At 45.1% G+C, this 72,089-nt stretch overlaps 2 protein-coding genes across 3 annotated transcripts in view; both read right to left on the bottom strand.

The window, feature by feature from the left end:
* Tfam (transcription factor A, mitochondrial) overlaps positions 1-6,732 on the bottom strand; it is a 9,929-nt gene extending 3,197 nt beyond the window's left edge. Inside the window, exons 1-5 of the mRNA XM_059281631.1 lie at positions 6,252-6,732; positions 5,491-5,609; positions 4,089-4,159; positions 3,420-3,569; positions 1,872-1,967 (exon numbers count right to left, since the gene is read on the bottom strand). Of these exons, the coding sequence (XP_059137614.1) occupies positions 1,872-1,967; positions 3,420-3,569; positions 4,089-4,159; positions 5,491-5,609; positions 6,252-6,352 (537 nt within the window). The 5' untranslated portion in view covers positions 6,353-6,732. The remainder of the gene's footprint in view (positions 1-1,871; positions 1,968-3,419; positions 3,570-4,088; positions 4,160-5,490; positions 5,610-6,251) is intronic.
* A 15,840-nt stretch (positions 6,733-22,572) lies between these two features.
* Positions 22,573-53,462, bottom strand: Ube2d1 (ubiquitin conjugating enzyme E2 D1). 2 transcript variants are annotated; one of them, XM_059281967.1, is made up of 7 exons: positions 53,346-53,462; positions 31,834-31,897; positions 31,715-31,746; positions 29,599-29,676; positions 28,271-28,376; positions 24,422-24,515; positions 22,573-23,569 (listed from the first exon to the last, which is right to left on the bottom strand). In XM_059281967.1, exons 1-7 carry the CDS (start codon positions 53,367-53,369, stop codon positions 23,524-23,526), a joined length of 444 nt encoding a protein of 147 aa, XP_059137950.1. In that variant the 5' UTR covers positions 53,370-53,462; the 3' UTR covers positions 22,573-23,523. The 2 variants fall into 2 exon arrangements, with proteins under 2 accessions (XP_059137950.1, XP_059137951.1); XM_059281968.1 differs by lacking the exon at positions 29,599-29,676.
* Between the last annotated feature and the right edge of the window lie 18,627 nt (positions 53,463-72,089).

The raw sequence follows: 72,089 nt of genomic DNA, 5'->3' as shown, positions 1-72,089 counted from the left end.
TTCTACTAGATTCTAACTTTTCTTTTTTTAATAACTTTTAGTGGTTAGAGTCTATGAAGCTGTTTCCATTAAAGGAAAATACTTTGAAGATGAACAACCATTTTTCTAAGCAAATCATGGTTATTCTGGAAAAATAGCAGTATGATTTTACTGAACACTGAAAAACAAAGATATTTTTGGTAAAATGATTGAAATTTTAAAATCCCAAAGAAAAGTGATTAGGTAGCCACTACAAGCCTGAGAAGAGCCACATTACACATATACCTCACTTAAACATGTACAACATGTAAGTGCATGGCAAAAGAACTTGGGAACCAATGACAGAACCAGCTGACTCCAGTGGTGTGCCTAGCGAGCTCAACTGCCCAGTGAGTGATCTGGACATCTACACTTCTTTACCACAGCACTTTATACAAGGACAACAGCTGCCATTGTTGCTCTTGATGGGAGACAACAGATGGGCTTTGTGTCCAGCACATTCTTGTGCCCATGTCCACATGGACAGCACATACCCACAGCACAGGTATAACCAATCTTGTTAAAGGACAAGGCATAAAGAGACAACCTCAACCCCAAAACAAAACTAACAGCCTCAATCTTATCCTTTCCAGGGATGCTGACACTTAAGAGCTGTTGGAGTATGAAGTTTCTAGAAGAATCTTAACATCTCACAATATAAAAATGCTGCCCCCCTCAGGACTTCTTGTCCTTGAACTCACTCTGTAGACCAGGCTGGCCTCGAACTCAGAGATTCACCTGCCTCTGCCTCCTGAGTGCTGGGATTAAAGGTGTGCGCAACAACCCAGCTTAGTGTTCTCTCTCTCCTCTCTCTCTCTCTCTCTCTCTCTCTCTCTCTCTCTCTCTCTCTCTCTCTCTCTCTCTCTCTCCCTCTCTCTCTCTCTCTCTGTCTCTCTGTCTCTCTCTCTTTTTTAAGATAGAGTTTCTCTGTGTAGCCTTGGCTGTCCTGGAATTGATCGGTAGACCAGGCTGGCCTCAAACTCACATCCACTTGCCTCTACCTCCCAAGTGCTGGGGATTAAAGGCATGCACGACCATTACCAGGCATGTTATGTCTCTTAAATGTAAAGAGTTTGTATTACATACAGTTGTGTGAATGTGCCTGTGTGAACCATAAAAACAGAAAGACGACTTAATTAGAAATATTTTGAAAGTTGTTCCAGTGTGTATGCATAAAGTATGTACGGCAACCTATGGTCAGCACACACCCAACTGCATGTGCTAGGAACAAGAACTTTTGTCTTTTCCAATGCTAGGAATCAAACCCAAGACATCATACAGTCCCAGCTGGTTCTGCAGTGAACTATACTGTAGCTAGAGTTTTCCTGCCTGGCCCACAGTCAGGGCAAATCTCTTTCACCTGCCAGTCCCACAGCCTCTCAGACCCGACCAAGTAAACACAGAGACTTATGTTGCTTTCAAACTGTATGGCCGTGGCAGGCTTCTTGCTAACTGTTCTTATAGCTTAAATTAATCTATTTCCTTTAATCTATACCTTGCCACATGGCTCGTGGCTTACCGGCATCTTCACAAGCTGTTTCTCATCGTGGTGGCTGGCAGTGTCTCTCTGACTCAGCCTTCCACTTCCCAGCTTTATTCTCCTCCTTGCCCCGCCTATACTTCCTGCCTAGCCAACGGCCAATCAGTATTTTATTGATTAATTAGCAACACATTTGCCATACATCCTACAGCACTATACACTCAGCTCCAAGGACTTTTTTGTTTAAAGAGACACAATAAATGTCCACATTTTCTACTTTCCTTCATCATGTGACATGCCAGACATACAACTTCCTACATGATTTTAAACTAAAATAAACACAAACCTACGAACAACCTGCCGCTCTGCTTACCTGAGCAGTTTGATCTGTAGCCTCTTGAAAGCTTTCAGATACATAAATGTTGTATGCTGATCGAGGTCTTTTTGGTTTTCCAAGCAACATTAATTCCTGGATAACAAAAATAAAAGTGTCAGATACAGTCACCAGGAAGCCTAATAAGCTAAAGAAACCGTTTGCTATAATGCGTAACAGAGTCCAAGTAAACATCACAACTTTGTTTTCTTGAGACTTGCTGGCTGCCACCCTGTGGCCATCCTCTTTCCTCTGCTTCCCAAGTGCTGACATGAATGACAGCCTGCACCACCACACCAGCAAATAGAGTGATTTGTATATAAAGTATGTTTGTTACATCTTGGAAGTCAAAACCTTTTCCAAGCATAAAAGTCTTAAAAACTGTAATACAAAAGGCATTTCTCCATCCAAAAAGGTATTTCCATGTTATTTTTATAGCTTCCAGGAACTGAATCATAACATTTACATATAAAATTTTCTTAAAACCTTTTTTTTAATCCCAGTTCCCTCCTTGCAGGACACATAATCATATTGGCCCAATCAATACATGCCTCCACTGAACCTCATAAACACAGGACTATTTAGTAACCTTATCTCACTCCTTCTCTTAATGGCTTGGAATATTTAAAATTAAAAAGATGTAGTCAGTTCTTAACGGGTGCCAAGAAGGGAAACTATGGAATCAGCACACAGCATCTCTTGCACTTCGTCCCATATTCATTGTAATAGCTACTGCACTCTCCTGTTTATTCTCTGTATTTGGAGTAGCAGTATCTGAATTTATAAAGTCCTGGGGTGGGTGAGATGGCACAGCAGATAAAAGTGTGTATTGCACAACCCCAGTAAAGGTGAAAGAACAGAATCAGCTCCACAAAGTTGTCCTCTGACCTCTAAGCAAGTACCCCTCCCCCTGTTGGATACACATACACAAAGAAAATTTAATAATAAAATGGGGGGGAGGGAGCCTAGAAAACCAAGGGTATTAAATGTCTAAGGTCTTATCTACATGGGTTTTATTACAGAAACCATAAGAGCATTCCCTAAATAAAGAAAAATGTAGCCTGACTTTCAAACAGTATCCTTTACATGAACTAACACGAGTTAGAAAAACGTAACCATGTAGATAGATGTTTTAATAGTTATTTGTTTGAAAGGAAACAGAATTCTACCCCAAGCAACTCCTTACTCAAATAACTGGCATTTTCCTCTGATGTGCTGAGGAAACTCAGAGGAATTTAGTATGTTCAGCAACCTTCAATCATGATCCTCTACAGACAATTCAAATGTGAAAGTTACTCTCGAAGCAAGACTTGGAGTGAAGATTCTAGCTTCTCTTCATTTGCTTGATTCAAGCTTCAGGCCAGTCCTACTGACAGTGCAACCAAGACTTCCCAGACATACCGTGTGAGAGATGACGATCCTGCTTTTGTCTACCTGGAGTGCCTAGGAGTATTCTGCTATGTCACACCTACACACAAGGGAAAACTACCCAGACTCTTGGTTATGTTGATCTTTTCCACAGGAAAACAGTATTTCAATGATACTTACTTTCTTTTTTACTAACGCTTGCTTTTTCATACGTTTTTGCCTGACTTCTTTCTCAAAAGATACCAACTGACTTGGAGTTAGCTGGTCTTTAAATCTGCTCATAGCTTCTTTGTACGCTTTCCATTCTGCCTTAAAATCAGCTTCATACACCTGCACATTAAAAATCCAAATAAAAATCAATGAACTAGTGCTAGCAAGCTCAACACATCACATTTGCCAGGGACCACCAGGTGAAAATATGCTCTGAGATGTATTTTTCACACGCTTGATAATCGAGGTGCAAGGACAGCAACTGACCATCCTTCCTGACTGTTGTCAACCATTTACCTGTACTACACCCATCTACATCCACATCATTTATGAAACAAAAGGTATCAAACACCTTTGTGGACATGACTGTTAAGGGAGAAGAGAGAAAACTAAGAAGATAACTCAGTTGGTAAAGTGCTTGCCATAGCCAGTGTCTATAACCCTCATGCTGGGGAGGGGGTGGGAGCACAGACAGGTGGATCCCTGGAGCTTGCTGGCCAGCCAGTCTAGTTCAGCTGGCAAGCTATGAGCAGAGACCCCATCCAAAAGAAAAGGTATGAACTACCTAGTTTTTGGAAAAAGATGCATCCCTAACTACAGAACTAACTGGTCAGCAAAACTGAAAACATAAATGCTTACTTTTTTTTCTGCATCCGGTAGTTCCCTCCACGCGGCTGCAATTTTTCTAACCAGTTCTGAAAGTTTTGCATCTATAAATCAGAACAGAATGGGAATGGATGTGTCAATTTTATTTCTTAGGGGTTAACTTTCTACGAGCTTTTGAAAAACATCCTGGTGGCTCTAAAACCAAGCTAATTACCACATACATCTCTATATCCTATGGATACAATTTTATCCAGAAATGCTAGAGAACTGTTATTTAGCTTTAGTGAGTATGTTACAGACGACCAAAAGCAGTCCCTGGAAACCTACTGCTCATGAAAGCACTCGGGTAATCGACTGTTTCAAGTTTCTTACGTCTCTATTACTGAAACTCTGTCATGTCTTTCAGGAATTATTGTTAGTAAAACCCAAATAAACTACAAATTAGTCTTGATACAAAACCATGTTGCATTTCAATTACAGAAATACCATTCAGATATAAAGCTATTGTAAAATTAATCCATTTTTCTCCGTTTCCTAACTGAGGATACAACTACTCTATTAACCATGTGTTAGTGCCAAGTCTTACATTTTAGAAGACAGGGTTATGGGTATAAGCAGATCTCTGAAAAGTTTACTGTCTGTCCCTTACCTGCAACAAGAGTACTTTAATTATAGCCTGTATGATTTTCACATGTGCCCTGTGAGGCACTATAAGTAAAAGGGCTTGGAAATCATAAGCAATGACCAACTTATTAACTCAGCTATTATCTTTATATTGTATACTCAAATGAAGGCCCTACAACCCTTTCTTAGGCTACCTGGAAATCTTTCCTACTTGCCAATTTTTTTTTTTTTTTTTAATGAACTCAGGTAATTTCCAATGAATAAGTTAGCGGTGATTTGTATGTACCTTTATTTATTAATTTATTTATTTATCTTAAGTTTTTTTCAAGACAAGGTTTCTCTCTGTAACGATCCCAGCTGTCCTGGAACTCAGAGAGATCCCCACCTACCTCTGCCTCCCAAGTGCAGGGATTAAATGCATGCACCCCCACCACCCGGCTAGACCATTATATTTTACAGAACACTTCCCGGTAAGTTATTTTATTGCTCCTTTACAAACAATGATCTATCACAGAAGTAACTGCAAAGCAAAAGATAATTCATCAGTGGGTCTTCTCAAGCCAGGGCAACTAGGCCTCAACTTTTATCTTTTTTTCTCTAGAGTGCTCTCCAATCTACAGGTTACTTTAAAAATACTGTCATTTATATTTAAGAATTTAAAAAAAAAAGAATTTCTATTAGTTACAAAGTGTTATACAGACCATCAAAAAAATGACTTTTGCTAGATGCTCTCTGGTAGTGCAAATCAAGTTTACGGTTGACAATGAAAATAAATCACATTAGAGAAGAGCACAAGCCCCACATCTCTTACCTGGGTGTTTAGCTTTAAATCTGGGTAGCTGTTCTGTAGAAAACCGAAGGTATGAACTCATAGGTTTCTTTGGATAATTACTCAAGTTAGATGAAAACCATTTCGGAATACAGACAAAGCTACACACGGATAAAAAGAAGTGAATGTCAGATATTTGCCATTCCTATACACAGGCCACAAGACACCAAAGCCAAGGTCAGCCAAGGTGCCAAATATCTTAACACCTGCACCAAAAATGCTAACAACCTTTGAGTGATTTCCCTTCCCTCTGCTGTGCTAAGAATAAATTCAAGGGCTTCATTTGTAGAAGCATGCTAGAAGGTCCTCCACAACCGGCTACTCCTCAGCCTTAGGACTGACTTTAAACCCCTGCCCTACACCAAATCAGAGGCTGCTGGTCTGAAGGCTGCAAACGCGGCACCCTGGGTGACCAAGGCACACGGAAGAGGGGGCTGCAGGGCTGAAGCACAAGTCCTCTAACCCTGGGTGACCTAGCGAAACAGAAGAGGAGGTTGCAGGACTTGAAGCACAAGTCCTGGCGATCGGGGGGCAGAGAAGGGGCGAGCGTTCCGCGCCCCAGCTCCCGGCCCCGCCGCCAGGGCACGAGAAGGAAGGCAGGAGCCCTGGGCACCGAAAGGTAGAAGGTGACAGGAAGTGAGGGGTCGGGTCCCAAAGGCGCGAGGTCCCCGGTGGCCCGGAGACTCGGGTGGCACCAGGGCAGGTGAATGACGGACGTGCGGCGCCCCTCGCCCGCGGCCTACCTGAGCGGCGAGGGCACGCGACCCCCGCAGCCCCCGCACATCTCGGCCCCCGAGCGCCCGAGCGCCCTTAGCACGCCCCACACGGCCCGGAACAGCGCCATCGCTCGGGTTGACGATGCGCTGGCCCCGCACGGCTCGCAGACAGCCGTCGTCTCACACACCACGATGCCAACACACGGCCGAACCACCCGCGTGGGAGCCCCGGGGGTTTGTTATCATGCCCGCCGCGCGCGGGGCACTCTGGGAAGCCCGAACTTCCGGTCCGAGGCAGGAGGCGGGGCGGACGGAAGGCGGTGTGTGTGTCCTTCCCCCCCCTCCGGTGGGCGGGGCTGAGAGGGGGCGGAGCCTGCGGCGAGGCACGGAGGTCTTGGTGTGATGAGGGGTGTTTCGGAGCCGCCGCGGCTGCGGACCTCCCCCGCCGTGTGTGTTCTGCTGCGCGGCTTGCAGGCTGTTGCCGGACCCGTGGGTCGCGCCTGCCAGCTCAGGTCGGTGACGCTGGCGCTGCGGCTTATGTCACAGTGCCTGGCCCCTGAGGTCAGACAACAGTGAAACTGCCTGAGAATCCCACCGTGCTTCATCTGAGCCCACCGGACCGCAGCGCACGGGGCTGCTGAGCGGTGGGGAAGGGGGGAGGAGTGGTCATGAAACTCATCGCTTTTGTGTGCTGTCTTCTCTTTTAAAATTAATAGAAAGGGATGGGGGTCCCCAGGATGGCCCAGTGAGTAGAGGTGCTTGGCCCCGAGTCTGGCAAGCTGAGTTCAACTCCAGGATTTACATGATGGGAAGAGAGAACCAACTCAAGTTGTCCTCTGACCTTCACACACACACAAACACCCGAGTAAATGTGTCATAAAAAATAAACCCTGGCTGGTGCAGGCCTGTAATCCCATCACTTGGGAGGTGAAGGCAGCTGTTCAAACTCATCCACTGCTACATAGCGAGTTCAAGACTACCCAGGGATACATGAGACCCTGCCCCCCAAACAAACCAGCCATAATAATAATAACAAAGCAAAAATATTCTTATATTAACATTTGAGCAGCAAATGTCAGCGCCCTTAATACTCAGGTTTCCCACTTGGCAGATCATGTGGACAGTTTGTCACTTCTGAGATTGTGTGACAAGGACACCTTGAGATGGATTGATATAGTGTACAGTTTGAGTCCTACAAACACTAGTTGTTTTTGGTTTTGGTTTTTTTGTTGTTTTGGGTTTTTTTGAGACAGAGTTTCTCTGTGTAACAGTCCTGGCTGTCCTGGAACTCACTTTGTAGACCAGGCTGGCCTTGAACTCACAGAGATCCACCTGCCTTTGCCTCCGGAGTGCTGAGATTAAAGATGTGTGCCATCACCACCTGGCTTTTTTTCTTTCTTCTTTTTCTTTCTTTCTTTTTTTTAATGCAATGGCATGGAAAAGATTAGGAAGATCTGGAGATATCTAAGGGCTTTAAGCTGTTAAATATCTTACTGAAGGGCTGGGAGTGTAGTTCAGCTGGTAGAGGGCCTGCCTAATATACATAAAGCCCTTAGATTCCCAGCTCCGCATAAACCAGGCCTGGTGTCATAAGCCTCTCCTCTCATAACTTGGGAGGTTGAGGCAGGAGAGTCAGAAGTTCAAGGCTATCCTTGACTACATAGTAAATTCCAGGCTAGCTGGGCTAGAGACCTTCTCTCAAAAGTAAAATAAATAAATAATGACTTTTAAAATACCTATAGCAAACTTGATGGTGGATGTGTTTAATCCCAGCAGTCGGGAGGTAAGAGGCAGATGGAGCTCTGGGAATTGGAGCCTGGTCTATGTAGCAAATTCCAGGCCAGCCAGAGTTAAAATGCTGAGACCCTGCCTAATAACAACTTATTCTGTTGCATACCTGTAATTGTTTTTTCTCGTAAAGAATCGCAGCCATTTACTAGTGTAACACTGAGTCCTTCTGTAGCTTTGAAACATTGGCCCTTCAAGCTACAGAGGACTAAGCCCACACTGAGCACCACTTACGTTTTTATACACTCTTGGGGGACCTTCCAGATCATCCTTTCAAACCTCCTGTCACAGCAGTAACAAGCTCCGGTTTGCTCTTGGAGTGTATCCAAAGAGGTGTAAAAACACATTTTCCATAAAGGCCAGGGGCTGAAGCAGAGCAGTGAGAAATTATAGCATCTTGATGAGATGGAGGTTTGCACAGGACATAATTCCTTCTAATCCCATATCAAGTGATTTCTAAAACAATTTGCTATTATAAGTCAAGTAGGCCATATCTGTGTTTTCATCAAATAGCAACCGTTACAGCGTAATGGTTTTATTGTAAATGCACATTTACAAAGGAAACATTACTTAAACTATCTTTGAACAAAAAGAGATTCTGGTTTTCATTTCCATCTATTCTAAGAAATAAACAGTCTTTCCCTGGATTTTGCCCTCCGTGCCCATAATTCTACTGTCCGTCATAGCCCCATGGTTTCAGTATTCTATATGTAATCAAGATCTCTCCTTTCAGCTCCATGTTAACAGACCCACTGAGTGTCATTGCCTTATGGTTCCTATGGTCTATACAGAACCCAGACCCCCCCCTTTCAGACCCCTTGCCTTAGACATCTCTACCATGATATCTCACTGACACCCAGATTTTAAAATTCTATGAACAAGGCCGGGCGGTGGTGGCGCACGCCTTTAATCCCAGCACTCGGGAGGCAGAGCCAGGCGGATCTCTGTGAGTTCGAGGCCAGCCTGGGCTACCAAGTGAGTTCCAGGAAAGGCGCAAAGCTACGCAGAGAAACCCTGTCTCGGAAAAAAAAAAAAAAAATTCTATGAACAAAAGTAATGATCTTTCCACTCAAATTTCCCACATCACTCATCCCAATCAGTAACTTCTTAAATCATTTTCGAATCTCCGCATTGACACACCACTTACTAAACCACTGCGGATGCGGATGGATGGGTCTACCTTCCAGTATACATCCTCATTGATGTCATGGCCAGAAATATACGGGAAGAAAATCACTTCTCTTCAAAAGAGAAAAAAACGTGTTCAATGTCAAGAAAGGGGAGTCTTGGTGGAAATAGAAAAGAACAGAAAGCAGGGTACCTGAGGCTGTGGAGACGGCTCAGTACAAGCATGAGGACCTGACTTTGGATCCTAGCACTCAGATGAAAAAAAACTAGGTGTGGCAGCGTGCTCCCATAATCCCAGTGCTGGGGTTTGGAGGATGGAAACCGAGAGATCCCTGGAGCTTGCTGGCCAGCCAATCCAGCCAAACTCATGAGCTCTAAGCTCAGTGAGAGATACTGTCTGAAAAAATAAGGTGGACATTGAGGAAGAAATCTGACATCACCCTCTGGCCTCCATGCACACATGCCCACTTGAGTACACATCCCCATGATGTGCACATAATTCTGGGCATGTGTGGGAGGGTGTCTCTAGTAAGGATTAACTGAGGCAGAGAGCCTTACCCTCATAGTGAGTGGCATCTTCCAACAAGTAGCCCAGACATAAAGAGATCCCAGGGGAAAACAGTGCTGTCTGCCTGTTCTCACCTTTCCCTGAGCAAGTGGACCATTGTGGCTGCCACTGCCCCCAGCCTTTAGTAATATCAAGACACAGCTTCTTGGCTTCAAGTGTGGGCTGATGACTAGCAGTGGATGGATAGGCAGATATATGGATAGATGGGTGGGTGCATGTCCAGCTGATGATTTGGGTAGATGGAAGAGTCATTGATGGATGGATGTGAAAATTGCATCTGCCTAATTGTTTAAAATAAGAATTTGGCCCGTGGGGAACAATGGTTTTTGTTAAAAGTGTCATTTTAGTAGATTGTTGCGTGCCTTGTGAGCTCACTGAGAATCTGTTCTGGGAGCCAGGGTTGCACATAACAACCACCGCTGCCTTTTCAGACCCAAGCATGTTTGTCTCAAAATGTCCTCCAAAGCTTCTTGTCTGAGATGGGCTGTAACCTTTCCCGAGCATTATGACAGAGGAGCATTATGACAGAGAGGAGAGTACAGTAAACAGCCCATGAGTGAAAAGGCTATGTCCTTGAAAACCGCTGAAAGTTAAATTATTTCTACACTAAATCTACACAGGGTGGTTCTGTGTAGACAGGGTGGCCCTGTGTAGATGTGAGAAGCACATTTTGACAGTGTACATATGAAAGTGATGATTTTGGTTTTGTTTAATTGATACTTACACAGTAAGTATCGTAAGGTAGCATGCCTAATTAGCATCAGTGACCACAGGCCTGGATAATTCCATGCTGAATAATGGAGGTAGATGCACGGATAGCCTTCAAATACAGAGGAAAATATTCCTAAAACAGAAGACCATTTTGTTTCTATAGTTATGATGGGCAAATACTTTAGCCACAGTTGGAGCTAGACCCTGAGAGAGAGAGAGAGAGAGAGAGAGAGAGAGAGAGAGAGAGAGGGAGGAGAGAGAGAGAAATCCAAAAGAGATACCTGAGCAAAGCAGCAGAATGTAACATCACCAAACTGGGAGCTCACAAACAGAAGAAACATCCTGAGGAAGGCGGCCTTGGGAATCCTGGACAGAGCAGAATGTCTCCTCAGTGAGACTTCCCAGTAAAAGAACACACAGCAGACAGAACACCATCAGAATTAGGTGCTCAGAACACTGGGCAGAAACTGACAGCGGAAGTCATAGTCAGCTGGTGAGCTTTCCCTCCACGGCTGCGCCTCAGGCTTCTCTTTCCCACTGCAGGCACTTTTGTGGGATAAACAACAGCAACAGCTACTAGAAATAATTTACCTTTTAGCGTTTCAAGGACATGTTTGCGGTCCTCTCTGTCACAGAGCTGGTGGAAAAGGTGCTTTGGAGGACAGTGTGAAGTAAACGTGCTTGGGTATATGTGAGTGAGCGTATGGGTAAACCTGGCTCCCAGAACAGATTCTCAGTGAGCTCACACAGCACAGGACCATTTACTAATGTAACGAATACAATGTATATTACAACGGAACAGAGGTATCACAGTAAAGAGATGCTTCTCCCAACTTGAAAGAAAACATATTTCTGGAAATACAATATACTCTAAACACCACTTGCAAGGCTAATTTACTCAGCAGTGATTGCAGAGCAGAGTGGTAGAAACTGCCATCCTCTGGTTGTAGGAAAAAGGATTGTTCACACAAAAACTATAGAAGTCTAGCAACTTGGGCCGGGGTGGTGGCTGAGTTGATAAAGTGCTTGCTACAGAGGCATGAAGACCTCGATTCAGTACCCAGCACCCACACATGTGAAGAGCAGGTGTGACTCACGCTTATAATCTCAGCACTAGGAAGTGGAGATGGGAGGATCCCCGGGGCTGGCTGGCCCGCCTGTCTAGTCCAATTGTTGAGTCTCAAAAAAAAAAAAAAAAAAAAAAAAGGAAAGAAACAAAGAAAAGGTGGGTGGATGGCTTCTGAGAAATGATATCTAAAGTTGACTTCTGGCCTACACACACACACACACACACACACACACACACACACACACACACATTTTAATACATATGCATATATCTCTCTTAATGTGCACCTGCCTACAAAGGTACATACACACTTTATTTTTTTTCTAAAGGATAACATCTCACTGTAGTGAAATGAAAAAAATATAACTGGAGTATTATTTTTCAGTAAATCAAGAGTTTCATAAATTACATGTACAAAAAGCTACATGTATAATTTTTTTTCTAACCATTTCATTTAGTCACAGCCTGTTTTCACATTGCTGGCGTTTGTTGTGCTAAAGAAGTGGTCCTCAACCTTCCTAAAGCTGTATAATACAGTTCCTCATGCTGCGGCGACCCCCAACCATAAAATTACTTTCAATGTAGCTGTAATTTTGCTACTGTTCCAAACTGTGATGTAAAAAAATCTGTGTTTTCCAATGGTCTTGGGTGACCCCGGGGAAGGGGCTGTTTGACCCTCCCCAAACGAGGTCAGGGCTGAGATACGCTGTATAAAAGGAAGAAAGAGAAAGGAAATAGAGATCAGAGGGAAGATCTGTTGACATTACCAGTTCCCACCTATTCTAGCTAGTTTCTGAAACTTCCCAAAGGAAAAAAGTCTGCAAGCAGCCTTAATTATTAAAGGGACATAAAATTACTCTTAGCAAATGCTATAGTGTGTGTGTGTGTGTGTGTGTGTGTGTGTGTGTGTGTGTGTGTTTCCCCTTCGAGACAGGGTTTCTCTGTGTAACAACTCTAGCTGTCCTGGAACTCACTTTGCAAACCAGGCTGGCCTCGAACTTACTGAGATCTGCCTGCCTCTGCCTCCCAAGCTTACAGGTGTCACTGTAAGGTGGGGGCTTACAGGTGTCACTGCCACCTGGCTGAATAAATCTTTGAATATTGTCAAAAAAAGACAGGAAAGCTGGGCGGTAGTGGCAAACGCCTTTAATCCCAGCACTGGGGAGGCAGAGGCAGGCGGATCTCAGTGAGCTCAAGGCCAGCCTGGTCTACAGAGCGAGCTCTAGGACAGCCAGGGCTATATAGAGAAACCCTGTCTTGAAAAAGAAGATCTATTCATAAAAGATAAAAACCAGAAACAATTGGAGCTGGAGAGATGGCAGTGGTTGAGAGCAATTGCTACTCTTGCAGAGAACCCAGATTTGGTTTCCAGCACCCACATGGTGGCTCATAGCCGATTCTAACTTGTTCAAGGGGATGCAACGTCCCCTTCCGACAAGAAGCAGCACAGTTAACATTCATGCAGGCAAAACACTTATATACATAAAATCAAACCTTTTTTAATGGTAAAAACCAGAAACAATTCAAATACCCATTTACAGGAGAATAACTAAACAAAGTAAGTGTGCTAATTCAATGCAATACTGACAGATGATGAAAAGGACCAATTAGACACACTCTACATAGAAGAAGCTCAATCATTTCTGAGCAAAAGATGCCAGACATGGAGAAAAATATGGTACTTAATTTCATTTAGGCAGAACATACATTCATAATGTGTGGTGAATACAATCAGACTAGTGTATGGTAAATGCAATCAGACTAGTATATGGCGAATGCAATCAGACTAGTGTATGGTGAATGTAATCAGACTAGTGTATGGTGAATGAAATCAGACTAGTGTATGGTGAATGAAATCAGACTAGTATATGGTGAATGAAATCAGACTAGAGTTCGACTGAAAAGCATCAACTGGGTGGGACACAAACCATCTCTCTGAAGTTCTAGATCTGTCCTAAGTTTTTCGTTTGTTTGTTTGTTTGTTTGTGGTTTTTTTGTTTGTTTGTTTGGTTGGTTGTTTTTAGAGACAGGGTTTCTCTGTGTAGCTCAAGCTGTCTTAGAACTTTCTCTGTAGACCAGGCTGACCTCAAACTCAGAGATTCATCTGCCTCTGCCTCCGGAGCGCTGATTAAAGGCGTGCACCACCACCACTGAGCATCTCCTAAGCCTTACAACCGGTGAACAACAGGAATGTACATTTGCCAAAACACACTAAATAGGAAACATAAGATTTATGGGTTTAGCTGTCTCATCATTATAAAAATAGCACAAATAACAGCCTTTTCTATCTTGAAGCCAATTGTCTGCATCAGCAGGAGATAGGAGAAGCAGAAAAGATGAGCACTTACATAAATTTACAGGACCACATTCACTATTGCAGGAAATTCCTGGATGTGGACTTAAAGATCAGGAGGAATCCATAATGGTTACATTGATAGGCTGACGCTATTAATAAGCTAACAAGCCTCTGTGTCTGCCCTTGTGTCGAGGCAAGCACCTCATGAATGCCAACGATGATGATGAGAATTTATTGCTCATCCTGTGCCAAGCACTTCATATACACTTCACCGAAGATTCCGTGAAGCCTGCAAGGTGCTGTTTTTTCTATTGTATTTAGAGAACCATCCATGCCAGGGGTACCGTCCTTGCCAGCCTCTTCTTAACCAACATGTCCAGCTCTGAAGCTACAGTTGGCTGATTTTAAATTATATTGTATGCAATGTATGCACAATAGAAGCAAATCTGTAATGAAGCTGCAGGCTTAATGTGCTTACTTTACGTGTGTGTGCGCGTGTGCGTGCATGCGTGTGGTGTGTGTGTGTGTGTGTGTGTGGGCGCACGCGCGTGTGGTGTGGTGTGTGTGTGTGTGTGTGTGTGTTTGTGTGTCTTGTTGGATTTAGAGTTCATCACTTTGGCTGGACTGGATGGCCAGCAAGCCCCAGGAATCCTCCTGTCTCCACTTCCCGGGCACTGGGATTGTACAAACATGTGGCCTCTTCAGGCTTTTTTACCTGAGCGCTGGGGATCCAAACTTAGATCCTTATGCTCGTGGGGCAAGTACTTTACAGACTGAGCCAACTCCACAGCCCCACGGACTCACTTCCCATCCTTCCTTTTCTTTTTCATAAACACTCTGTACAACTTTGAGTACATTTTTATCTAAACTCTTTTATGCTTTTCTTAATAAGGCTTGCATTAAGAAAACAAAAGACCTTCATGGATCCCCATGTATTAAAAAAGAGTACAGATACAAGTGACATTATACCAACTGAGCAGGTTGTACTTACGTATTTAGGAGTAGGTATGTATATATGTGTGTATGTATGTATGTATGCATGCATTACATATGCATGTTAGTATGTATGTAACAACAATAAGTGAAAAAAAGGCCATGATTTTGAAAGAGAGCAAGGAGGGGTGTATAGGAGAGTTCAGAGGGAAGAAAGGGAAGAGGAAAAAGAGGTAATTATAATCTCAAAAGGTAACTTTAGGAAACTTTAAAAAGAAGAGTGCAGAATATTAAAAACCTAAGGTAGTGGTGATTCTATCTATATCCGGCAGGAGCAAGTGGGAAGTCTTTATTTTTACTACATATATGTCTGTTACTTCGACCTTTTCTAAAGCGCAACACTGAAAATACCCATACACTTCGCTAATGATTAGAAAGGTTTTCAGCTTCTCAGACAGGCCTGTCCTATGTTACACACTGTGTGATAAGTTCTAAAAATACCAAGCTGACTAAGGCCTGGCCCATCTGCGTCTGTTTGCCTGGGAGAGCAGGGGACGGCTTGGGAAAGTAGGTGACATTGAAACTGCTGTTGTCAAGTGCAGAAAATGTGGGGTGCTCCCCAGAAAAGGGAAGCTGCAAGTCACGGGGAGTGAGTGAGGGCATGGCGTGCTGAAGAGAACAGACACGCCACGGTGAGACTGAAGCAACCGTGAAGACGTTGGGCACCGTTAGCTTGGGATGAACCGAGCCTAGTGCCAGAGGTCTGTCCGCAGAGATGGCGGAACGTTTGCCACAAATTACTGGCACAACCAAGCCAGATTTTAGGCGAACCTTTGATAGGAACATTTCGAGAGACAGGAGAGGGGGAAGCAGGAGAGACCAGAAAGGAAGCTGTTGCCATCACACAGGAAGGGGGCTGGGAGGCAGAGCTGAGATTGTGCTAGCTCGCAGACCACCCCAGGCAGACATGCGACTCGGAATTCAGCTGCATGCGCAGAAGCTGTGGCTGAAATGAGGTTGAACGGCTGTAGCCCATTCAAACTGCATGCTCCGCGTAAATGTCCCGAACTGGTTGTTTTTTATCACACTGCTTGCAGATCACACACATACTCGCTTCAGGGAAGCTACTGAACGCAGGTTTCACATCTGGCGGATCCAGCTTCTCCATCAAGTTTTTAAAACGTTAGATATAATTGGTTTCGGGACATTCTGCAACACGCCACACACCCCACACAACAAATAAATATGATAGAGAGTTGAGGAAGAAATCCGAGATTGACCACCGGCCTCCACGTGCAGACGCGTGCACATCTGCATCTACCTGGGTGCACACACAAAGAAAATAAAAACTGATTCCAAAGTGCACGGGGAATTACAGCGGGGCTGGCCAGTCAGGGAAGAATGAAGTCGGAAGACCCATACTTCATTTAAAAAGTGACCCCAAAGCTACGGGGAGAATCCAGAAGTAAGCCTTGGTGGGTTTTCAACAGGGTGCCAAGGAATTTAAGGGGAAAGAAGTCTTTTTTTTTTCTTAAGGGTTTATTTTTTAAATTTATTTATTTTTATGTGCATTGACTTTTGTGTGTGTGTGTGTGTGTGTGTGTGTGTGTGTGTGCCTGCCTGTATGTCTGTGCAAGGGTTCCAGATCACAGGCAGTTGTGAGCTGCCATGTGGGTGCTAGGAATTGAACCCGGGTCCCCTGGAAGAGCAGCCAGTGCTCTTAACCACTGGGCCATCTCTCCAGCCCAGGAAAGAACTCTTAAACCAGTTGTACAGGTCTGCTATTTGGAAGCCTTGCTTGTAAGATAACTTTCCCAAATGGAGAAGCTTGTGCCTGCTACACTAATCCATCCAGAGTTTTTAAGAGAACGAAATAAATGTGGTTTCCGGCGAACACCTGCTTCCTTCTCGGGAACTAGAAATTTGGAAGGGCACACAGAGTGCCAGCACGGTTAGCTCCCAGGAACCATGGCCTTAGACATCTGAGTTGTTGGCTAAAGGGGCCCCATGGGAAAACCCAAACATCCAGGCTACTGCCAAGGCTATTGGTTGCTTCCCACAGAGTGAAAACAAGGCCCTATTGCAGATAACACCTACATAACTCATTAAACATGGAAAAGTCAAGCTGGTGCTTACCTAGAGCCTTTACCCTTAGTGACTAATATTCATGGTACTGGAAGGTCCGCTGCATACTACTAAAGGAGAAAGGTAAACACCAACCCAGCTACAAAGTCTTCAATCAACAATGGTGACCTGCCTTCAGTATGCATGGTACAGTAGTAGCACAAAGCTTGTGGAGCAATCAACCAATGTCTGATTGAAGTCAAGGTCTTCTCCATGTGATGGAACCTATTCCCAACACTACTTGGGTGGCCAAGAACTGGAAACCAAATAGATAGGACAGGGACCCGGGGGAAAACTAAATACTACTTTTCTGCTAAAGGATTGGAACATTAAAACGACATTCTGCTATATCATATATCAGTGTCTTGCTCAGCCATCAACACAGACGTTTCTTCCTGCAGTAGACAGGAACTAAGACAGAGACCCACAGCTGGACAATGTGCAGAGTGAGAGAGACCTTGGAACACTCAGTCCTACATGGGATGCTTCAATTCCCTCCCCTCAAGGCTCAGAGAACCCTGCAGATGAGCAGGCAGAAAGAGTGTAAGAGCCTGAGGGGGTGGAGGACACCAAAGGAACCAGGACTTCTAGACACAGCAGGGCTGATGCATCCATGAACTCAGAGATGGTGGCAGCATGCACAGGCACTGCATGCATGAGTCTGCACCAGATGGGGTCCCAGGGAGAGGGGAAGTGGGCACAAGCTCCCACCCCTACCACAGACACTCCCTCTAATTGATAACTGCTCTCAAATGAAAAATGAGTTTTCTGAAATGGAGTCCCACCGAGTATTCAAACCACTCTTAAGGGGCAGGCTCCATGTCCAGCAGTCGATGGGCAACACAAAGTAAACTCAATAGCATTTTTAGAGACTCTGTCTCATAATGCTTTCTCAGCCCCCCCCCCTTTTTTTTAAAAAACTACCTTACAGGTCCTTATTAGGGTTTCTGTTTCTGTGTTTTTGAGATTTCTGTGTGTGCAAATGTGGTGTCTCTGCATATATGTGTTTCTTTTGCTTTTTCTTTGGCTTTTTTTTTCTTCTGGCTTTTTTTCTTTTGTCCTATTCTGGTTTGTTTTTATTTTATTTTGTTATTATTTGTTAGATGCTGTGTGTATCCCAATGAGAGAAAGGAAGGAAGGGTGTGGATTTGAGTAGGTGGAGAGGATCTGGAAGGAGTTGGGGGAGGGGAAAACACAATCAGAATATATTATACTTTTAAAAAATCTATATTCAACAACAATAATACCAATAAAAAGGAACCATGGGTTTGAATTCCAAACTGCCTTCCCAGGCAAAGGTTCTGCACCCGGTCACTGCTGGAAGCTCAGCTGTGTGGCCCTTTCAAGGCGAACACTGACAGCCTACACAGCCACATGCTTCCCATCTGTTTTTTCCCACAACTGCCTAGCTACGGATCTGTGCATGGTCCTGGTGAGAAATCCAAGCTTTGGGGGTATGAGATGCCAAACCCTATCGTTTTCCTTGGTGTCATAACTATCGCACAGTTTATATTAAAATATTTCGTACATACCTCAGTGGCCTATGAAGTTAGAGTGCTTAGCTTTGGGGGGAGGCAGATTGGGAATTAAAGCTAGGTTCCTTCACAAGCTAAACAGACTCTCCACCACACAGCAGCACCCCTAGCTTGAGACACTAGATTGCTTTTCCTAATAAGTAAACTGTGTAGGAAAGTGTATTGTACTTCAGAACTCATGGCCCACTGTATTCAAAATAGTTTGAGAAAGGCTCATGTACCTTTCACAACAGGAGGACCCAAGAGTTTAAAACTGAAGTAAGTTTTAACATAAATTTTATTGTAGAGAACATCCAATACTAATACTTTGAGGTGATTTTTTTTTTTCCTTCCTGTTAGGTCAGTTCAGCTCACAATCTAAATGCACATTCTCATATAAAAGGATCAGGGAAACAAATTTAAATGTAACAAACTATTAATAAATGATATAACAGGTATTAAATTGTCATCGGGATATTACTGGATGAGGCTAGAGAGATGGTTCAGCAGTTAAGAGTGCTTGCTGCTCTTCCAGAGTTCAGGTCCCAGCACCCATGTAGGGCAGCTCACAATTACCTGTAACTCCAGCTCCAGGGGATCTGACACTCTCTTCTGGCCTCTTTGGGCACCTGCACTCACATGCACACAGCTACACATGTACACTTAAGAGATAATAAAAACAAATTTTTAGAAGAAAGTATTATTGCATTACAAATTATTTTTACAATCCAACATCAGTTCAATCCAGATTCTCAGTTATCATGATTACTGAAATTCAAGATGATTGATTAACAAGCACACGCTTAAGCAGAGCTCACAGGGACGGTGAGATGGCTGAGTGGGTGAAGGGGCTTGCCAGAAAGCCTGACGACCTGAGTTCAATCCCTGGGACCAACAGGGTGGATGAGGGAACCAACTTCAAGCTGTTCTTTGATCTGTACGCACATTCGTGTGGACAGACACATGCACACACAAGTAAATAAATGGAATTTTTAAGAAAAAGACAAGGTCTTACAGAAGCTACTCAGCAAACTGAGTAGTTATCTACACATAGCAGTTTAACAAATGAAATCTCATGGGTTTCTACCTGCTGCCTCATTTGTAAAATGCAGTCAAAGAAAGGGACTACAGAAGGGCCAATGGTGCTCAGCCATGGGGTACTTGCCAAGTATGCAAGAGGCCCTGGGCTCAATGCCATGGCTGGTTCTAAAATGAATGTGTAACAGGACTTCGTGACTCTACAAGAGATCAAATTTTCAAACATCATCAACTGGACTAGAAACTGAGCCCCATCCAAATTGACTATATCAGTCAACAGACCTAGGAAGCATCTCAAAGTCAAGGTCTCTTTTCATCTGGTAAGGAAATTTGGTTTTCCAATCTTTCCATCTAAAACAGACACAAAAACCAACCCCCCCCAAAAAAAACAAACAAATAAACCAGACCTAGAGGTAGACATATAGACCCACATGAAAACATTTGCCCGCAATGTTGAAGTCCTGAATTCCATCCTGCATTATGACAAAACAAATGTAAAGGCTGGGGGCGTGGCTCAGTTGGTAGAGGGCTTGCCTGCATACACAAAGCCATGAGTTCTACCCCCAGCAACATATAAACCTGTGATCCTAGTACTTAGGAGGTAGGCGGAGGCCAGAGGATCAGAGGTTCAAGGCCATCCTCTGCTACAACGCAGGCTCTCATGTTCTGTTGGTGATCAAGCCACTCTGGGTCTTTTGAGGCTGATAAACATGGTTGGCTTTTGCTGTCACCCTAGTGGCAGGGACGCAAAGAGGACACGGTGCACATCAGCAGTGACGCGTGGCTTCCCCAAGCAAGTGTGTGTGAGGATGGTCTTCGGGAACCACAGGCTGCTGAGACAGCCAGGGACAGGAACGGTAGGTATCTGTAAATGCCACACCTCAAAAGCTTCCCGTCTGTATGTGGCATTTACAAATACCTACAATCCAGTTTACAGGTTCTCAACTACCAGGAAGCATCCAGGACTTCAAAAAGGGAGACCCCCCACCCCCACTCCATCTTTGGAAGTCTGAAGTCCTTTATGTTTAATTTATGAAAAGCCAAGTTGGATTTTTTTTTTATATTTACTTATTTTGGGGTTGGGGGAGGGGGAGAGCATGCTACAGTGGAGTCCAGAGGACAACTTGTGGAAGTCGGCTCCTCGTTTCTACCAGGCTTGGTGACAAGCATCTATATTCACTGGCTATCGCCCTGGCCCCTGAAAAGGCAGTGTTAAAATCCAACTCATGTTTCGTGTTAGTATTAAGCAAGAACGACAGATTCATATGGTGACCTGGTCCATACTTCCCTGGGGAGTAGGATTATCATTTTTTAAATACTTACTTACTTACTTACTTATTTATTTATTTATTTATTATGTATACAGTGTTCTGGCTGCGTGTTTGCCTGCAGGCCAGAAGAGGGCACCATATCTCATTACAGATGGTTGTGAGCCACCATGTGGTTGCTGGGAATTGAACTCAGGACCTCTGGAAGAGCAGCCAGTGGTCTTAACCGCTGAGTCCAGATGTAAATAAGCGAAGAGATACAAGAGTTAAAGCAAGTTTCAGGATTTTAATTAGAAAAACAAAGAAGGGGCTGGAGAGATGCTCAGTGGTGAAGACATTAGCCGCTCTAGCAGAGGACTAGAGCCCAGGTGCCAGCATGCACATTGGGCAGCTCACAGCTGGTAAAATTCCAGTTCCAGGGGATCTGATGGCCACTCTGGCTTCCTTGGACACCAGCATGCACATGTGCATACACACACACACACACACACACACACACACACACACACACACACGAGAAAACTTGAAAAAGAAAACAAAAGACACTTCCAAAAATAAATGCCATACAAATGGGAAAAATGTTTTATTTGTTTTTGAGACATGATCTCTCACACTATAGCCCTTGTTGGCCTAGAACTCGCTAGGTAGACCAGGTTGGCCGCATGCTCACAGAGATCCTCCTGTCTCCGCCTCCCGAATGCTGAGATTAAAGGTATGTACCACCATAGTCAGCACAAAGGAATTTTTTTAGGTGATACTTTAGATACTCAAGAAACAAAATCTCTTACTTTCAAGATACACTAAATATTATCTAAATATGAGAGCACCCAACCTCAGGAGATATTTAGTTTACACAGAATGGATAGTAACGTGTTTGGTTCATGAGATGGCTACTTCAAGACATTAATATCTCTATTTCCCAAAGCCTGTATTTTCTTACACATCCATTTCACAATTCATTTGATTATTTTACAGTCATTCATAATGATATATTTCCTAAGAGGCTAGCCTGTGCTTCAGTAATCACAAATCAGGATAAAATAATCAATGGAGCTGAATCTTTTGCTACCAAGTAATTCTTAATCATTTACACAGCTACTGTGCTAATCAAGACAACTGCCACTGTTAATGATGACACACTCGAGTGTGATGTGCCTATGAACCATTAACAAGATGTATGTTCAACCTCAAACATTCGTTTTCTTTAAAAATCTAGAAAGGTAAATTGCTTACTTAAATTAATTTTTAGCTGGCAATTTAGAAAAACAGAAGTACCCTTTTTTAATGGTTGATAACATAAAGGCAGAGAGATGCTGTTAAAGTTGGGATGGCATTAAAATTGTATTTTAGAGATTCTAGACTTTCAAACATGGAGTGATGTCATGGCAACAATACTGATAGTCATTCTCAGGAGCCAACCTGGCGGCTCCTCGGAGCTTTCAAGACTGCTCTTTAGAGTCAGGAACACGCACACACCCACACTCCTTTTGGGACATTTGTAAGTAAGTACTCCATCTTGGATGTGGATAAACCCCGGCTTCTAAATTCTCGTCTACAACAAGGGACCAAAGTAAACCAGTTCACAGCGGACAACCTGGTAAAGAGGTGCAGTAGTTAACCTACTGCAGTCAAGTTTATATGCAATTAGTGGTTATGAGAAATGCCAAGACAGGAGGTGGATGGTCAAGGGTGAAAGGTGCTTGCTGCTACCAAGACCAAAGTGACCTGAGTTGGATTTCAAAGAACCACAGGGTGGAGGGAGAGAACTGACTCCAACAAGTCGTCCTCTGACCTTCACGTGCACCATGGAACTCACCCCCAAATAAATAAGTGAAAACAAATTTCTTCTAAATGCAAAAAAAAAAAAAAAAAAAAAAAAGATCATATTTTCCACATTGGAAATAGTTGTCATGCAAAATTATAGAGTTTTGATCCTGAGGGATAGATCAAGCAGTTTTGGTTTTTGCAGTAAGTAATCAAGACAAATAGTAGAAAAAGCATTTTATTTATATGGAAAAAGCTACAGTAAGATCTGTAAAAGGTGTCAATAGAATATTGCCTATACAGAAAAAAAAAAATTCAAATGTGAAGAGCAACAACAACAAAAAAAGTGGCACACCTTCCTACTTAGCAGTGCAATTAATTCACATTGCAATAAAGTTAAGTCAAGTACAACAAAACCAAACAAGGGTCTCTCCATTCTAATCGGTATACTGAGAAAGACCGTGCGAAGATCAGTTCCGGTTTAAGAAATATGCATTCAACTCACAGAATATCCTAAGACGGGGGAGGGGGGCACAGTTAATTCATCATCAGCTGTTGGGGGCTTCAATACTGTTCACAGAGGGAAGAAAAGGTCATGAGTTGACATAGAATATATTTAGTCTATACAGTAAAAAAATACAAATTATAAAGTGAGCTAACAAAGAATGAAATCTGAATTCAGATTTATAAAAGTGACGACATCCTGGACAATACATACAGTGTTTCTCATTGTGTAAAAACATCTCCTTTCAGCAAAAAAAAAAAAAAAAAAAAAAATCATCTGGTTGCTTCTCAGGCGTGTCTCGCGGATCTTACTTTGAAGACGCAGGTGTCCAAGTGTCTCAGGAACCAAAATAAATGTCCTCCTCGACGAGCACAAAATGCTAAATGCTCTCAGCATCGTTTGAAGGGTATTTTTGGAAGTTTGTTCTGTCTTGCTTCAGAAACACATTTAAAATGAGTAAAAAAAAAAAAAAAAACAAAAACCCAAAGGATTCATGGAACAAAGGAGACAGTGAACAGCGCCGGATTCACTGCTAATGTTGAAAAAGACATAGATTTTACAGTACTCTGTATAAGTGAAAGTGTTTTCAAACATTACATTGCATATTTCTGAGTCCATTCTCTTGCGTGCCTGTTGTATCTGTAGGTATATAAAAAGAGAGAGAGTCAAAACACACACGTTTAGCCTGCCGGAGCCTCTCTCTGTTTAGAAACCTCATGAGGACCTTCATGCTTACACCTGTCACTGGGCTGAGGTAACACAGACGCATGCCAACATAAAAGCGAAAACAAATGACTTTTAAATTCCTAGATTCCTCGGCAATCTGTCTGAAAATATATCTCAACTAAAAAAACAAAAAACAAGACACAAAAAACCAACTTCAAATAGAAATCTGTAGACGCCAACCCTGAGGTAGGGTTATCAGGCACCAGGAGGCTGAGGCAGCCGCAAGAGAAGGTCAGTGTGGGCGGGCAATTGAAAGAACTTCTCAGGCCGGGTGGTGGTGGGGCACGCCTTTAATCCCAGCACTCGGGAGGCAGAGCCAGGTAGATCTTCGTGAGTTCGAGGCCAGCCTGGTATACAGAGTGAGTTCCAGGAAAGGCGCAAAGCTCGACAGAAAAAACAAAACAAAACAAAACAAAACAAAACAAAAAAAAACCCCAAAAAACAAAGAACTTCTCTTCCTAGTAGAAGACAGTGCCCAGTGCTTCCCAGTGGTTAAATCCTTCCATGTTTAATTTGCCAGCTAGAAATGACGAGGGCGTAGCACAGAGAGAGAACATGTACTACTAAACACTGACCCGGAAAGAGGTTTTGGTTTTGGTTTTAAAGACAGTTTAAAAAAGAAACCACACACACACACAAAAAAAAAACCAAAAAACAAAAACAAAACTTACACAGAGTTAAGTGTACTTCCAATATCACACACACACAGGCAGCAAACTCTCCTGAAATGCACCCAACAGGAAGTGCATGGCAGAAAACACTTACTTTTCTTTGTCTGATTTATAGATCTGTGCAATATCAGGTACTAAGGGATCATCTGGATTAGGATCGCAGAGCAGTGAGCATATGGACAACAGCACTGGATTGGGGAAAAACAAAAACAAAAACATTCCATTAGGTGAGGCCGTGGCCGCTTTATAGAACCTGCCCACATGAAAATAACTACACCGAATATAAAGAAAACGAAAGAGGAGAAGAACACGGAGCGGCAAGAGAGCAGCTCGGGGGCAGGAGGCTTGCCAAGCATGCCTGAGGCCCTAGCAAAAAAACCAAAAAAACCCATCACTGTAAAAATATAAAAGCCACATGGGGGGGGGGGGGCTGCATTTTATATTAATTTCAGTTGGTAGGTAAATATCTTTTTTTTTTTTTCTTTTTTTTTTCAAGACAGGGTTTCTCTGTGTAGTTTTGGGGCCTGTCCTGGATCTCGCTCTGTAGTCCAGGCTGGCCTCGAACTCACAGAGATCCGCCAGGCTCTGCCTCCCAAGTGCTGGGATTAAAGGCGTGTGTCACCACTGCCCGGCAAATATCATTTTTTTTTTTTTAAGTAATGAAATTATTATTTTTGATATTTTTAATTCTAAGTTATTTACATTTACTTAAAACAACGTGGGTCCTCCAAAGTAGCTGTTAACAATCTTTCAAGTCAAGAACGTGTGTGTGTGTGTGTGTGTGTGTGTGTGTGTTTGTGTGTGGTGTGTGGTGTCCATGAAACATAAGGTCTTTTTCCAACAAATTTTCCATTCCTTACACCTCATATTTAGTTATATTCACTTACAAACATGAACCACCATTTCTGTTTGACTGGTGTATTTTAAAAGATAAACAGAAACTGCACACAGTATCTGTTGTTATCCCATGTCAACACGACTAATGCAAATAGCTAGACCTAAAAAACAAACAAACAAACAAAAAAAACCTACACCAGGCAGAGGAGCACATGCCAGTACCAGTACCCCAGCCCTAGAGAGGCCAAGAGAGGGACAACCGCCAACTGGACCCCAGCCTGGACCACATAGTGAGACCTTGTCCTAAAAACAAAACCAAACCCCACCTAAGTGTCTGAAACAGGAAGAGACAAAACCTTAACCTGCTTCACATGTGTGTGGTTCATCCAAGGAGCTCTTAGAAGCATCTCCCACTCTACTCCACCCACTCTCCTCTGCTAGGTTCTTTCATCTTTTTTTCTACTCTTTCTAGTCGAAAGGTAAATCTATAGAGCAAAACAGGTTTTTTTGTTTTTTGTTTTTTGTTTTTTTTTAGTTCTCCCGAGACAGGGTTTCTTGTGTAGTTTTGGTGCCTGTCTTGGATCTCGCTCTGTAGACCAGGCTGCCCTCTCTAGACCAGGCTGGCCTCGAACTCACAGAGATCTGCCTGTCTCTGCCTCCCAAGTGCTGGGATTAAAGGCGTGTGCCACTGCTGCCCCACCCAAAGTAGACTCTTAAATGAGGAACAAGGGACAACAAGAGTGAAGGAAAAACTGTGTTTATTTTCCTCTCCCTGCCCCAAGAGACTCGGGCCTTGTACAGTAAACCAAGAGGACAAGGTACCTTTTTCCCGGCCCCCTCGGACATCCAGACTCAACTCCCGGCAAAAGTCAACCAAGGCCTTTAAATACAGAAAAGTGCAAAGTGGACAAATAGACTCGTGAGGTCTGAGCTAGCTCCTGAACTTGGACAAGAGTGAAGTTCCCCATCTCCCTACTCGGGCTGCCAGGAAGCATCCGCCCCCATGTCACTATCACAAACCAAAGCAAATGTTCAGTGGCCAGGAAGAAAGGGACAGAGGTGTCTACCCCGGGTGCTCGGCATGCACCAGGTGCACAGCAGCCGTTTTTGGTAATTCTGTCACCATCCTATTCTGCATGTAATGAGACTGGAGGAAAGTTTCCGGAAGCTAATAATACTAATTATTTTTTATAAAAAGCCATAGCATCAGCAGATAGGCACCGAGTACCTGGCAGCCTGCCATTTCTTTAAATGACAAGGACTTAGCAGCTTGTGGCAAATGAGAGCCATTTTGTGACACCATTCCAAGAAAAACTATAGCAATCCGAATAACTATAGACAGAATCTTTTCCTTTATTCACTTTATGTTAATCACTGTTGAATTTTTTTTTCCTCCTGAGACAGGGTTTCTCTGTGTAACAGTCCTCGCTGTCCTGGGACTTGCTTTGTAGACCAGGCTGGCCTTGAACTTACTGAGATCTGCTTGCCTCTGCCTCCCAAGTGCTGGGATTAAAGGTGTGCACCACCACCATTGCCCAGCCCACTGCTGAAACTTTATGAAAGGATGCTACACAACCATTTTAGGTCAGGAAAATGAACAGTTATAAATAATCAACCTGGAGGTATTTGGCTTTACCTAAGACTTGAAACAATGATAGCTGTGCCCCCTGCCTCTAGTAAGATTATCCCTTTTACGAACAAGCTGAGCTGGGTGGTGGTGGCAGATGGATCTCCGTGAGTTCAAGGCCAGCCTGGTCTACAGAGCGAGATCCAGGACAGGCACCAAAACTACACAGAGAAACCCTGTCTGGAAAAAACAAAACAAAACAAAACAAAACAAAACAAAAAACAAAAACAAACAAACAAAAAGAACACGCTATAGGGCTGAGATACAGCTCAGTTGTGAATGCTTGCCTAGCAAGCCCAGGGCTTCTATCCTTAGCATCTAACAAAACCAGACATACAAGCTCATGCCTGTCATCTCAGCACCTAGGACATTGAGGCAGAAGAATCAGGAGTTCAATGCCTCCTGAAACCTGCCAGGAAAACACCTGACTTGAAGTTATAAAAGGTGGAAAATGTGGTAGCCACTTCCGGGACAGATGTGTGTAGACCCAAGCCGTTTCTTCCAGCTGCCAGGTTCTATTCCATTAGAGAAACAAGATGAGGACTCCTGGCCCTGTACAATACTGGCCAATGAATGGAACCGAATGGGTTTCTACGGATCAGTGAGTGCAGCAAAGAACCAGGTGATGTCACCTCTGAAGGATGGGCGCCAGCATGAGTCAGGTGTCAGTCATGGTGATGCTGCAGATTCTTCAAGCTAGACACGTGTGCTATCTGCGCGGCGTCACTCTGCAGTAGGAAGCAGACCCTTCCTTTCTAACTGCTCATTTTATCAGCCTGTCCTGAAGTTGTACTTTTTATTGTCAACAGACGCTTTAATGAATGGGATGAGTCCCCAAATCTCTCTTTATCCCCCCTTTTAGACAACCAAGCTCTTTTTACTGGCATTGCTCTTAACTTCTTTTGTAAAGACAGAAGGACAGACATCAACAGGGGTACCATAAAATTTCTAACTCTAGCAACTTTTCAAGATTTATTTTCTAGTTTTAGTTATGTGTCTATGTGTGTGTGTGTGTGTGTGTGTGTGTGTGTGTGTGTGTGTGTGTGTGTGTGTGTCCATGGAGGTATGTACACATGCGCATGTGAGTGCAGTTGCCCTGGGTGGCCACAAGAGGGTGTTGGGTCCCCTGGAGCTGGAGTTACAGATGGCTGTGAGCAGCCCAACTGGAAACCTCTCTCAGGTCCTTTGCAAGAGCAGTAGGAACTTTTTGTCTCTCGGAGCCTTTTCCCCAACCCTTAGTTCCAGTATTTTAAATCTCGGATTTCGTTTAGATTTGCCCATCCATTCATTTCTCCCAACTCCAGAGTTTACTAAAAGCCAGAAGTTCTCAGAGAAAGCAAAATCAAAACAGGAATAAGCAGAGGGTTGAGGCATTATTATTATTATTTTTTTGTCTGATGTTTGGTTTTTGCTTAAACTCTGGTCCCTAGACATTGACAATCCTCCCATCCCTATTTTAAATCTGAGAAATACAATTACCTTTCGATACAGTCAAAGCTGGCGACCACTGGGACCGCAGGATATCAAGACAAATACTCCCATTACTGTTTATATTTGGGTGGTAGATTTTTGTTGTGAAAGCAATCTACACATAGAAAAAGAAGAACAAAAAGTGTTGATCGTCACAAAGTATGAACAAGCAGAACCGACCCACTCAAGGGTAAAACGTGCTGCTCAACTTTACCCAGCTTTGGAACAGAAACGCCTACATGCAGCTTGGCTACTGGGGAATTTGAAGGAGACTAACTCAGCTTAACCTCCTTTTCCCCTCCAGGTGCTGGGAACCGTCTGGGGTGTAATGAGGATGTCTGCAACAGCTGGCGTGACTGGCTGAGCGGCACCTGGACCAATTGCTCTGGCTTTTCACCACCCCTCCAAATACTCCTCCTAACCCGCCCTGGAGTAATTCCCAGCAGGCCACCTGGATCTATAAACAGGTCACCAAGTCTGTCAGAGCACGAGGGAGATGCCTCCGCTGATCGCCTGTCCTGTAAAACCCACTCAGATTCGAAATCTGACAAGAGCCACTGTCCTGTGACGTCATCCGTATGATTTTAAACCAGGTGCTTTAAACGTGCTATAATTAAAGGACAATCAGACTGCAACCCGCAGATCCAGGGAGGCTACATAGCAGGGGGGGACCCTAGGATGACTGTGGCTTATAATAAGTTTTGGTTTTACTCAATCACTGGGCAAGATTCAGTGAAACATTTCACTATTAGGGTAAGAATTTGTACTGTATCAAGCTGATGATAGAAAAAATAATAATAAAATAAAATAATTTTTAAAAAGTGCTATAATTATTGTCCTATCAGCTGATGTTCGTTCTCCGTCCTTCACACCCCCATCACTTGTTTCTTCTTTGGACTCTAAGCCTCAGAGTGTGTTTTCATCCCCTTCTGCCATTCAATGTTTCCTTTGTGGTTCCCATTGTGAGGGGACATGGTGGTTGCTCCATATACGTTCACTGAATACTTCAAAAAAGAAAACAGAGTCCTCTTTGGAAAGATGACACGGACAGAAAAGCCTGATTCTTGACTATAAAAGCATTCCAGACTACACACATCTCGTAAGGAGGAAAAGCCCACAAGCCTAACTTGTAGCCAATGCCACCATTAGTTTAACAGGCAAAGGAAAGTACTTGACTACGGAAGGGCGTTTTATAGTTTACATTTATAGTAATCTGGAGGTTGTACAAAGGAGGTTGCCCTTGCTAACCTACCCACAGTCTGTGACATCACGAGACCATCTCTAGACAAACAGTGAAAACCCCTGCTATGGGACACGTCAGTCACAGAAATAAATACCTTTGGTGGTTTAAAGGGATAGTCTGTCGGAAAGTGGACAGTGAGGAAGAAGACTCCACCTTGGTATGCACTGTCAGGCTGAAATTACACAACAGGGCGCATCAGTGTCCGGCCACAACATGTACACGAGTCTGAATGATTCCGTGAAAGAGATGGCCGCATCTTCTCAACAATGCCGTCAAATATCAGCTTGTCAAAAACATGATCCTAGCACCGTACGTTTAAGTAATTTACCTGGAGAGCAGGCTCCTTTCCAGGAAGGAAGTTTTCCAAGGTGCCCACCAAGTTTAAAGAGAAGCAGACATGAATAGCAGTGTGATTTAACCAAACACATCGTTTATGGGTACCAGTGTAGACACGAGGACTGCTGTGAGGAAAGAATTTTCTAGAGCAGTCACTAGTACTTTTTAAAGGTTATGGTTAATATTTACCTTTTTTTTAAATTTCCAAATTTTAAGTTCCAGTGTCCACTTAAGAACGACCAAAAGGGAATACATTAGTAAGAGGTTAAGTGGCACCATCACGTATCTTACCCCCAAGTTTCATTTGCTAGTACTTTATATTGTAGATGATAAAACTCCCAAACCCAGCGGGGTGAATTCGGTATTCATGATATACGGAATTAAGCATCAACTTTACCAAAGGAATTCAAGCTTGGTCACCTCCTAAGTGGCCGTAAGGGAAATACACACACACACACACACACACACACACACACACACACACACACACACACGAGAAAGAAAGATTAAAGGAAAAAAACAAAAACAAAAATAGTAAAATAGTAGCAAAATATACCTCCAATTCTATTTTAATTCCTTCATATTTACTGGGATGCACCATGGGTAATAAAAGCAACCCTGTCCCTGTTATTCTTTCCCTGCTTAAAGTTCTGCATAAAGATTTGAGCATTGTATTATGTAATGATTATTACTATGTTGCTTAATTCTAGTTTAGTAAATATAAAAAAGGTCAACAAATTATGGAGATAAGCATGGTCTGTGTGGGCAGTCAAGTGATATTACAGAGGGTGGTGGAGTGTGCTTACGCTCCTAAAATAAGAGAGGCATGCAAAACAACATCGCAATTGCTTACTACCCATGATTCACCTGAGAAATACCATGGAGGCCCCGGCTCTGATGGCGAGGCACACCTCTAGATGACGGGAAGGTTCGTGGCAGATAACGAGCATCAATCAGAAGGAACTAGCTTCTTATTGAAAGCTGTTAGGTAAACATGGTGCATTTTCCCCTCTAACATAACAACTTAATAGAATAATTGAGTCATTTAGGATAATTCCTCAGAGACTTTTCTTTGAAATTCAGCATTTTTTTTTTTTTTTCAGTTTGGATATGAGGGCAAATGATTTAAAACTCCACATCTGAGTAGATAAAGCACCCTAGGGGAGGTATGTATGGCATTCAGGAAGGATAATGCTAGCGGGTTCTCATCCAGAAAGCAGACTGGAATGGAGTGTCTGATCTTTCACAATTAGCATCTTGTTCACAGAAAGAAGAGCCCGTTTCAAGCCCTTGATGCTTCTCAGGTGTAGAAGGAAATATAGGTAACAAGGAGGGGCCAGTTTAGGGCAGCGTAACAAACTCAAAAGGTGACAGACCACCCACAGCAGGACTCCTCCACTTCTTCAGCAGTCAAGAGCCGTGATGAGACCTACTGCAGACGGACACCTGCCGGATGTAGCAATTCCTTTCCCAGGTCAGACTTATTTCAAACCTATGAGAACTGTGGATGGGTGAGGAAGGCTCCACTTCCTTTAAAAACAGTTGACACTGTATTGAAAAAAAAAATTAATAAGGCCAACACAGACTGTGTGCACAGAGAGCATGACCTTGCTGTGTAACGGGGTTGGTACAAGCACAGGAAGATATCGCTGTGACCCAGCAGGTATTTGCCAACCCTGCTTCAGGAAAAAAAAAAATCACTGCAAACCCTCAATCATGTTTTTGCTTCGTGACTGATTCAGAGGATGAGAATAGTCAACCTGAGTCATAAGCATCTGCTCACAGGTCAAAAGGCAATAGTGAAGAGCGGCCACGAGGGTGGGGGGTGGGGTGGGGGGGTGGGGGTTTAGTCCACATGTGTGAGTTGTACTTACGGGCCCCATGATGGTTGCTTGCCAGTGGAACACTGAAACACAGAGGGACGGTAGTCACTTAAAGCTGCCCAAAGCCATCCTTCCAATGGTAGCACAACCTAGCAACAGAGTGAACTTACGGTCATCTCCCACAGGTCCCGCTGAGCAGTGAGCAGGTGGATCACGCTGTAAATCACTTAATTCCTGAAGGAAAGCAGAAAATACTTGCAGTTAATCCTTCCCTTTCCGAGGAAACAGGCACGAAGAATCCAGAAAGACGCAGACGAGTGATGTCTCTTTAAATGATTCTAGGTTAATTCTGTTCGCAATGGACTCTGCCACTGAGATCCTTTATGGGATAACTCCAGCCTCTGAAAAGATGAAGCGGAATAAAACGGTGTGTTCCTTTAAGATTCCCCACACAAAAGCACTTTATTAGCATCTCCTTATGCAAGACCATATACGTCACTGCTACGCAGATGATACCAGCAAAGCAGGTCCTGGCTGGCACTGGAACACATGCCATGAGCTCCCCAGGTTTCATTTCCAGCCCCCTAAAAACAAGGCCCGACTTCCAGTAAGTTACAATCTCATGAGGTGGGAGCAAGGGTTTGGGAAGACGGGTACTTAAGGAATGACTTGAAGGATCCAAGGATCTGATCATAGGATCTGTCCATAAAGTACTTGCTGCACAAGTATGGAGACTTGAGTTCAGTCTCCAGCACGCATGTGAAAAGTCAAGTGCAAGGATGCACGCCCATAATCCCAGCACTGGTGAGAGACTGGAGGATCCTTGGGTTTGTTGGTCAGCCAGCCCAGCTGAACTGGTAAGTTCCAGGTTCAGTGAGAGACTCTACCTCAAGAACAACACGGAAAGGAATTGAGGAAGACACCTGACACCAATCAACATCTGGCCTCCAAATGCCCACACAGGCACGTGTATTCGAACTCGTGAACACACATGTACACACACAACATATGAGTACAGAGTAGGAAGGTAGTCAGGCCATGTTCTGAAACCTACGGTATTGATTCATGGGCCCTTGTCTATCCTTAGGGTTTTGAAGGAAAGATAGGTCAATGGCAGACACGGCTTTCAGGTTGGCCAGCCCTGACCCAGAATCCCAGACATAAGTGGCTCTACCGCTTTGAGGAAGACACGTAACCTCCCTAGCCTTGGTTGGGAAAGAACTGACCTTCCCCAAATGAGAAAGGTATGACTTCAGTATCAACTACCGGGAGCCCACAGGAGAGATGGCTCGGTAGCTGAGAGCAGGCATTACTTTTGCAGAGGACCCGAGTTCACTTCCCAGCATCCACACAACAGCTCACAACACCTGTAACTCTAGCTCCAGGGCATCCAATGCCCTCTTCTGGCCTCCACAGGCACCCGCGCGCGCGCGCGCGCGCACACACACACACACACGCACATGCACACATGCACACATACATGCATGCACGCATGCACACACACACGTAACTAAAGATGAATCTTAAAGATGAAAAACAATATCAAAGACCATACAGGCTGGGGATGTAGCTCAGGGGCAGTAGGCTCCATCCTTACCATTACACAAAGAAAAGATTATGTATGAAGAACCCACTTTAGTTTGGAAGGTCAAAGACGGTCTATCCCTGATGAAGTCGGTGAAGCTGAACCATAAGGGATGAACGGGAGCTGGCACTGAGTGGGTAGAGTGATACAAGGTGAGCCTGGAAAGGCATGTGGAAGCCAGGCAGGAAACTGAACACCCCCCCCCCCCCCCGCCCCGACACACAAAGGACACAGTGTTATACAGAGTGCACGGAGATGGGTTTTAAGAAGTAGTGGACTCGGGCTGGAGAGATGGCTCAGTGGTTAAGAGCACTGGCTGCTCTTTCCAAGGTCCTGAGTTCAATTCCCAGCACCCACATGGCAGCTCACAACTGCCTGTAACTCCAGTTTCATGTGCCTACACTTGAGAAAAACTAAAACCTGAAAGATGTCAGTCAGCTCATGAATCAGTGATGATCGCCATCAATTTGGTGTTCTCAAAAAGACAAGGAAAAAGACACGACCTGATGCATGGCCGGGAGCCCAGGGCAAGCCCAGAGGCTTTCTTTCAAGCCCAGGTCCCTTCAGGGCTTCTTGCTATTTTCATTTCTGTTTTGTTTTGTTTTCTTTCTTTTTCCCTTATAAACAAGAAAGAACTAACTCAGTCAGCTCCTCTGTTCCTTCACATACAGTTAGTTAAGCAATGGGAGACTCCAGTCTTTGCCTCCACGCCCCCCAAATCCCCCCACCCCACCCCCACCTCCATATTTAAAAACAAGGCTTTGACATTTCAGCCTGGGCACCGCCCCTCACCTGGCAACCATGGGAAACAACTTTTGCTTTTCCAGGTGTTGTTAAAATATAGTGTGGCATTACTGGTTCATCTACAGTTTCCATGACAACCATGGGATACGCTACAGGTCAAGCGTGCAGCAGGGTCTCCCCAGCCCATAGCAAACGTCCCAATAAATGCTGAGACAAGATGGAAGTGGTGCTTGCCAGTTCTCTGCTAGCAAAAGATGATGGTTTAAACAGCGTGAGCGAGCGGGAGAGGAGCTGTTCCCAGGACTGCCTTCTGACCGTGTTTTCTAATTTGAGCTTTGGGAAATGCCTTAAAAATTACTTGTGGAGTCTTCTAAATAACACGAATGTATCCAAACCTCCTCCTCCTCCTCCTCCTTTTTTTTTTCAAAGACAAGGTCTCACTATGTGACCCTGCCTACACTGGAACCCATTATGTAGCCTAGACTGGCTTTGAACTCACAGAGATAAGCCTGCTTCTGCCTCATAAATGCTAGGATTAAAAGCATGAGCCAACACGCCCTGCTCTAAACATTAATGTAAATAGTACTTGTTTGCATTCACTTTAACTAGTTAATCAGAAAAACGCAGTCTCCAACTATGGCTTAAAAGCTATTAATGATCTGTATGCACACACTTGCATCATGATAAAGTGCACACGAATAAATCAGATATAGACACAAATGTTCACTAATTAATTTTGTTTATTAACAAGACAAGCCAAAACCATATTTTAGCTGCAACGGCCTTGAACAATATTCAAATCTCAAATGTCAAGCTGTTCTTCAAATCTCTTTAAGTATTACATTTAAAAAGATATTTTCTCATTGATATTTTTTTTAATTCCACTTTCTCTTTAGAAGAGGGTGGGTGATGGATGAGAGGAATAAAGAAATGAACCTAACAAGTAAACTCTGCAAAGGGCAAGTTCCTAAAGTGTCTATGGAAAGCTCACCCGCTCTAAGACAGAAGCCTACAGAACACTACACAGCCTTAACTCCACCCTGCTAGGCTGTCAGGGAATACGGAAGCACAGCCTCGGTGCACGGGTCAGGCAGAATGACCAACAGACAGGAAGGCTGCAGGACACACATTCCTCCCTCACCTCCAAAAAATGCAGATCTTAAATGCAAAACAGAGAAATGAGGAGACTCAGGAAATTCTGAGATGAACTAATGAAGTGAAAATATAAAGCTATGAATATACAGCCCATGAAAACTGCATCCCAACACCAAAAACCCACCTTTGTCAAAGTCAGCTCAGCAGTCAAGGTAGTTTTGAGGGGACACAAGAGGTCAAGGGTCACTCAGCCATCCGCTCTTTCCAAACCCCCTTAGAATCCCAGTGGTACTTTCTCTGCTTTACCTGACATTATTACACACCCACTTCTATCATATCATATATTCGATAGTAAAAATAATTTAGTGAAATCAATCAAGTTCAATCACCTAGATTACTCGACTACTCAATCACTGTACACTAATCATTTAGCACCAATCAGAAGGTACCATTATAATGATCTGAACCTCCTTTACCTTTTGCGGCTCTCTCTCTCTCTCTCTCTCTCTCTATTTTAAATTAAGACTCTTTTTATTTTATGTATATGAGTGCTCTATCGACTTCGTGCCAGAAGAGGCATCAGATCTCACTATACATGGTTGTGAGTCACCATGTGGGTGCTGGGAATTGAACTCAGGACCTCTGGAAGAGCAGCCAGTGCTCTTAACCTCTGAGCCATCTCTCCAGCCCCTGTGGCTCTCTTAAATGCAGCAATGACATTACTGTGTTGTATTTGTATACTAACAGCTGATTTTCATCTAAACTTTTCATCAGAGAAATACATCAAATTCACTTCCCTTGCATTTATCAACTGGGGCATACTTTTATATTAATATGAAAAATAAAATACGGACTTCAATATGTACAATAAAACACTACACACTCACTTGTTTCTTTTCAATCTACTTGCACAGCCTGCAATGCTAGACACCGAGTGACCAGTGTTCATCTTATTGTCTCACTCGTGTGTTTTTGGTATTTTTACTTTCACAACTATTTTAGGTCAATAGAAAATATCTGATTTTGACATACGAACTTTGCATCTGCTCTAAAATTAAATTTCACAGATACCCTAACAGTGTGATTAAAGATTTATGTTTGGAGTATTAAAAAAGTATAAAATAAAAAAAAAATAATTTAGTGATGGTAGGGTCAGCAAGGTGCAGGCACATGAAGCCACGCCTGATGATCCAAGTTGGATCCCGAGGAACCACATGGTTGGGGGAAGGAACTGAGTCACGCAAGCGGTCCCGACATCCAGACTTAGCATGTGTGTACAGCACACATACCCCCATCACACTCAGAACAAGAATGATGAACTAGATACATTTTAAAACAACAACGATAACACGCTAGGGTTAAGCTATCTCTCCACTTGTTCTAATCTTCTGTTCTCGAAGAGTTGACACTATAATTACACAATTTGCTCAAGAATACAGGGTTCTCAGAGGAGCCAACCACATTGTAAATTCACCTTGAATCTCAGACACACCACAGGTAGTCTTCTAGCGTTTTATGGAACCCTCAGGCTTTAGGCAGACCCCTTCACAGCCATGTTGAACCTAAAGAGCTGGAAGTACTTAAGACGGTTCTTTTTAGACTCATGACGGCATCTGCAGGAGCACTTAGGAGCAAAGTGGTGACTCAAAGTGGGCCAACAAAATGCGCAATGGATGAGACACCCGCCAGACCACGACCTAAACAAAACCATTGTTAGCAGATTAGAATACTCCCATTCACAGCTCAACTGGGACTTGAGGAGGCGGCTCCGTGTGGGAGGGGTGTGTGTTGAAAGACAACTTTGGGGAGGGCAATTTGGTAATGACTATGACAGTGGAAAATGCATTTGGTCCTTGGCTCAGTCACTTACCTCATAGAAGTCACCATGCAGGTAGACACACACACACACACACACACACACACACACACACACACACACAAAGAGAGAGAGAGAGAGAGAGAGAGAGAGAGAGAGAGAGAGAGAGAGAGAGAGAGAGAGAGAGAGAGAGAGAGAGAGGATGTTTGGCATAGCCATCTTGTCTAAGTACAAAACACTGACTGTAGCCCATTGGTCCACCAATAAAGGGATGGCTTACAAACCACACACTATGAAATCTGACAGCCATTGAAAAGAACAACATGGATCCCACAAGCTGACAATGAAGGAAGCATTCAAAGACAGTACACTATCACAGTCTCAGCTGTTACAGTCTCCAGATTTATATACTACACACACACACACACACACACACACACACACATAAAACAAATGATTGCAAGCATACACATGGAGCTACGAGCAATGTATATCCCTAAAATGTTCTGCTACTTCTACTGTGTCGTCTTTTTGTTTGAGAGAGACAGAGAGAGTGTGTCACTACACGGCCCATGCTGGCCTGGAACTTACGTAGCCCCACTTGGCCATGAACTTAAATCCTCCTGCCTCAGTCAGCTTCTTGTACAATTTAAAAGAGATGGAATGGCATTGTTTTTCTTTTCTTTCTTTTTTTAAATCTCTCCATATATTTCAAGCATTTTCTCTTTTCATGAAACACTTCTGATAAGACCAGGAAAGACTGAGTGACTGTCATGGACTTCAGGGTGGATACACAAAAGACTGGGCAAGCCAATCCAGTGTGAGAGCCTAGCTGAGTCCTGGAACAAGGGAAGGACCAAGTGGGAGAACCAGGAAGCTGAGTGTTCTGTCTGAGCCATTTTCCTCAGGCTAGGAACTGCACCATGGTAACATAAGCTGTGGACATCAGGGGAACAACATGCATCCACTTTCTATATCATGCTGAAATCTTTCTGGAATATTAAAATTATTTCATACTAACTAATGAATGTTGTGGGTGTTGAACCCAAGTCTTGTGTAACCTAGGCAACCACTGAGTTAAACCCTCAAAGGTCATTATTTTTAAAGCTTTATTCAGACACGGGTGCACCTGTGTCTGAATGGGGTATGTGCACATGAGTGCAGGTGTCCATAGAGGCCAGAAGACAGCATGAGATTCCCTGGGAAGGAATAACAGAAGGTTGTGAGCGGCCATGTGGGAGCTGGAAACTAAGCTGGAGTCTTCTGCAAAAGCAGGAAGTGCTCTTAACCCCCGAGCCATCTCTGCAGCCTCGAAGACCGCTTTTAGAAATAAAAGTTTTGGAGTCAAATTTGGTTATGTTGAGCCTTGCTGTTGACCTGCACTAGTAGCTATGAAGCCCTAAGTAATTAATGCCCCAAGTCTCAAGTGCACAGTGGGTCATGTGGGGACATCACCAGTGACCTTGAACTCTACTGAGTTGGAGAAAGGCACATAGCTTAGTATTGGGCACCTGTAATAGATGCTTAGTAAATGCTAATTTCTCCTCCCTTTCCTCTTTTGCTAGAATGTTTTTTTTTTGCTTTTTATTTTCACTTGTATTTCAAGAGAGGGTCTCACTAGGTCAACAAGTTCGTCTTAAACTTGCCATCCTCCTGCCTCCACCTCCCCAGGGCTGAGGTTACAACCGTGTGCACCTCGCCCAACTTGGAATGTTTGTGTTTTGAAACCAAGACCTTCATGCCTCCCATTCCCGCATTCCTCCACAACAGCTGGCAGGGTGCTTTCGACACATACATGTTTGGTCTTCTTTGAGTCATGTTTCGGTCAAATTTCTGAAGAAATGCGGAATGAATAGATTTGGCAAACAAAAACCACGTAATCCCTTGACAGGTGTGTAGGTTACATGAAGCAAAAAGTTTAGCGGCGACCTGAGAATTGTACAGGTCACTTAACCTGGAATGCCCTTTGTAATAATGCATCATTAAACATCATGGTACCTGAAGATGAATACCAAGATACTATCAACCATTGAGTAGTACCTCACAGGGATTTCTGGTAGATGGTATATAAGTCTCCAAGCCCAGAGGGAATGCCCATTAGAATGTTCTGGGTTTTTTTCCTTGTTTAGAAAACCTCAGAATTCCATTACCTCCTGTTTCTTTGGGAGGCTGTTGACCTACTTTCAGGCCACTGCTTCCGGTGGCTCTTCCCATTGGAGTAAGGGTTTGTGTTGGGCTAACCTCATCTCAGTACACGGGACCCTGACCATTGGCACTGCTCAGAGTCAGCAGTGCCCAGATGGGCTGTGGTCTGTGGTGTGCATGGAGGGCTTAAAAGAATGTATTCCCTGATCAGTTTAACCACTTGGGCTAATTATAAAAGTTCAAGGGGGAGCCAGGCAGTGGTGGCACACGCCTTTAATTCCAGCACTTGGGAGGCAGAGGCAGGCGGATCTGTGAGTTCCAGGCCAGCCAAGCACTACATAGTGAGACTTTGTATCAAAAAACAAAACAAACAAACAAACAAAAACAAAAAAAAAACCCCATGAATAAAATAATAAAGTAGAGAGATTGGGTTGTTGGCCTCTGGCTTCCATGTGTGCACATCTGTATACAAACAGATGCATGCAACATGCACACACGTACAAAATGGGCCCAGATCACCAAGGACATACCAATCAAAATCAAATCCTACTCCAGCACACTCACTGGAATGGTTAAGAGGATAAAGAAGAAAGTTTCGATGCTGGGAAACATGAAGCAAGTGGAACCCTTAGTTTCTGTGCATAGAAAACTGTCGGGTGATGAGCACCAATTAAACCGAGACATGGTGTGTGTCACAGCGGTCCCCCTGGCAAATACACACCCGACACAAACAGAGACACAGAGACTCATCTTAGGGGGTCTCATATTCGCGACAGCGCCAACCCAGGGACAACCTGAATGTCCACCAATGACGGCAGAAACTTGCTGTAGATTGAGGCAGCCCGAGCGAAGAAACCTGAGCTCCAAGAAACAGTTCAGATAAAGGTCAGAAACAGCACACAGGAGGCACCAGAGGCAAAAGGGGACACTCGGTAGGATTCATTTTAAGAGCAGTTCAAGAACAGAGGCTTACCTGAGCACAGGGCAGAGCTAGAGAGAGACGCATCTGGGGCTCTTGTGATGCGTTTCCTGAGTGTGAGCTTCACAGCTGTCTTCATTTTGTAAAAACCCATCACCTTTCTGTATGTCCCGTCCATGTATTTTATAGTTCACCAAAAGTTTTTTGATGCATGCCTGTGTGCATGTGCGCGCGCGCGTGCGCATGTGTGTGTGTGTGTGTGTAGGTGAGTACAGATGCTTGAGGAGACCAGAGAAGAGTTTTGGATCCACTGGAGCTGAAGTTCCAGGTGATTCTGAGTCCTGGGAACAAAACTTGGGTCCTCTGAAAGAACAGCAAGTGTTCTTAAACCATTCCGCCATTTCTGTGGCCCAACTTTGTGACTTTTTAAATGAGAGTTCCCTCAAGGAATAACATAATCTTAAAAGCATAGGCATAGGCATAGGCAAGGATGTATGGAGTTCACATTGTGTGAAGTATGGCTGCTGAACAACGACATCAGTTACACATCACGGCAAGCTCACTGGGTGAATGCGAGCATACCTTGTAGACGTGCACTTCAATTTCATTCCAGAAATCCGAAAGTGGGATTATGGATTTGATCGGGTTTCTTCATATCTGAGATAACACTTAAAAGAAGCCAAACCCTATATCTGAATATAGACCAAGCAATGAATAAATACCATCAACACGGATGAGAAACACTCCCCAGAGGAAAACTCTGCCAAAGAAGCAATTTTCTACGTTCATGTGATGGACATGTAGTAGGGGTATCTAAATTTCAAAATGCAAGCTATTAATAGGTTACAGGCCAACGTCCTTATAACTTGACTAGAACCATTAAAAACAAAAACAAAAACAAAAACCTTGCAAGGCTGCAAAAATGTGTACTTAAGGGATCTCTAGAGCCTTCTGTGGCTAGGCATGTCTATTCCAGTGCAGACTTCTATAATCAGCAAGACACAAAGAGAAGCATTGGGAGGCCTCAACTGAATTTAAATGGGCACAGATGGTATGTTTGTAATACCCCCACAATATGCTAAGTGTTCTCCACAAAAACCAACCAGGACACAGCCCCTGCCTCCGGGGACTTAACATCTAAAAGGAGATGAGGCCCGCCTAATTCAAAGAAAGTAAACAAATACAAGGAAATAAAGCCAGGAGTGGCTAGGAGGCTGTGCCCATCTCCTGGCTCCCAGAAGAGCAGCAGCCCCTTAGCATCAGCAGAGGGGACCAGCGAGCCAGCGCGGCCTTATTTACCCTAAGGTTTAATATGACACTGCACAGTAAATACTTGTGGAGAACTGACTCGGAGCACACTGAGAAGGCTTTTGTGGGTTTTCTAGCTGTAACAGGCAGACGGTCTGAATTTGCATATGAGATAATATACACCGGGATGGGTGTGTGCAGAGGCAGGCACACAGCCTGTGCACGGGGGCTGATGTATGGCCTCAAGTTTAACTGATTCAGTGCCAAGCCCGGGGAAGAATTATTTCAAAACCCCTGGCTTCACCAGCAATTAATTAACAGGACAAACACATCTCTCCCTCAAAACCTCAAACCAGCCAGTGACTCTTACAGGACTGCATTGTCTCTTTTCTTGCTTAGGTGTTGCCTCGAAAGGGGCAGATGAGCTATATTTGGTTTGTCTGTGAATAAACATGTTGTGGGTTTATAGTCCAGGCTGATCTCCTCACCCAGCAGACTGGAGCGATTTCAAAAAGATGTCTGTCAGTCAACAGTATCTCCCCACACAGGACCTCTATGCATCTGAGTTAAAGGACATCTTGACTTTATACCACATGGTTTCTTCCTTGGAAGATTTCAAAAATAAGATTTCAAAATGCTGACATTCAATTAATTAAGTGAGAGGAGGCGAGCTCACTTCCACAAGCTGGGCCTGGCTGCTTCACACATCAGGTGTGTCTGTCAAAGGCTGCTTTCAGTGGGTCTCTGTGAGTGTAAGTATACGTGGACTCAAGTCCACGTGGGAGCCATAGGTTAACCTCCTCAAGAGTCCTTCACCTTGTTTTTCAGGTTTTTTTTTTTTAATTATTAACTATTAGTGTGCGTGCACACGTTTATCTGTGGTGTATGTGTATGTGTGAGCATGAGTATGAGCACACCATTATGCACACATCGAGGTTAAGAGGCCAACTCTTGGGAGCTGGTTCTCTTCACGGAGGCAAGTCCCTATTGTGTCAGACATGGTGGTTACACCAGGCTAGCAGACCCAGGGGCTCCTAGGTGATTCTAAACTCTCCCTCCCATCTTACCACAGGAGTGCTAGGAGTACAGATGTGTGCCACCACATCTGGCTTTTTCCCATGGGTTCCAGGGATCAAACCTAGGCTGTCAGACTTGTACAGCAAGTGCTTTTACCCGCTAAGCCATTTCAGAGGCCCCGTTATTTTTTGTGTTTGTTTGGTTGGTTGGTTTTTCGAGACAGGGTTTCTCCATGTAACAGCCCTAGCTGACCAGGAACTCACTCTGTAGACCAGGCTGGCCTCGAACTCACAGAGATCCGCCTGGCTCTGTCTCTCCAGTGCTGGGATTAAAGGCCTGCGCCAGCACCGCCGGGGCCCTACTGTTTTTATAAGACAGGGTCTCTCACAAGCCTGGAACTTGCTGTGTAGATTTATGTAAGCCGGCCAGTGAACCCAGTGAACCTGCGTGCCTCCCCAGCATGGGGATCCCAAGCACAATCAGGTTCTTAGATGGGTACTCAGGTCCCCATTATGTAGAGCAGGCACTTCACCTGGTAAGTCATTATGCCAGGCCAAGGCGGCTTTCCCAAGAGATAATATAGACAAATTACAGGGGGAGCAGGGGAGTGAAGGCAGCCATGATTCCCAGTGCCTTTGTCCCATCGATGTGCATCAGGAACCAGAGACCAATTCAGAATAAAATTTAAAGGTAAGAAGAATTGGGAGCATTTTTTACCCAACACGTCACCTCAGAATCCACTTTCCCAGATTTCTGAGCAAGGCACAATGGCTGCATTCCCCAACTGCTACCTTGTGTCTAATTTCAAAGAGCCCTTTGATTTGATTTTAATTTTTTTATTGAGTGTGTGCGAGTGTGTGTGTGTGTGTGTGTGTGTGTGTGTGTGCGCGCGCGCTCATGTAAGTATGTGCGCACACTCACGTGTGTGAGTGCGGGCATGTGTGTACCATGGAGGGCATGCGGACGTCAGAGCATAACCCCAGGTTGGTCCTCACCTCCCACCTTGTTTGAAACAGGGTCTCTGTGTACACCAGGCTAGCTGACTTGGGAGCTTCCCAGGAATCTCCTGTCTCCTAACCCATCTCAGCGGAGGAGTGCTAGGATTATAGGATTTCACATGCGTGCTACCGTATCTGGCTTTATGTGGTGGCTTTTGGGAATTCGAACTCAGGGGTCCTCACACTTGGGTGGCAAGTGCTTTACCCACTGAGCCAGCTGCCCAGCCTTACTCAGTTACTTCCACGTACACATACAATTGCATATATATTTCCACCAGAGGAATTACATAAGTCAAATATACTTTAGACAAATCCACGCTATATATGAATCTACTTTAGGAAGTCTTAAAGTGATTCGTGCCAGTGACCTAAACTCGAGCTTTGGGCATCTGACTCCTTCCCATCCTGACCACCCCAGCTTCCTATACCCTCTCATTAATAAGTACACCAAAGTATTCTGATTCTCCTCGGTCCTCATCCCTCCCCAAAAGGGGTCTAGAAGGCAACTTCATACAAACCAATGGAGGTCCACAGGGTAACAGTGTCTGACGTAGTCAGAGCAGAGACCTCACTAAAGCATCCAGGAGCACACTAGACAGCAAGTGGAGGAGGCTGAAGAGACTCCCAGCCAGACAATCTCTAAGATTTAACTTGAAGGGCCAAGCAAGGGGGTGGGGGTGAGGGTGGGGGTGGGGCAGGAATGAGTGGGTCAGAGCAGCTCCTGAGAGCCCACCAGCTTTCTTACCTTCTCACTTCAGTGTTCCCTGCCATCACCCTGGCCTGGACCCTCTGTTGAGCACACTTGAAGAGCTGTTTGTGTTTTCCGCCTGACACACTGGTGATACCAACATGTCCACAGGGCACCATGTCAGGCCTTTGCAGTACTTTCCAATCACCATAAAGTAAGGTGTACAGCTGGGATGATGGTATATGCCTGTGGTTCTCAGACCTCAGGACACTGAGAATCATGAGTTCAAAGCCAGCCTGGACTACATAGTAACTTTAAGGCAAACCTAGACTACATAGCTAGGCCCAGTCTTGAAAGAAAGAAAGAAAAAAAGAAAGGAAGGGAGGGAGGGAGGAAGGAAGAAATGACAGATTTTGCCCTACTAAAGTGACTTTCAATTTTTCAAAATATTATCTTGCCTGTATTGTTCAACATGTCTTCCTCTTAGGAAGATTCTTAATCATGTCCCCTCTCAACCCATACACACATTCATAATCTCACCATCCCCCCTTTCTTTCCCTCCCTCCCCCTCTCCCCTTCCCATTCATTTTACCATCCTCACTTTTTTCCCCCTTTGGTGTTTTTGAGACAAGGTTTCTTTGTGTAGCCTTGGCTGTTCTGGAACTCGCTCTGCAGACCAGGCGGGCCTCGAACTCACGGAGATCCACACGTCTACGCCTCCCAAGCACTGGGATTAAAGATGTGTGCCACCACTCCTGGCACCAACCTCACTTCTTTCTTCCGGTCTTACCTTAAACATCATTTAATTAGAAGTTTTCTCTCACCCTCCGTGGGTCCCTACTCTATTCCCAGAATATCCTGCCCGTCTTTGTTGGGGACACTCGTCAGAGCAACACTCACACATCAGGAACGACATTGCATCCTTTGAGGGCAAGGATGCACAGCCAGACCCAGACTAGGAGACACAGATGTTTCATGGCTTCGCCAGGCAGGCTCTGTATGGAGTATACGGTTCTCAGCATGGCCTTTCCAGGCCCTCCATTTAACCAAGATCCCACGCCCTACCCCACCAATGCTTCCCAAGGGCATGGTTATCTGCTCCAATTTAGTCATGAGGTTTCCAGTGTCTCCAGTTCTAGAGCTTTCTGAACAAACGGGGCTTCCCTGTGTCTTTCAAATCATTTCACGTTCCTCCAGATCTATGTCTCAGCCCATCTTTCCCACTGTGAGCTCCTGATCTCCTCCAAACGAATTCACCCTCCCCACGTTTGACTTCCTTCCTGCATAAATAAATACATTGGGCCGGGCGGTGGTGGCGCACGCCTTTAATCCCAGCACTTGGGAGGCAGAGCCAGGTGGATCTCTGTGAGTTCGAGGCCAGCCTGGGCTACCAAGTGAGTTCCAGGAAAGGCGCAAAGCTACATAGAGAAACCCTGTCTCGAAAAAAAAAAAAAAAAAAAAAAAAAAAAAAATACATTGTTCTTTCCTTGTGGCATTTCTCTACGTCTATCTATTTATAGTTACAGTTTTTGCCTTACCCTGATTACTGGTTATATACCTACTTTCCTGTGGATCTCCTTATGCATTTAGTATACTTTGTATTAGAAGGTGTTCTAGAAATGCACGACTCAGGATCCCTAAAACTCTACAGATGAGGCAACTCTGTGAGACAGCTCTCTAAATACCTGGAAGAAACAACCCTTAAAGGACAAAGAGACCTGTCAAAGAGACGGAAGCCAAAGAGAATTAGAAAAGCACATTACATTATTAGCCCATCATAGAGACACATCTTATTTGCATCACAAATAAGTGATTTGTAATCAGAGGACTTACAAACGTTATAGTACCCATTCGGATGCCAATACCGCAAAGTTCTCACATCTCACAGTCAATAGAATTTATCTCTTACGGCTGCAGAGCACACAGCTCGGTTTTTGCCTTGGTGACAAGTTTAGATGGCTGCTGAACAAAACAGACTGCAAATGACATTGAAGTTTGCTTAAAATTATTAAGGGGGAGGCTCTGGATATTGCGTACTGGTAGAGTGGTCTACGCAGCATTTGGGTTCAACCCCTTACCACAGCGGGGGAGGGGGGGAGAATTAGAGATTGATATTAAGCCCACACACGCACAAACACACATCTGTCTAATGGACACACACAGAGAGGACCATTGAAATGATCATATTCACTCATGAGTTTCTAGATGGTGAAAATAATGACTGGTTGTCTTAGCCAAGGTCACAAACAAGATAAAGCTAGAACAAAGGTTCAGACTGTCTGACCTCCATCCTAGCATTCATCTCTCCCCGGATGCACTCACTCCGGGACTGTGATACCTGGAGTGTATTGCTCTCCACGAGGCCCCTGTGCTGAAGTGAGGTTACGTGCTCGCTTGAGAAAAACAACAGACAAGAGCAAGCGAATACAAGGGAATTCTTCTCCTCTCTCTCAAGAGCTTTGTCTATCACAAAAGGTTTGAAATGACACTGCTTTGTAGGCTTGGAGGAGCCTGTGTTCAAAGCACTTCCCGAACCAAGAAAACATGACAGGAGATGACTGAACACACCTTCACAAAACACATGGCAATATGCTACATATTACCTCCTCACTCCCCTTTAGTATTATTTGCTTATTTTATAGGTTGATTTTGAAATGATTTTTATTTTATTATTTTGTGTGCATGCGTGTTTTGCCTGACTGCATGACCGCATGACCGCATGCCTCGAGCCTGTGGAGGCTAGAAGAGGGCATCAGATTCCCTGGAACTGGAGTCATAGACAGTTGTGAGCCATTATGTGGGTGTGGGAATCAAACCAGTGTCTCCAGGAAGAGCAGCCAGTGCTCTTGACCACTGAGCCATCTCTCCAGCCCCCATACTGCCTTTTGGGTGCTACATTATCAAAATGGTGTTTAGGGGAAAAACAGAAAATGAGAGGAAAATCTATTTTTACAATGTACATAGAACATGAACATATCTACCAATGTATTTGTCAGTAAATAGTGCTTTTCAGAGCTTGATTCTTTTTTAAAAAATGTATCATTTTATATTTATGCATGTCTCTCTGTGTGTATATGCTCGTGTGTGCAGCTGCCCGCAGAGAGGAGAGGGCACGAGACCCCGAGAACTTGAGTGGCAGGCAGTTGTAAGGCTCATGAGAGGGTGTGGGTGCTGGAACCAAACTCTAGGCCTCTGGAATAAGAACAAACACACTGAACCATCTCTCTCTCCAGCCCCTAGAGTTCCCTTCTAGTAACTGGCAAAGAATAGGCGTTTAATAATTGTTTGTGTTTGAAAAAACATCTTAAAATGGGCGTGGTGTTGCACACCTATGATCCCAACGCTCAGGAGGCTGAGGCAGAAGGAATATGGGTTTGAGGCCAGCTACACAGATTCTGTCTCAAAAATAACAATAATAAAAATAATCAAGGTGCTACTCTTGAATACTGTGGCTGGACACCCCTAACTGTATACTCTGTTGCTACTTGAGGCAGAAAACAGAAAACAATTTGTTGACACTTTGTATTAACTGGAAATGAGTCCAAGGGCAGAACATTTTATCTGGCATATGGATGACTGGTGGGCACTTTTTTTTTTTTTTTTTTTTTTTTAATGAAGAGGAGTTGCAATTTACTAAGCAAAGATTTTAACACAGATTTAAGCCCAGGTTGATAAGGGAGAGCACACCCAAGGACAGGGCTTTTGGGGAGAGTTGCCCCTGGGTCACATTAATAAGTAATTTTCAAACCTTTCCTTTCAGCCATGTACATTAAGAAGTAGATTGGACATCATGACTTGGTACTCACACACACATAGTCCCCTGTACCACCCAACTATACTATTTCCAAACTCTGGCACCAGGGGAAAGTAGCCACCCTAGGCCCACCAACGCAAGAGGGTTATCTGAGCAAGTTTAATGTGAAGGATGAGGCCCAGCTCTCCCCTTTGAAGAAGATACTTGTTCTTATTGCTTATTCTTCTATTGTTGCTTATTGCTTCGGAATAAGCAACATGGTGTCCCTTAAGATAAGCAACATATGCAGACCCAGAAGAGAGAGCAGTTGGCAAAATACCCAAGAAGAGGTGAGACAGTGGCACTCTATGCTTCTAGACCACACATTGCTTCCTCTCTATCCCAAGGAGCACATGGAAGACCCTTGTGTTGTCTGTGTAAAGCTTAACCAGAAGCAAACAAAATGTACATGATCTCAGCTTCTCAGAGGTGACGTAGACCAAGGCAGTCTAAAACACCGTTCGTAATGTCACACATCTGTTCTTTGACGGGTGGGCCTGAGAACCTCTCCAAAGCCCCCAAATACAAATCTGGGCATATTGTGCAACCCAGTGTCACTCCAGGACTTTAATGGGTGAGAGAAGGGACAAGTCACTTAATACCTGTTTTCAACAAAATATCATTTCTTCCAGTATTTAAAAGGTGGGCGGGGTTAGGACCAACACATCGGTAGGCAACTGTTAACTTGCTTATATGGTTTTTTTTTTTTTTGGATTAGCAACACTGAACGAAAGCAGAGGCCCAAATGTGTCTGTGTGTGTTCCAGGGAGCTGAAGGAGCAGGGATGCTCCTGGCTTCCTGGAGGCAATCCACCTCCCTTGGTTTTCATGTGTCTGGCTCCCCTAAACAGGCGTCAATAGTCTCGTCTAGGTCTACGCTATTCATTTCCTCAGGACCTTTCGGCGACAATAAACTATTCTCATCTTCTTGCACCTTTGTTATGTTCAAGAAGGAAGAGTACAGACCGGGGCAAAAACTGAGTTTAACTACAGAGGCTTGGGGGCAGGAAAATCCCCACTGTGGCTTCCCTGAGAAAGGCAAACTGTTCATCCTCAAGTGAGAGAGCTACCTGGCTTCTCATGTTTTCTTTTAGGCTATGACCTTCCTTCTGTCGTCCTGCCTGTAATCTCACAATGTGAATAGTTCACTACGCAAAGCCATGACAGGAACTGAAACAACTGGACCACTTTACAGTGATGTCATGAAAATCCCACAGGGAAATGATAACCAGCGGAAGATTTAAAGAACTACAAGCAACTGTGTTTCTGAACCCTTTTGTTGGAGGCGTCAGCGGTTCCGGTGGCATGGAGGAGAAGAAGGAAGCTGCTATTCTCCAGTGTTTAGGGATGAAGGTCGTCTCTGAGGAGAAGGGTGACTGAGCATCCCTCACAGCTGAGCTGTGGTGGTGATTAAGCAGGCAGAGCCCTAATTGCATGGGTGAGCAGCATCATATTGCTAAGCACTGGTCTCTATAAACTCACCTGCCTCTGTATCTTTCCTCTTCTGTGTTTGTTTTTGGGATTGGGTCTCGTACAGCCTAGGGTGGCCTCCAACCCAGTACTATGAGGATGATCCTCGAACTGATCCTACCCATCTACCTCTTAAGTGCTAGGATCACAGGCGTGAGCCACCACGCCAAGGATGTACGGGTGTCAGGTGAGCACTTTACCAATGAGCTACAGTCCCAGACCCTTGACTCCGTGTCTCCTAGTTTAGAAAAACAACATAAAGGTCCACATGATGGAAGAAACCTGTCACTGCGGAGAGGACTGTCTGGCTTGGAATCCTAGCCATTTCCATAGGCCAGATATGCGATCCTGCGTACCCCGGTGAACATCTCTGAGCCTCGGTTTCATCATCTGCAGAGTGGGAATTAGATTGTTTCTAGCTCCAGGGCCTCAGGAATGACGTGGGCAACTCAGGCAGGTTAAGCTCTTGGCATGGAGTTAGGCAGAGCGACCTCCACACACGGTGGTGGCTGTCATCCTTGGGGACATCGTGTGTATAAGAAAACAGAAATCGGTAAGCCACAGAGCCAGGAACAAAAGCTACATCCTCTTTCCCTGGATGGTGACCCAGACACAGAGGTTCAAGCTGCTGAAGGTACCGTGTTTGCTACACTAGCACAAACACTGTGACTTAGAATCGCACAAATCCAAGTCCGAGCAGCTCAAAACATTTACAAAACTACATTTTAATTTTATGTTCATGCACACAATTTAGGTTAATTATTAAAACGCCCAGCATTCAATCTTTGGAACCAAATGCAACTTATTTATTCCTGTGGTGCTGTCAGTTGAACCCCGGGCTCTGAAAGCAGTAGGTGTGTGTTTTAGCACTGCGCCATACTCCCCAGCCCCAAATGTTTCATTTTGGGACAGAACGCTGAACGGATAATTATCTGTGCTGCGATATTTATGAAAGAAAAGCCTTTTGTCTCACTCTTCAGGATACAGACAAAAAAAGGCCGAGGTCTAGCACATACCATCCGGTGTGATTATTACCTAAATTTCCTTGTGGGAAATAAGCCCAAAGGGAAAGAGACAAAGATGTGGATGACGCTGCATGGGGGTTCCTTTCTCCCCTGGGTTTCCAAGTGCTCAGTATTATAGCAGAACACTGATGGTTTAAACAGTGATTTTTCAAAGCAAAGTGTACTGAAGACTAAAAAACAGTATTCACAGAAGAAACACCTAGAAAACAACTAACAATAGACAGACACCCAACCAAAAGCTGCTCTCTTTTTTTCAGATCTGCTTTGGGCTTCTGGCCTCAGATTTTGTTCAAACTTTATTCCTTCAGTGACTTAGGTGACTGTAATAACATCTTTCTCTATGTCTAAAAATAGGCCACGGGTGTGTAAATTTATGAGCTGAAATGCAAAACTGGCGCAGAGTGTCTAAATTGGAGCATTAAATCATTTAGTCTACTCTGGCACAGAGATATATTTGAAGCGCTGATGTCCACATGCTTTGTATAAAGGCACAATTTTAATCCAACATCTTTGTTCTTTTCACAGGTAGAGAAATGAGATGCTGTGAACATTGTTCTCAAACGTGCCAAATCACTTCTCAAGAGATTAACCCTGGGTAAAACCCATCTCAACTCCAGCCTCGGGTTCCCTCTTTAGATAAAGAGAATGGACTAGGACATCAGGGCTTTTGACCTTTCTATGCTGACCCCTCAACTCAACATTGAGATTCAGCATCTTCCCACTGGGAGCAGTGGGGTCTGCAGTGACTGCCCCTGCCCTAAGGGACTGTCTCCCTGCCTGTACTCTTGGCTACGCCACTGCAAACCTGGGTTTCTGAGATCCAAGACCTGATACATTAGGAAAAGAAACAGTGCAACCCAATGGCCTGAAGTTATCTGGTTACTTTAAAATATATTCAAAAAAGGTGGCCAGGGGTTGGAGAGGTGGCTTAGCAGTTAAGAGGACCCAAGTTCAATTCCCAGCACCCACATCAGACAGCTGACAACCGTGCCTGTGGCTCTAGCATCAGGGGACCAGATGTCCTCTTCTGGCCTCTGTGGGCACCCGTACACATGTGGCATGTACTCACAAACACACATATAAAAATAAATCTTTTTTTTTTTTTTTAAGCTCAGAGGTTAGCATTGAACTCCCTTTGTTAGAATAAACAAGATTCAAATAAAAATCTGAACACTGAGGGTATCAGGGAGCTTTGTAGCTGATCATCAGGCAGCCTGCTCAGCCTGGGCTTGGTTCTCGGCAAGATGGCAGGTGAGGAAGGAGGAGGATGGTAGAATCAGTTGGTTTTGAAGGGCTGGCTGGCAAGTATGACTGATATGATGTGTGGCAGTCAATGTCTGATGACAGGAAGGGAAGCCAAAGTCTCGTACTAAAACATAGTATCATGTGACCTCCAATGTCTTCTCCAAAATATCAGTGTGTCATAGGTCTGACATCAGTCGTACTTTACTGTTATCTTTGTAATCGACAACTGTGTTCATACTCTGTTCAACAACATCTACTAAAAAAAAGAAAAAAGAAAAGAACAAAAAAAAAAAGACGTGGGCTTTTGCCAAACTAAGTCAAACACATGGGCTTAGCATTGACGGACAAGGCTTGTCAAGCCTGCACTTACAGTAACGTATAATGTTTTGTTTTTCTGAATGGATACTCTATAGATAAATGCTGTGGCATCTAAGAGCTACTGTGTGTGTGAAGCCACATGGAAATGCCTCACCATTGTGAAAGGAATCGAAGTTTGAAAACTTCCCTGGGAAAAATGTGTGTTGTCTGATCCAAACGGGAGCCAACATTACAGTAAGCGTTCAGAAGTCCGCATGGTGGTGATCATGACTGCACCTTCAAAATTAGGTCTGTTGGTTTATACGGTTAAAAAGAAAATGCAACCGTGTTATCTTAAAAAGAGACAACGTCATTACTTAATAAATGCTGATTTTACATTTTATAGCGAGCTGACCTTCAATGGTACAAAGAATGGCAACGATCTACACAGCTAATGTTCGAGTCAAAAAAAAAAAAGAACCCCGGGTTTGGCTGGGTGTAAAAGTTGCTGTCCTCTGTACCGAAAGATGCATGTCTAGTACTGCTCTACACTCAGAACATTTGTAGTGAAGTGTAGCTGGAAAGGTTGATAAAATGTTTGGGGAGCCATCCATTTCTTGTGAAATCAATTACCAAACACATTATCCACTGTTGGCGCAGTTGCTTCCAAAGCGCTCCCAAACACCATGTTCCCGGCAAGGACTATCGCTGTAAATGTTAAGACTTGAGTAAGGGGACAAGCCAACAGGAGAAATGGGTGCGGTAAAGAATACAAAGAGAGCGTTGGGATGGATCCTGTGTGTTGACTGACCGTTTGTATTTCTTCCTCATTCTCTACTCATGCGTCAAAGCATCCAAACAATTTAATTTGTGGTCCTTACTGTTGTGTCTTCAACTCTACATGTGAGTTTATCATGAGGGTGTTTAAAAAAAAAAAAAAAAAAAAAAGCAACCTGCTTGGCTTGCCTCTCCATGAATCACAGCCAGGAGGTCATCTTGCTGTGTATCAGCAACTATGTTCTCAGTACAGCTATGTGACCTGAAGTGGCAGCTGCATGCAGAGCCACCAAAATAGCAAGGGCAAGAGCTTTCTGCTGGCTCCTCGGTCCCAGTCTCGCTTTCCCAGATCTTTCCTCCCACTGAGCACCAGCCAACTGCAGAGCCGAGAAAGACCCAGCCCCACGCTCTGAGAATAAAGGCCGTAGGCCCACCACACCTTCCCTGTCCTCCCGGGGAGCCCGGGGTGCGAGCATAAGAAATAGGGCTCCGGGAACACTGTGAGGACGCACAGCGTGATAGGGGACGCAGGCCGCCCATTGCGGGGCAAGCACCGGCCCAGCGGGGATGCACACACCCCGGGACAATCTGGCCACCCCACCGGCACCCACACCCAGGGCTCTGGGCTCAGTCGAGAGAGGGCACGGCGGGATCCGGGCGCCCCGGATTCCAGGCACCTGGACCTTGCGGGTGCACGCCTCACCTGTGCGGGGCCGATCCGCACCCCGGCCTCCCCAATGCCCACGCCCCTCCCACGCCGTGCGCCCGGGACTCCTAGGGACCCCTCGGGGACGCCCAGGTCGGCCCTGGCCGTCACTCACTTTCTGGATCCGCTTCAGCGCCATGGGGCAGGCGGCGGGGGCTGCGGCGGGTCCGCGTGTCCCGGGCTGCCGCCTCGCGGGGCTGCTCCGTGTGCGCCCGGGCGCGGTGCGCGAGTGTGCGGGCGGCGGCGCCGGGCTCTTTTGTTTCCGCCTTCGCTGCTGGGAAGGAGCCTGCGCCCTCCCCGCCGCGCCCCGCCCGCCTGGCACACTGGGAAGTGTAGTTCCAGGCTTGGCCTCCTCGGCCGCCCCTGCGGACGTCGTCCGGTCACTCGTGGGTGACAGCTGAGGCCAGGCTGCTGCTCCCTGCAGCCCTCTGCAGAGCAAGGTGCCGAATCTGCAAAACCCGTACGGGCAGGTGAGCTGTGGCTCTTAGGAGCTGCTGCGGTCCACGGGTCGCTCCTCCTCGCACAGACCCTGCAGCAGATCTTAACTTCCTTTGCAGATATTTCTGTCTCTTCTTCGCTGGCCCCTAGAGGCAAGAGGAATCTTCCTCGATTGCACTCCACCTTCTTTCTTGAGACAGGGTCTTACAATGAACACCGGGCTTCCCTTTTTGCCTTTTTTGTCTTCACCTCACAGCAATAGGATTGCTGCGACTTCCCACACACCCAACCCTTACATGGTCTCTGGCATCCGAACTCAGCTCCTCAGGCTTGTGCAGCAAACAATTTACCCACGGAGCTGTCCTCCAGACCTTTCTCAATTCTCTGATCTTGCTTGCCCTTTGAACCATGACTTCTGGGCTTGACACCGGCAGCATGGGTTTTCGCTTTGGTCAGTCTCAGATTTCTCTCTGGCTTTGGTCAGTCTCAGATTTCTCTGGCTTGGGTTTCTGACTTAAGTCAACCCACACCTTATCCGAAATGGTTTTGAATCCCACTTTGTTTCTCAAAACATTCGTTGCCCCTGGGCTTCAGCAGCATCCACTGCCTCTGGGTCAGCCACATCTGTGAAGTTCTCTTCTAGAGCTTTGCAGTGGTCCACAGGAGACCATCCTCGTGCCCTCTGAACAAGCTAGAGCGGGGCTGCAGCCCAGAGGGGCTGGGCTTTGCAGAGGCCCACTCAAGCAGTCCTGCTCTGTCTGCCCATTTGGTCCACTTCGCTGTTTCCATCAGCTTCTCTTTCCCATGGCCTGGGCCTTTTGCTGCCTCGCCTCTACTTTGCGGTGTTCTTCCAGGTGCTATTTTCATTGCTTCAGGACCAAGCCACCCCCTCTACCGTGTGTGTGTGTGTGTGTGTGTGTGTGTGTGTGTGTGCGCGTGCGCGCACGCTTGTATACACTTGCTTGGTTACTTGTGTAGGCCAGAAATTATTTCCCAGGAGCTGTACACCTTATTTTTTGAGACAAGAGTCACTCACTGGAACCTGGGGCTCACCCATGGGTTAGGCTGGCCAGATACCTTCTGTCTTCACCTCCTCAGCACTGACTTTACACACAATCCTCATCATACCTGCATTTTTACATGGGCACCGGGGATGGAAATAGAGCCCTCACGTGTGCTGGTCAGCACTTTCATGACAGTGTCTTCTCAGCCTTATTATACTTCCTGTTTCACCTCCCCAAATGGCATTAATGCAATTCATCTTTTTAGCTAGGGAAAAAAACCCTAGGTTAACTCTTCTTGTGTCAGATCATGGAACCCGGGGTCTCATGCATACTATAATAAGTACACAGTGAACCATTGTGCATACCCCAAAACCCAACTTGGAGATCTAAGGAAATACTCTTGGTCAAAGAGGTTTCTGGAAAACACCAGCTAAGCCCTGCCTTCTGCAGAGCTATACAGAGGCTAGCTGGAAGTCTGAGCAACATCCTTGTGCTCTGGAACTAAAACGCTACCTTTATGCTCTTCCGGGGTGCCCTTGAAAGTGGAGTCAGAGCCAGGCAATGGTGGCTCACGCCTTAAATTCCAGCACTTGGAAGCCAGAGGCAAGTGGATCTCAGTGAGTTCGAGGCCAGCCAGATCCGTTACAAAGAGAAATTCTGTCTCGGAAAAAAAAAAAAAAAGAAAAAAAGAAAAAAGAAAGAAAAGAAAAAAAGAAAGAAAGTGGAGTCAGGGATGCTTAGTCTGGTCTCGGACCCTTGTTGCTTTTTGTGTTGCATTTCTGTGCTGATGGCCTTCGGATGCCATGTCGGAAGTAAGGCCATGGTCACGTGCTACCATCATGGGAAAGCATCACTCCTGCAAGATGATTCAGTGGTTGGTACTGACCAACCCCACAGATAACAAAAGCATACCCTCCAGCATGGCTGTCGATAGAAAAGTTTCATTTCAAAGTCACTGAGGGTTCAGGACATAGACATAAAGTTTTCTCTCTTCCAGGAGGTAGGTCCTATAGACTGCTCACGGAATCACTAATGGAATCACCCTGGTGCTTAAAGATGTGGGCACCCAAAGACCAGCTATGTGCAAAATGCCCGCCACAATTTATCACCATACTCCTTTCCAACTCCAGCTCACTTGCTGTCACTGATGAATGCTTTGTGGTTTTGTGCACCATCCATGACATAGAAAGACTTCCTGCCATTTACCTGGTGAACTCCTGCATATCCTAGACATAACACGTCAAAGCACACCCCAGGAGAGTTTCCTCTGTCTATACACCAAGGTGGGGAGGAGAAAAGCAAAGGGGAAGAAAAGGAAGAGAAGAAAGGAGAGGGAAGGGAATGGTCTTAGTTAGCGTTCCTTAAAAAAAAAAAAAAAAAAATCTGGTATAGTGGATATATACTAAAGGGAGTTTGTTAGATCAGCATACAAGACATAGTCCAAGAAGTCCAACAATGGCTGTCCCACACGGAGAGTCCAAGAATCCAGTTGCTCAGTTCATGAGGCTGGAGATGTCAGCAGTGTAAGTCTGGTGCTGGAGGCCTGGAAGATTCCTGGAGAGCTGCTGAACTTCGATGCATGCTGGAAGTCCAAAGGAGTTGGTTCTAATATTGCTAACGTGCTGTGGATGATTGATTGATAAATAAAGTGCTGATTGGCCAGTAGCCAGGCAGGATGTATAGGTGGGATAAGGAGAGAGGGGAATTCTGGGGAGTGGAAGGCTGAGGCAGAGAGATGCTGCCAGCTGCCGTGATGAGAAGCATGATGTAAGATTAATGAGATTAACCCATTTCTATTAATCTATACCTTGCCACAAGCCACGCAAGGTATAGATTAATAGAAATGGGTTAATTTAAGATAGAAGAAGTAGATAACAAGAAGCCTGCCACGGCCATACAGTTTATAAGTAATATAAGCGTCTGAGTGATTATTTTATAAGTGGGCTGCAGAACTGCTGAGGCTTGGGGACCCAGAGAGAAACTCTCCAGCTACACTAAAGGAACAGGAGAGTTTAATTGCCAGCAAGGACAAGGGCAATCAGGGGGAAACCAGTAGCCTTCTTTCATGTCCTTTTATCTGGGCTGCCACCAGAGGTGCAGCCCACATTTAGGGTGGGTCTTCGTCCTTCAAATAATCCGGCTAAGAAAATCCCTCACTTGAGTGCCCCACAGCTTTTATTTTAGTTGATTATCCAGTCAAGTGGACATCCAAGATTAGCTAGCACAGAAGGAAGGGAAGCGGGGTCAGGGGGAAAGAGAGGAGAAGAGAAGAGCTGATTCACTCCCAGCCCACCTTCTGTCCCTATGTGAATAGAGGGACAGAGTACGTGACATTCTCCCACAGAAATCAGGACAGGTCTCATGCTGAAGAGCCGGTGCTTAGTAAACAAGGAGTGAGTGAAGAGAAGACACCATCATCACCATGCTTGGTCCCAGGTCCTGCTGAGAATACACGTGGTGTCTCCTCAAGCAGGTAATTTTCAAACTGCAGTGTGCAGATCTGAATGCATAATAGAACAAACAGAGAGTTTTTTGAAAAGACCAGTTGAAAGGTTTACACAACAAGCCCCCATGGTCAGGCGTGTTTGCATATGCCTGGCGGACACTTCCGCCTAGCCAGGTCCGGGTCAGGATAGCCATTTCCGGGTCAGGGCATCTCGTGTGACCAAGATCCGTGACGTTCCACTAGCCACGTAAGCGCGCAACGTGGCCATGTGATCTACGCGCTTGCCTGTAGTAATGACGCTGATCTGTCCACACCCAGCCTTTAAAATCTGGCGCCATGTTCCCGGTTCCTTCTTCTCCACACACGTGTTTCCCGCAGGCCTGTTCACTCTCTGTCCCTTTACCTTTAATAAAACTCTTGTTAGCGGATTCTGTCATGTTTCGTGGCATTTCCTTGCAGGGTAAGAACGCAACGCAGCCGAAAAACTAACACCAGTGTGCAGGCCTCCAGGAAGACTTCCCGAGGCAAGTGGCAGGCTGTTTCTAAAAGGAAGTTCTTTCAAATCAGTGATGCTTGCATTAGCGCGTCCTCCAACGGCAATGTGGACCACAGTTGCTTACATCCTTGCTCTGGGGTGGGGTCCAAAGAGTGGTGTTTCTAACAAATCCCCTGAGATGTTGATGCTGCTGGCTCTGGACCACGTGGTGATACTCACGGCTCTGGATCTTTGCAGTTCCAGGGATGGTCCATGGGGTAAGCAGCCTCTGCATCACTTGAGGAACTGCCCTGAGCCCAACAGCAGATGCGCTTTTGACCTTGCAGTTGAGTAAGAATCTAGTTGCTTTTCTCATTGATATAGCAGCAACGGCAATGTAAGGGTTTATTTTCGCTTACAGTTTGAGCAAAGTTATTTTTGGGTGGAAGGCATGGAGGCAGGAGAGGGCAACTGGCTATATTGCATCCACAGTCAAGAAGCAAGAGTGTGGTAATATTTTGTTTGCGTGCTAACAAATAAAGCTTGCCTGGAGATCAGAGGGCGGAGCTAGCCACTAGTTAACCATGGAAGCCAGGCAGTGGTGGCACACACCTTTAATCCCAGCACTTAGGAGGAGGAAGCAGGAAGACCAGGAGTTCAAGGCCACCTTGAGCTACACGAGATTGATCCAGTCTGAAAGAGAAACTGAGCCAGGTGGTGGAAGCTCACGCCTTTAATCCCAGCACTAGGGAGGTGGAGACAGTAATACAATGTGGGAGGAGACAGGAGCCCCGCCCTCTTTTCTGTCTAAGGATTCTTAGAGGTGAGAAGTCTCTCTAGTGGCTGGCTGCTCTGCTTCTCTCATCTTTCAGCTTTTACCCCAATATCTGACTCTGGGTTTGGTTTTTTTTTTTTTTTTTTTTTTTTTTTATTAAAACCAATTCGAACTCATGCTACAGCAGAAAGAGCATGGCTTTCTCCTTGTTATTTAGTCCAAGACCCCAGCCCGTGGGGTGCGCTGCCACATTCAGGGTAAACCCTCCCTCCTCCGTTAAACCTTTCTAGAAACAACCTCATAGCGATGCCTCCTGGTGTGCGCCCATTGTGATTCTAAATCTAGTTAAGTTGACAATGACTGGGGGATGACTTCATGGATGAAGTGTTTACCATGCAAGCAGGAAGTCCTGGATGTGAGTCACAGATCTGTATAAGCCCGGCATGGTCCTACATGCCTATAGTCCCAAGTAGAGGCAGAAATATCAGGGGTTCAAGGTCACCTCATCTTTGGATACATAGTGAATTCAAGATTACATGAGATCTTGTCTCAAAAAAAAAAAAAGACTTCAACATAAGGACAGGGTCCAAGGGCCTATTACTACTTGAGACTTGACCCATACATAGAGGGTTGTCATTTGAGAATATGCCAGAAATGTATGCTCTTAGGACCTAGCTCAGACTTTTCAAGTCATGCTAAGCACATAGGATCTGCAGTTTCAATGCCCAGCACCATAAAAACACAGGGACACACAGAGAGAGAGACTAACTTAATAAACTATCTTTTTTTTTTTTTTTTTTTTTTGGTTTTTTTGAGACAGGGTTTCTTTGTGTAGTTTTGGTGCCTGTCCTGGATCTCACTCTGTACACCAGGCTGGCTTTGAACTCACAGAAATCTGCCTGCCTCTGCCTCCTGAGTGCTGGGATTAAAGGCGTGCGCCACTGCCGCCTGGTGAACTATCTTTTTTTAAAGGCAGCCAATATTGGCAAGATCAGGGACTGTCTGCCTCATGCATCACTGGTGAGAATATGAAATGGCGGGGTTTCCTCTAAACACTAAACACCAAGTTACCAAGAGTAGTGAAGATGACCAACCATGAAAAATCTTGCCCACTGAGTGTTCACCCTGGCATTTTTCATAATGAAAATGCATATACAAAAGTCCAACTTGCTGCTCAATAAAAATAAGCTATGTGGTCTGCTGTAGTGGAGAATATTATTTTGCAATAACATGGAATAAATGTTCCAGTGTGCCAGTGAGGAGTCCAGTCACAGGAAAATTACATACTGGGTGATCCTGTGTATGTGAAGTGTCCAAATGGGTTGACAAGTAGATTAAAGGTTGTCAAGGTTCTGGGAGGAGGGCTGGACATGTTTAGAAGGGATTGGGTGTGGGACTTGTCTGGAGATAATGAAATTGTTCTAAAATTAGATTATGGCTATTGTTACAGAACTCTGTGCTTAAAATCATTAAAGTGTACACGAGCTTCAGGATGCATAATTATATCTCAATAAAACTGCTACAAGGGAAGGATGTTCTAGGCACACTCGGACTTGAATCTTTAGGTATTAGGACAATCACTCTTTTTCCTAGATTCTCCCCAGGGCCAGCCCTATCTGTAGCATTCTCCAAGTTTGTTGTTTTGTACTTTCATCTAAGTAAGAAAGGAACGAAGAGCCCAGGATCCCTCACCTCAACCAACATCTGTAAAACAAGAAGAGCCCTGACCGTGCACTGGAAAATCTGTGATCACATTTGAGAAAACCCCATTTGAAGCTGAGAGTACAAGGCATATGGGGGGGGGGGGCGGAGCACGGGGCACATGCACTTGCAGGGTTGGGGCCAGCCCAGGCACAGGGAACCCCCAGCAGCTCGGCTCTGCAGGTTACCCCAGCCTCAGTTCTCTGGAGCCTGACTCAAGCGGTCCCAGAACAGAGTGAATGCTGGGTCTTTGTGTGTGTACACTTCCTTGTGTGTGTGTGTGGAGGAGGGGACAGAGCTCTGGGGGAGCAGAAAGGGTGCGGGGTTCGGACTTTGTGACGGAAAGAGAGGGAGTTTGTGGGGAGGAGGGTGGTTTAGGGGGAGGACTCTCTTGAAGGAGTCCATTGCCACATCTTTCCTTGTCATTGTCTCTCGGTGGGTTCGTCACACCCGGACTGAAGTGGTCTCCATAATCTTCACTGGAAAAGGTTCGCCCTGTCCTTCTCCGGTGGCACAGGCCAAGGCGGCAGGGTTGCCTTGTGTGCATGTGTGTGGAGGCCAGAGGTCAAACTTGGGTGTCTTCTCCAGTCACTCCGCAACTTGTTTTTTGAAGCAGGGTTTCCCACTTTTGACTGGAACTGGCTGGTTTGGCGAGGCTAGATAATCAATGCATTCGTCCAAGGAGCAGCCTGCCTCTGCCTCCCTAGTGCTGGAGTTCCCAAGTCAGACTCAGGTTCTCAGTCTTGTTAGGTTGAAGCATCTCCCCAGGCCTGGATGCGGGATCTTGATGGAATAATGAAATTGAATGAAGGAGATTGAAACAGTTAGAGAAACCAGGCAGGGGGTGTGCTCACCAAGATACACCTACTTGATGGAGTCAGCGGCATTCGGGCATTTTTCAAGGACCTTGGAGGAAATGGCATGGTGACAGAGTCAGATGTCCAAGAGACTACAGTCAACAGGATGCATACCTGGAGTCCAGACTGTACAGTTACGGCCAGGAGAGGCCAGCAGAGGGAGTATGAACTGCCAGGACTGCCACCAACCCGGCCCTCTCTGAAACAGAAGCCACTTGGTTTGTGAGATGAGTTTTGCATCTCCTTCATCTGGTCTCGTAGCGGAAGTGTCTGTCTGTCTTTGCAAATGCCAGAACCCCTTAGTTAGTGTCTCCTCTCAGAGACTGTGCTGCCTAGCAGTTATCCATGCTTACAGCAGGCTACCCCAAAGCTGTCGCCACCTCTGGCTGCTTTCTTTGGGTTGACAAGAGCTTCCATTTGTTCTGGGACAGCTCTTAGTTTCCGGGCCATGCCGGCCTTCATATACAACAGAGCCCTTTCCTGCTTGCGGTTTACAGGTCCCAGAGTGGTAAAACCAGAATCCCAGGAGGCAGGGCTTTAGCAGGAGAGCTGGGAATGGCTGGTAACAGGTGTTTGGCTCCCATACATACAAGCATCATTCATCGCCCATGTGTTACCGACAGCTGTCGGGGGTGTTGGCTCGTGGATTCCTGCACTGTCAGCTGCAGGCCAGAAGACTGGGGGAACTTCCTTGGGGAGGGGCCCTCTGCTGTCTCCATAGAGCCAGTGTTGACTGAGGCCCTATTTGAAATTAGTACAGAACAGCAGAGATCCTTTTAAGCACTTCCTTCTGGAGTGCTCCTGCCCTGTGCACCTTACATTTCTCTTGAAACTGCTCCTGTTTGTGACTTCTTTTCTTTTTTCTTTTCTTTTATTTTGAGACAGGGTTTCTCTGTGTAGCTCTGGCTGTCCTGGAACTCACTCTGTAGACCAGGGTGGCCTTGAACTCACAGAGATCCGCCTGTCTCTGGCTCCTGAGTGCTGGGGTTAAAGGCATGCGCCACAACCACCATGCAACATTTCTTTTCTTTCTGTTGTTAAAACAAACAAATAAACAAACAAATAAAATAAAACCCAACCAAATAAACAGTTTTGAGCACTGAATAGCCAGCCAACTCACGTTTAAATATCTTTTGGTTGTCTTTTGTTTTATTTCCCTTTTGTTTTTATGTATTGATTTTTATTTTTCTCTAATTGATGAAGTCTGAGAAGGAAGACCTACCTGTAATCCTAACTGTAATTCATCCTAAGAAAGTTGTCACGAGGGAGGTGTGGTGGTGTATGCCTGAGATCCCAACATGAGGGAGGTAAAGGCAGGAGACCAGGGGTTCCAGGCCAGCCTTGGCTACATATTGAGGCCAGCCTAGGCTAGAATGAGTCCCTTTGTCAAAAATGAACAAAGAGAGGAGAGGGGGAGGAGGGAGAAGGAAAGAGGGGTGAGTTCTATCTAAGTGGCCCTTCTCACATAGGGCTGATGCCTTGCCCATCTTTGGCAGAATACCCAGTGGACAAGCTCCGGACAGTCCACTCTGAGGCAGGGGGTACTTTCTGACAGACCCAGGATGTGAAGACCGGAAACTGGGACTGGGTGGTGAGGGTGGACCAAGTTTGAGGTCCAGCCCTCTGGCTTTCTACAGTCTTTGGAAGGATTGGAGACACTGGCTTAACAGCATCCCCTTGCCCGAGAGAGAGAGGAGGTAACTTAGTTCACCCTGCAGCGTGGAGGGCTTGACGCTTGTTCAAAGACATTGTTACCAAGCTTGGATTCATAGGGGAACTTGTTAGAGAGAGAGAGAACGGCTTCGGGGCTGTCAGGAAACTGCTTATCTCACAAACATTAGGCCCCGAGTTCAACCCCCAGAACTCACATAAAAAGGCTGGGTGTGGTGATGCGCACTTATAATCTCAGCCCTGGGAGGCAGATCCCTGGGGCTTGCTGGCCAGTCAGCCTACTAAGCAGTTCTAGACTGGTGAGAGACCCTGTCAAGGAATAAGGTGTCTGACAACTGAGGAAAGAGACCTGAGGTTGACTTTTGGTCTCCACACACATGTGAACCCACATATGCATGCATGTATATACACACATACACATATACAGAGACAGAGAGAGAGTGAGTGTTGGGCGCTTCTATTACTTAAACAAGATTGGAAAGGTTTGGGAACCACTGACTTGACCCACAGTCTTTGTTATTTCCAGTTCCATTAACAATTTCTCCAGGACCCAGAAGTCTTGTGACCTCCACTGGAATTTTCAGGGCTGTTAGTCTCTTTCTTTTTTAATGTGAATCTTCGTGCTGGGGTTGTGGTATAAATCCTCCTGTGAGGGCCTTTCAACCCGACCCTCACACTGGGTCACTCTGAGACTGCTTTCCTCTGTGGAACCATTGCATATAGCTGTCTAATAGTCTTTGGTGCTGTGAATGATGCCCCACATTGCTCATTCTTAGGGTCAGACAGGACAATTATTGCAATTTACTGAAAGAGGGATATTTGTAACTTTGACCCCCCCCAGTGTAAGTTGTAATAAGCATATTAATTCTATGAGAGTTGTTGAACAAGTCTACATGACACACAGCCCTTTAACAAACCCACTTCCAAGATCCCTGAGTCATAGCTGGCTGTGTTTGCCGCAAAGCTGAGCAGGATCTAATTATAGGCAAAGATGCAGGGCTGACTTTATCGTCAATTAAGAAAGAGGGAGACTCTAGGAGCCACCCACCTGCCAGGACCTTCATGAAAAGGTAGAGAAGGGATACCTCTCTCTGCTAAAGGGATTTGGTGGTTAGGCTTACCCAGGGGAAATATACTCCAAAACATATACCCTGATGTCATCCTTTAAAATATTTTATTTGTTTATCTTGTGTGCGTGAGTGTATGTGCATCTGTGCATGCATAACACAGTTCCATGCTGCATGAATGGAGGTCAGGGGACAAGTTTGGGGAGCAGGTTCCCTCCTTTCATCCTGTGGGTTCTGGGGACTGAATTCAGGTCTTCAGACTTGGTGGGAGATGCCTCTACCTGCTCTCCTGCCTTGCTCCTCCATGTCTTGCTTCCCCCTGGGAGCTTTCTAGGCTTCTGCTGTCTGAATCTTTACTCCACAATGTCCTTCCTTTGCCATTTCCCTTCCTGTCTCTCTTCCTGCCCATCCTCTCCAACCAGGCTTACAGAGACATTTCACTCAAGCCTTAGGACATCAGATGCAACATTCCTTCAGCTTCGAACCCACACCTCAGGCTTTCAGAAGACGGGAACTACAATCTCCGTTTAATGAACCTTCAGGACATTATGCTCATGAAACAAGCCACTCACGAGACTGTCCTACACAGGATCCCACTTCATGAGGTCCCTCTGGATTGCCGCCCCTCTTGCCTTGGCAGGAAGAGGAGGGGGATGAGTGTGAGCACAGCTGCTGTCTTCACTCCGTCTGAAGATCACCACCTTCGGCTGGTGTTAAAGTCTCAGGCTGCTAGAAAGTTTCAGAGCACCAGAAGCTCTTGGAGTAGTTTTTAGACATTTCTAACAATATACTCTGAAGAGGGGGAGGTGGTTGCAGGGTAAGGGAGAAAGAGCTCAGGTAAGGAACTCGAGGACCTAGCACTCAGTTCCCGAGGCAGGGAACCAGCAAGATTATCTCTGAATAAATGTCATTTACTGCCAGGGTCCGAGTCCCTGGATCCTTGTGGTTTTGTATCTGAGCAGCTATGACATAGGATGGGTCATGTGTCTAGATTCCCGGGTTTAGAGCCCCAAGTAGAATTCAGCTATGACCATTACATGATGTGGAATGATAACTGCATATGTGCCAAGGTGAACAAGTGTGTGCCGCCTTGGGAGGGCTCACTGTTGAGAACTGAAGAATAATAGACAGAAATGGATCAGATGCTCCAATCTTCCAAAATATGCCATTGATTCAGGAAAAACAATCCAGTTGGTCCTCTGCGGTGCTTTGTGGGTTTTACATCTTTATGTGTATGTAATGGCCACAACATAACATCCATCTATTTTAAAAAATGCAGCTGGGCGTGGTGGTGCACACATTTAATCCCAGCAGAGGCAGGTGGATCTCTGTGAGTTCTAGGCAAGCCTGGTCTACAAAGTGAGTTCCAGGATAGTCAGGGATGTTACACAGAGAAACCATGCCTCAACTCCCCCTCCTTCCCCACCAAAAAAGAAGGAAAAGATAAAAGAAAAAAATGCATTCACTTTTTTTTTAAGCATTTATATTCATAGAGGTGTAAACCTGGAACATTTCACTGGCTGAATTTTAGTAATGACATGTGGAAACTTCTAATTAGCACATTTGCCTGCTAATTCTTGATCAGCTTTGTGCTGGCTCTTACCTGGGAGGCTTTCCAGTTGTGTAGATGGCCCCTTTCTTACTCAAATTTAGCAAGACACATTGGTTTTGATGGTGAGATCAGGATGCTGTGAGCTGACTGAGGTCTCTGGGCATGCTTTGCCTCCACCTCCTGCCATGTATTAGTCTTTAAAGAATAGACCAAAACTTAACAGGAAAAGATGTGAGTCTCCCCCAACCCGTCTCTCGACTCTGGGATCAAACTCAGGGCCTCATCTAGCCTAAGCTAGTATTTTCCCACTCGGCCATGTCCCCAGCCCTTCTCTGAGACATCTGTAACCTCTCCAATTGATGTGAAAGAGACAGCTGCACCCATCTTCTCCGTCAGGGAGGCAAACTCCACTTTCCTTGTGCTTGCTGGCCATTTTCATGAAAGACTCAGTGAGTGGGGAGCCCGTCATTCCCAGGCACCTTCCGGGTTAGGACTGGACGTGAGGCGGTAATACCCCTGCAGTCGGAGCAACAGATACTTATAGCGTGGTGTCTAGGAATAAAGCTTGACACTGACTTTTCCTGAAACCCCGTGACATTTAAGATCGTGCATATGTGCACCTGTGTACAGGTACAGGCCTCCCAGGACCGGGGACAACGGACAGAGCAAATCATATTTTTGTCTGCCTAACTGTGGAGGGTTTCCTGTCGGTGTAGACAGAACTGCCTCCTTTCTTTGAATGGCCGCTGCTGGCATGTCGCTCTGTGCTGCGCTGTGTTTTATCTGACCTCCATTTCTTCACTTTTAGGCCACCTCTTTTCACTGGCAATTACAAAATACCGTGTAATTTTAAGTAATTTTAAGCTTACTTCACGTACACACATGTGAACAAAATTCCTAGAACAGACTCTTAGATGTGGAGTTTCGAGGTCAAACAATAGATGAATCTTAGGTTTTTAGAGGTAGTGTCATGCAATCCTTCGTCAAGATCGACACTTTTTTTTTTTTTTTCTGAAATCTCATCTGAAATGTCATTATGTTCTTGTGAAAGTGAGAGGTGGATTTCTTAGTGCTTTGAACTGTCCCTGCGGGCTCCACCAAGGCAGCCTTCCACGAAGGTCCGTGGCTCTTACTTCCCATCGGCTCACACTGCTGGAACCCACACTGTACACCAAGGAAGAACGATGGGTACTGCAAGCACAAGATGGGGTGAGGGGAAAGGTGTCCCCTTTCACACAGAGACATCTTAAAGGAAGGTGGCTTCCGTCCTTCCTTTGACGCCTGTGAAATCCCTGAGACGTAGGGATGGTCAGGAGTGAGGTCTTGGCTCTTCCTGTCTTCAGATAGGCTGGGGAACCCGGTAGCAGAGGTCACACTTCAGTAAACATTTGAGACGGTGACTGCGATGTGGGGAGGAGGGGGCAGAGCTCTGGGGGAGCAGAAAGGGTGCGAGGTTCGGACTTCGTGATGGAAGGAGAGAGAGTTTGTGGGGAGGAGGGTGGTTTAGGGGGAGGACACTCTTGAAGGAGTCCATCTTCCCTGTCTTTATCTCTCGGTGGGTTCGTCACACCTGGACTGAAGTGGTCTCCATTACCTTCACTGGAAAGGTTCGCGCTATCCTTCTCCGGTGCCACAGACCAAGGCATCAGGGTTCTCACCCTGCCCTCTTCGTATACTTCGTATACTCTTCTTTTGATGCGCTGAATTGCTAGTGCCAACTCCAGCTGGCATCCTGTCCCTGCACCCGTCCTCCATCAGGAGAAGACATACAGGGCACATCATGCCTTGGATGCAAGAGCGGGTTTGCTTCGCTGAAATGAAGCTCCCAGATCTTTCTACTCTATCAGGTCTTTCAAGTCAGAAAAAAAAAATAATTCTCTTAAGAATTTTTTCATCAAGAGAGATGCCCGACAGAAGCAGAAACCTTCCCAAAGTCATAGGCTCAAAAGTCAGAGTGTATGTCAGGGATCGCATGGTCTCATCCCCAGACCTCGGAAGCAAGGACTAGTGCAGGGAAGAGCAGCTGGAGAGAGGGAGCCAGGTTCTTACTCTGAGCCGGTTTACTACCCATGCAGCACCTGCCCTGCACTCTGTGATTATTATCAAGAGTTGCATAAAAGAAATATAACTCTTCACTTATTTACATTTTTATTTTTTATTTTTTTTATTTTTATTTTTTGGTTATTTCGACACAGGGTTTCTCTGTGTAGCTTTGGAGCATTTCTTGAAACTCACTCTGTAAACCAGGCTGGCCTCGAACTCAGAGATCCTCCTGGCTCTCTGGATCACCACCTCCTGGCTTGTTTACATTCTTGAAGGGTCTTGTTGGAGAGGTCCCTGTTGTAAGAAGCTAAGGAGGACCTTGGGATTGAAAAACAACAACAACAACAACAGGAAGAGAGAATACCAGTAAGCCACAGACAGTGGGGAGCTGGTGACCAAGAGGGTGGAGTGAATCCTTCCATAAACAGTCTTGATGTGAAGCCACAGTCTGACCAATGTGTTGATTCTAGCCTCTGGAAATCCTGGACCGGAACCTGGGTCCCGGCTGGTGAATATTATGAGCTAATGATTAATGATATCTGAAGCTGCTATATTTGGGCAATCCAGAGCCACAACAACAAATAAGTAGCCTGGTGTGGTGGTCTATGCCCGTCACCCCGGCGCTCAGGAGGTGAAGATGGAGGGATGGTGTAGAGGGCAGCTTAGACTGCACAGTGAGTTCAAGGGCATCCTGACCCCATGTCAGAAAAACAAGGGCGAGGGGTGCAGCTCACTGGCAGAATGTTTCCCTGGTATGCACTAGGTCCTGCATTCAACTCCCCACCATCCAAAGAAAAAACAAAACAGAACCCACAAAAACATGGCTAAGGGTATGCCTCCATTGGTAAAGTTGAGTTCAGGAAGTTGAGTTCAGGTCCCAGCACACACTTAAAAAACTGAGGGTGATTGTGAGTGGCTGAACCCCTAGCACGGAGGAGGCAGAGACAGGTGGATCCATGGAGCTTTCTGGCCAGTTCCAGGTTCACTGTCACTAAACAAACAAAAAAAATGCAGGTGGGTTGGTGCCGGAGGAACAGTGCAGAGGTTCAGAGCTGGCTCTTCCGGAGGACCCAGACACAATTCCCTGCACCCACATAGTGGCTCACAACCATCTGTAACTCCAGTTCCTCCCAGGGATTTGACACCCTGTCCTGGCCTCTTTGGGCAACAGGCATGCACACGGTGCACAGACCTATATGCAGGCAGACACCCACACACATGAAATAAAAACTATTAGGTAGAGAGCAATAAAGAAAGATACACAGTGTCAACTTTTGTTCCGCACGAATATATATTCATGTGCACACATACCCACACATGTACAACACACACATATATGCACAAAAACTTACAAAACCTAAAGAGACCACTCCCCTTCAAGCTCTCCTCTTCCACGTCTTTTTCCCTTTGCTGTTTGTTCTCTTTGCTCTCATCTCCCTTGCTAGCCTCATGCAGAGATGCTTTCTTCCCTCTGGCCTTCATCGATGTCCAGCATTGAGTGAGAAAGGAAACTACAAGAAGTTCAACCTTCAGAGAGAAAACTGCCTTTGACTCCCAAACCCTCTCAGAGGCAGCTGTGTGAAACTGGTTAAGTTCACTTAGCTTCTCCGATGACGACGTTCACCTGTGGTTAGGTGCACGTAGAGAACGGCGGTGTGCTGGATTGAGCCCGGTTGGAGCTAGCAGCCTCTTTGGCAATGCCAGCCACTGCCAACTACGGCAGGAGTGCCTCAAGGAACGCTAACCTTTCACCCTTAAATTTAGCCTCCAGCCTGCACAGCTCCATCCACTGGAAAGTGCCTGTCCCCTTATTGACAGTTCCTCTGTTTTCACAGTCTTGGGAATCAAAGAAAAGGCACCGGGAAAGATGTGTCCCGCCATGCCTTGCGCAGCTGTCCCTCTAGAATTCGAGGAGACTATATTTGCAGTTCACAGTTGCATTTCCTTCTTTTAGCCCCCAGCTCTCCATGGAAAACTTTGAGCACTAGCTCACCGTGAGGGTGGAGGCGTGGCTCAGTCAGGATCTGAGTGGAAGCGTTGTGTGTCATAATCTTATATATAGAAACTCCAAAGATGCCACTTAAGAGCCATTAGAACTAACAAATGGATATGGCAGAGTGGCCAGGTAGAAAACCCACCCCCACCCCCCTCCATCAGTGGTTTTGCTGGTATTGCTGTATAACAGTGAATTATGTGAAATAAGAACAAGAGTGCAAACCATTTACAGTAGGCACAAGGAAACCAAAGGCCTAGGACTGTATCTAATCAAAGAGGTGAAGATCTCGGCAGTGAATACTATGAAATACTGATTATGGAAAATGAAGATAACACACACATTCATACACACACCTATAAACATACAAACACACAGACTCACATACACATATACATACTCACATACATGCACATATATACTTACATGGACACATAGACACACATACAGACATACACACACACATCCATACACATACACACAAACTGAAAGACATCTGTTTATAAATCGGAAGCACCAATATTATTAAAATATAACTCAGCACTCTGCAGACACGATAAGATAAATTTTTCACAGAACTAGGAATAACACTTTAAATCTCTTTGGGGGGCAAAGCCAGCCACACAACATGCAACACAGTGGAAGGTGTGAGAGTCCCCTGAACTCAAAGAGATCCGCCTGCCTCTGCCTCCCAAGTGCTCGGGATTAAAGGTGTGCGCCACCACCGCCTGGCTGAGTCCCCTGTCTTGAGAACATTCGACAAAGTCATAGCACTCAAGACAGGGTGGTATAACCACAAAAAGATACATAGACCGATGGCACAGAACAGGACAAGGGCATGCTCACATCCACAGGCAGCTGAGGGCTTTTATTCTTTCTTTTTTGAGGCAGGCTCTCTTGTGGCTCAGGCTAATCTTGAACTTACTATGTAGCTGTGGCTAGCCTTCCACTCTTCCTGCCTCTGCCTCTCAAGTGTTACGTGCGTCACCATACCTGAGCGTCAGTTGATTTTTGGCAAAGGTGCTAAGGACACGCACTGGAGAAAGGGCAACTTTCTGCATTTGGATTTATGAATATTCATCATGTTCTTTGGGGGTTGGTAACAGTTCACTTAATGTGTTGCATAAATCGTTCTGTCTAATTTCTGTTTTCCCTGGATAAGCAGTGGTCCACATCTCTCCGTCCTGCTTTTAAATTATTTATTTTGGAACAATGACTTTATTGTGTATGTATGTTTGGTTAGCATGTAATAATTATACACAATAATGGGTTTCATTATGGCAATATTATACATGTATGTATTGTATAATGATCATATTCACCTACTCTCTCATCTCCCTCCTGATAATCCCCTCCCAGTTCCTAACTAGTCTCTCCTCTACCTTCATCTCATTTTTCTTCCCCTTTTTTTATGACTCAGTGAGTTTCACTAGGTTTGTTTCCAGGACATGGGTCCGGATCATCTCCCCCTCTAAGCAATAATAGCTGCCTTGAGATCCTCAGGTGAGTGGGCCTTGGGAATCCCTTCCCAATAGTAGGTTTCACTATATTATCACTGGACCTTAGTCTTGTTGACTAGCCACATTGTCTTCCTCTGCCCCTCCCCCCAGCCTCCTCTGGTTGGACACTTTCCTCCCCCCCCCACACCCCTTCTCTGTCTCATCATAGAGGTATGTAGACTTAAATCTATGTTTTGTGTACAAAAATGCTGGATTTTGTGTTTTTATACTCCCATTACCCTCTCTAACTCCCCTATCCTTTCCTTTTAGACGTCTTCCTCCTCCTCATAGGACCGCTCAACTTTCGCATTGCATGTGTGTATGTGTGTGTGTGTGTGTGTGTGTGTGTGTGTGTGTGTGTGTGTGTGTTTAAATCTAGATTCTGCACCTCTGTTTTGTGTGATGGAAAAAAACCACAAATGGACAGTAGTATCAGGACATAATATCATGAATGTAATAAATCAATACAATTAATGTAATTAATGAATATCATAAATATAATTATTGAATGAAAAAATCTAGATTCTGCATATGAGATAAAATACTCAATACTTGTCTGAGTCTGGCTTTACTGCATTTAACACGACGCTGTCCAGTCCCATAACTTTCCTGCAAATGGCAAGATTTTACTCTTCTTTACTTTCCTAGTGGGTGTGTGCCACTTTTTATTCCATTCAACTGACAGAGCTCTTCCCTAGCATGCGTGGGGTTCTAGGTTCAATAAGTAGTGCCACAAAAAAGTAGGAAGGAAGGAAAGAAAATAGATTGTTGATCATCATTGGTGAAAATGTAAATTAGTATAGACATGATGCAAAACATAAGCGTGTTCCTCAAAAGATTAAAAATAGAAATATGGTATGGTTCAGGATTCCCTTCAGCACATCCGGGCATATGGACGGTAAAACAGTTCTCTTAGGAATCAAAAGCAGAAGGCAGGCTGGGTACCAGGCGCTGAGCAGAAGGGCAGGTCAGTGGATTTCACTTTACAATGATGTACTGCCATGATCCAGCACCAGGGGGCAGGAGAAATTCAAGTCCGGAGTCCGAGGCCAGGCTGAACTGCTTGGGGGAGACCTTGTTTTTATCAAAACAAAAGCAACAACCAAGTGGCTGGCTCAGTGGTTAAGAGCACTGACTGGAATTGAACCTGGGTCCTCTGGAGCTCACAACTGTCTGTGACTCCAAGATCTGACACCCTCACACACATACACATGCAGGCAAAACACCAATGCACATAAAATAAAAATTAAGAAAAAAAAAAAAAAGGCAACAAACAAAACCCCAGAATGAAGAAGTCCTGATGTACTGTCTGTGGTAGAGTGAAAACAGATGGAAGGT

The sequence above is a fragment of the Peromyscus eremicus genome, chromosome 16_21 (assembly GCF_949786415.1).
Source record: "Peromyscus eremicus chromosome 16_21, PerEre_H2_v1, whole genome shotgun sequence".
Taxonomy (NCBI): Eukaryota; Metazoa; Chordata; class Mammalia; order Rodentia; family Cricetidae; genus Peromyscus; species Peromyscus eremicus.
Note: the sequence above shows the minus strand (reverse complement) of the source record. Positions and strands in the feature narration are given on the sequence as shown.

Coding starts and splice junctions, on each gene's coding strand:
- Ube2d1 (XM_059281967.1), bottom strand. CDS start 53,369: ATGGCGCTGAAGCGGATCCAGAAA. Junction 31,747..31,833: donor GGGACCTGTGGGAGATGACC/GTAAGTTCACTC, acceptor TCTGTGTTTCAG/TGTTCCACTGGCAAGCAACC. Junction 28,377..29,598: donor ATCCCTTTAAACCACCAAAG/GTATTTATTTCT, acceptor TTCTATGTGTAG/ATTGCTTTCACAACAAAAAT.